A 70,097-nucleotide genomic window follows, 5' to 3' on the forward strand; every position below is an offset into this window, starting at 1 on the left:
TTTTTCGGGGACCCAGCTCAGGGGAGGCCCAGACACTGGACAGACAGGAATCTGGAGGGAGCTGGGGGGCCCCCCAGGCCCTGATCAAGGGGGGCTGAGCAAGGCTCCTCCAGAGCCAACTTCTCCCGCCCTCCACACCGTCTTCCAGGGAGGGAGGAGCACTCAGCCTCTTGTCACAGTGAGGAGTGCTCAGCTAGGGACACTCAGCTCAGGGACTTCGGGGTCAGAAAGAAAGGCCCAGGTTGAAATCTCTCAGCTTGGCCACTCAGCTACCGGGTTTATCACTTTTCTGAGCTGCCATTTTCTCAGGTCACACCTATGTCATTTTCAGAGACATCTCCCAGCTCATGCCCCTGCAGTCCCTCTGCCCGGTGCACCCTCCCTGCCCTGGCTCCCTTCCCACCTCCCTCGCAGAGCCCCTCACAGGCCCCCTTCTCTGACCAGTCTGGTCACTCCCCGGACCCCGCACAGCGCCCTGGCGTGTCACCCAGCCCGTCTCCTGCCTAGTGCCCACTAAAACGCACCCTTCCTTAGGGCAGCACCCCCAGCTCCCCCTGAGTGGGGGGGGACAGTGGTCGTGGCCTACTTTCCTCCCCATGGGACACACCCACCCCTTCAACTTTGGTTGGGGAGGGATGAGAAAAGGGGATTCACGCTATGGAATGTTCTGAGATCGGTACCATTCCTAGCCCCATTTACCAGGTGAGGAAATGAGGCTCAGAGATGTAAAGAACATGTCTAAGGTCACACAGCAGTAGCAGAGTGGGATGCACATCCCAGCTGGCTGACTCTGAAGCCCCGGTTATTTTCTCCTGGGGAGGGTGACAAGAGGTAGCAAGATGACTAGGATACACAGCAAACTGGCGACAGCGGAGACTTTAGGAGAGCACAATTTCACTTCCATGTTTTTGCCACTCTGGCATTATTTGAATTATTTAAAAGATGTAACTACTATCTTTTGTATTGACAGTTTTTTGAAGAGAGATGTAAAAGACACAGTGGCCCAGGGCTTGCTGTGTGAAGTCTCCCCATTGGTCTCTGTCCCCAGGCTGGGTGGCAGGGTGGCTTTCTTCTTCCCTCCCCTGCCCCCATCTGGTGAAGACAGGGCCAGTGTTGCTGGGAGACCCTGGCAAGTGGGGGACGGAGTGGGGGAGGGTGGCAGATGGGTGGGCACAGGCCTTTTCAAGGCAGCTGCTGGAGTAGGGGCCTGCTCTGTGGGGTCTTTTCAAGAGCCGTGACGACAAACAACGAGGGACCGGGGTGGCCCCTTTCTTTGCTTTCTTCCCCTACACCTGCTTGACCACCTGTTCCTCCGAAGGCTCCCAGCCTCTCTCCTTTTCTTCTGCTGGCTCCACTGGTCCACCCCCCGCTCTCCCAGGCCTCTTCCTGCTCCCCTGCTGAGGCCCTCCGGTGACGCTTCAGGGACCCCCCCCACCCCGCAGACCAGACTCTGCTCTCCTTCCTCCCCATGTCCCCTGCACAGCCTGGCGTCGGGGCCTGTGCACAGAAGTGCCCTTCTCGCCTATCTTCGCTTGTCAGTCTGCTCACTCAGCCCCTTAAGAAAGAGCTCTTCAAAACTCGGGTTCACGTACCCCCTAAGAGAATTTTGAACACTCCATCTGACATGCAAACATTCGCAGTTGGCATCTGAATTTTTTTTTCATAAATGTAAATAATTGCAAAGGGTGTGATTTCCAGGGTGCTGTACACCGAACGTGTGCCTTAAATATAAAATCTCATCAACAACCTCGGCGCTGTGGATTCTGCTCGTTCACTTGCCTGAAAACCCCACCACGCACACTAAGCAGCGCAGCCCGCCCTCCCCGCCCCACGCGGCCAGGTCGGGCTGCGTTTCGGGCAGAAGGCTGTGTGCCTTCGTCTCCCAGCTGTAAACATGCTAATGCGCGGTTCTGTGTCAGCCTCTCTTCTGAACTGTTCCTAAGCCTAAGAGGGAGAGGTCATTTGGTGCCGCCTGCGTTTCCCGAGATGCCACCGTCTTGCCTTCCTGCCTGGGGACGCTCCCTCAGCACCCAGACCCTTTCCAATCGCCTTCCCTCTAGTGCCCCAGAAGGTTTTATTCTTTTAAACTTTTTATTGGAAAATGTAACACGCTGAGAGAAGGCCCATTACGTGTGCCTAAAGCACCCATGAAAACTAGAATGTGTAGCTCAATACTTTCTCAAAGTGCAAACATCCAGGTGAAGAAATAGAACAATTTCTAGCTTCCCAGAAGCCCCGCTTGGACCACTCCTAATCACTACCCCTCCCTCCTTCGAATGTAATCACCCTGAATTTTATGATAGTCATTTCTTGTTTTTCTTTCAGTTTTGTCACCTTCGCATGCCTGTTTTTAAACATATGACATACACATAGAGTCGTGTAGAATGTATTCTTTTGTGCTGGCTTCTTTCACAGGACAATATGCTTGTGAATCATCCTGGCTGCTGTGTGTAGCAATACTTTGTTTTTTCTCGTTACTAAATAGTATTCCATTCCATGAGTATCTCCCAATTTATTGATCCATTCAACTACGGATGGATATTTGGGGTGTTTTCAGTCTGGGGCTATTTTGAATAAAACTGCTATGAACATTCACCAACAGGTCTCCAGGTTCACATAGGTGAGCGTGGCTGTTGGGTGTATACCTAGGAGGGGAATTGCTGGATTATCGGGATAGAAATATGTTTAGCTGTAATAGATACTGCCAAATAGTTTTCCAAAGTGCTTGTACCTGTTTTACACTTACACCAGCAGTGTGTGAGTTCCTGTTGCTCCACATCCTTGTTAGCTCTTAGTATTGTCAAAATTTTAAATTTTAGGCAATCTGGTTGGGGTGTTGTGATTATCTCGTTGTAACTTTAATTTTCATTTTCCTGATTATTGATGAACTTCAACACCTTTTAATATATTTATTGGCCATTGGAATATTCTTGTGAAGTACTTGGTTTTTGCCCATTTTTATATCAAGTTGTTAGTCTTCTTCATATAAATTTGTGGTTGTGTTTATTCTGGGAAAAAAGTAAGTTCTTTGTTAGTTATTTGTGTACAAAATATCTTTTCCCACTCTGTAACCTCCCTTTTTGTCTCCTATTGATGTCTTTTGAGAAAAAGAATTTTAAATTTTAATGTAGTTGACTTTATCAATCATTTTTTTTATGGTCAGCACTTTCTGTGTCATGTTAAAGAATATGTCCACTACTCTGAGGGGATGAAGACATTCTCTTATGTTACTTTCTAGAGGTTTTATGCCTTGCCCTTAACATTTAGGTGTACAATTCCCCTGAAATTGATCATGTGCCTGGTGTGAGGTAGGGATCAAGTTTAATTTTTTTTTTTTCTAGAGAGATGTCCAATTGACCCAGCACTCCTCATTGAAAAGCTTATCCTTTCCCCAACTGTGTGGCAGGGTCACATGTGTCACAAAACATGTGTCCATTTACATCCGGCTTGTCTCTCCTGCACCAGTACCACACTGTCCTACTCGCCATACCTGTAGCATAGGTATAGACAATCTAGCACAGCAAATCCTTCCTTTTCAAAAAAATGGCTATCCTCTATCCATTGTGTTTCTACATAATTTTTTTAAAAACTAGAATCTGTTTGCCAAGTTTGCCACACACATACACAAACCTGTTAGGATTTTGACTAGCGCTGTCTGTGTTGAATCTATAAATCAGCTTGAAGACAATTGACTTCTTTAACATATTGAGTCATCCAATCCATGAATATGATATATCCCTTCATTTATTTTAGCCTCTTTGGATTCCTCTTCACAGTGTTTTATGGTATTCTGAGTACTGTTTGCCAAACACTTTCCATGCATCCATCATCTCATTGCAAGTTTATATCGCCTACGAGGTAGGTATTATTGTCATTTCCATTTTACAAATGAGGCAAGCGATGTTCAGAGAGGGTAAGTCAGTCCACAAAGACACACGGCCAGCAAGTCATTCAGCAGAGCTGAAGGATGCAAGTGCTCAGCCTTGAGACAGTGGCCTGAGCCAAAATATACTGGACCTGGTGTGCGCAGCCAGGAAGCCTGGGCTCTGCCCTGCTCACAGATGGCCTCTCCACTCGGCAGAGGAGGCAGTGTAGCCTCAGTGGGCTGAAGTGACCTGCCCAGAGTCACCCAGCCAGAAGGTGGCAGAACCAGGACTCAAACCCAGCCTGTTTGGCCGCATCTGGACCCCCGTGCAGGGGAAGGGGATTCCGGCAGAGACGGGCTGCAGTCAGCTTGTGGGCAGGCGGGGCGAGTCCAGGGACAGGGTGACAGGGAGAAAGACAAAGCCTTCCCACGCTCAGGCACACTGACTGCTTCCTGTGCGCCGGGCCCTTCTGATTAGCCCATCTCCTCCTCCAAATGCCCTATGAAATACAGACTCTTACCAGCTCCATTTTGTAAATGTAGAAACTGAGGCACAGAGAGGACATATGTCCTTCTGAGGTCACCCAGTTAGTAAGTAACCAAGCTAGGATTTTGGTCTAGGTTCTTAAGGCCCCACAATCCATTATTCCAGTTTTTATTTAAAAGTCCATGTCCCCTTGGGTGGGTCCTCCACAGCTCCAGGAAGTTGGCAGAGAACAACAGGTTGTCCCAGGGCCAGGCCAGCACTGGACACTGGACTCTGAGACGAATCAGCACAGGCCTGCCCTCAAGCTGCTCGGTAGGACAAGCCAGACCCTCTGCAAATTCTCAGCCATCTGAGGGGCCAAGAGGAGGAAAGCACAGACTCTCGGGTCAGAGTATGCTGGGTTCTAGTTCTGGTCCTGCCACTCGTGGCTGTGTGGTCTTGGACAAGTTGCTTCACATCTCTGAGCCTCCCAGCATGCACTGTAGAATGTACAGCTGCCACCCTGCAGGAGGAGGTGAGGATTAAATGAGACAAATACAGGGTCTGAGAAGCAGCTCCTTAATCCTTAACTTCTTTTCCTGCTAATACTTCTGTTATTAGGATTAAAGAAATGAGAGCCTGCTACGTTCAGTCATACTGTTCTCTGTCTGTGTGACTGTGACCAAGCTACTTACACCGTTTCCCCATCTATAAAATGGGCATGTTGACAGTACTACCTCGTAGTGTTAACACATCTATTGCAAGGGTTAGAACGCACCTGGCACTCAATAAACCTTAGCTATTATTGTGTCATAATTGTCACTGTAATTGCACAGTGAATGCAAGTTATCGAGATCACAAACTGATTTCAATTCAGCCCTTGCCTCAGGCTCCTGTTCCATGCTCATGTCATGTGTTTCAGAGCATCTAAGCAATGTCCCTGTGTTATATGAAAGTTGAGTTCAGGGCATCCATGACGCCAGCCTCTAGCAGGGCTGCCTCTCTTGGATGTCAGGAAAATGTCAGCCCTTGGCATTTTCAGATGGCTGGCATGGGACCCATCCATCTGAACACTGTTAATATGTTTTAGGGAAAATTCAGGAAGAAGTTCTGTCCGCTAAGCTTTCCTGTGAACCATAGATAAGCTCCCTTTAGAGCCAGCTCCAGGACCAAGTGTGTGTGTGCAAGCACCATGGGATGAGCCTTCTTTCCCTTTTTGCCTTGGCTGCCAGGTATACCTGCCAGACTCTGTACCACATACAAGTGTCTTGCTCATTGAGGGCAGTGCAGCATGAGCACAGGTTTTGAAGCCCGAGAAATTCAGACATCTGGCTCTCTGCTCACTATTGTGCCACTTCAAGCAATTGGCTTCATCACTCTGAGCCTGTTTCCTCCTCTGTAAAAAGAGAAAACTGAGAACCCTCTGAGTTCTGCCTCCTCCTGGCTATGTGAACTTGGCAGCTCCTTTCTATCTCTGTGCTTCACTTTCCTCTCCTGCAAAATGGGAATTGTGTTAATGACCACACTGCCAGGCTGCGATGAGGATCACTCAAAGAGTACAGCCTGGTGCCCACTATGTGGTTGGCAGTTTGTAACCAGCAGCTGAAAAATAATGCTTTCATGGGTAAAGACCCACCGGGTTTGGAAATCTAAGGTTTTATAGGCAGGTTTTGCAGAAAAGCAGAGCCTTCCTGTAACAATTTTTAAAACCAAGCTTTGTGGTTTGATTCCAACCTGGATACTCAGCTCTTGAGCCTGTGGGGAGGAGGCTGGGCAAACTCCCTGGAAGACAGGATCATTTCAGCCAGGTGTCCACAACGGGCATACGCCCTCCTGCCCAGCCCCTCCCCCACAGGCTTGATGTGTGCCATTTTTACAAGGTGCACCTGACTGCCTGCTAGTGCATGGGCAGGGCCTGCTGGGGCATGCCCCAAGGGAGCAATGCCAGGAAGCCCAGCCGGGACGCTCCCACTGCCCACTGCCCTGGGAGGCTCTGCTGACACTGCATAATCGAGAAAGGCAGCCCCACCCAGGGGCCCCTGCAACCCACGTGCGGGCGGGTACCGGTGCCACAGGAGGGTGGCAAAGTCCATGCGATTCTGGATGAGGTTGGTGGGGGTGTGTGGGGTGGGGGGAAGTCAAGTCCAGGAGTGGCTATGACTGGAGGCTGCTGCCCAGGTCTAAGGATGCCCCCGGCCCCCCGCCCTGTCCCACAGGCCCTATGGAATCCTTTAGTGTCTGCAGGGACTGGTTCTGAGACTCCACCCATTCCCCTCCAACCCCAGCACCCTCCTCTCCTGGAAACTGGGCAGAGCTGTCTTCTCTAACTTTGAGGGGACACTGTTTACAGGATAAGGCTTGGAGACAGACAACACCTGGGTTCACATCCCGCCCCCCGCCCCCTTAGCAGCTGAAGAGGCTTAGGCAAGTGACTCCACCTCTCTGAGCCTTGGTGTCCTCGTCTGAAAAACAGGGATGACAGAGCCTATCTCCTTTGGTGAGACGTGACTGAGCTGCGTGGGGCGGGGGGAGGTTCAGATTCCACACCTGTGGTGGTAGAGCCTCCTGTGCAGCAGGTGCTCGGGGCCCTTCCCTTTGTCCTGTCCGCCGCAGTCCTGGGTCCCAGGCCCCTATCATATGCAGACACAGGTCCCACACTGTCCCAGCTGGCCCTGCTTGGGAGCTAGTGGGCGGGGGTGAGACTGGGGGAGGCAACAAAAATGGGGGCCCACATCCCAGAAGATCAGCTTGGCACACACGCAGCAAAGACAGGGGAGTATCCCTGCAGTTCTTCCCGGGCTAGAAGATGCAGGACCAATAAGACTCGTGAACTTCAAACCATAATTTACTCCTGTGGTCTCATGAGGGTTGCAGGGCTCAGTGGATTGTTGGGCTGGGAGTTGTACTTTAAGAGCAAGGTGATGCATGAAGTCCCTCCACGACAACCCTTCCAGGGAGTTACAAGGTTTCTGTTTGCACACCTCCCATGACAGGGATCTCCTCTTACCCCAACGCCACCTGCACCACCTTTGTGGAGCGGCTTTGTCTTCCTTCTTGAGTGTGGTGCCCAGAGCCAGAGCGACTTCTGGAATGGTCTACTCAACAAGCAGTGGAGCAGCAAGCCCCTCCTTTGTCCCAAAGTCTATATTTCTGTTAATGCATCCCTGTTTTTTGTTTGTTTATTTCTCCCCCTACATATCACTATTGATCATACCAGGACCTAGTGCTACCATCAACCCAAACTCATTCCTTCACAACTCTTTCTTTCCTCTTCCTTCTTCCCTCTCTCTCTTCTTCTCTTCCTGCTTTCCTTCTTTTCCTCCCTCCCTCCTTCTTTCCTGTTTTTATCCCAGCTCAGAGCAATGCATCTCTGCAATCAATCTATTCAAATGTGTATTGAGTACCTGTGCATGCCGGCCCTGTTCTGGGCACTGGGGTTTCATAGTGAACGCAGCCTGTATCCTGCCTACAGGAGCTTCCCATTGGCAGTGGGGAGGAGGGAAAGGTAGCAGCCACAACACCCACCTTGAGGGTGTAATTGAGGGACAGAACAAGGTGCAGAGGGACCTCAGAGGGTAAGCAACTACTGTAGATGCTCAAATTTAAGGCAATCCAAATTAGGATTAAGGTCAATCCCTGTTCTCCCCCTGAGAAGATGCACAATAAAGTTAAAAAATATAAACTTTAAGGGGTGAAGATAAAATAATCCTCCTGTAAGATTTGTTTTAGACATATACATTTAAAATTGTTTTTATATAAAATATTAATTTGGAAAAATTGCTTTTGTCCACTTTCAAATTTCAAGAAACTATTTGATTCAAATTCTTTTTCATGTGGCTTTGACACTAGTGTCACCATCACGGGGTGGGGTGGGTAACTTTTTACCAGAGCATGGCCTATTCACAGAGCTCTATGTGCTAAAACCCAGCTGGTTCAAATCCATGTGTCACAACCACTGCGCCCTGTGACTGCACCACAGGTGCCATCTACATACATCACGTCAGGAGCGTGGGGGCTTCACGTGCTACAGGTGTGCACAACATGGACACTCAGTGGGGCTCCGAAAGTGACCTTTCAAAGGACTCTTGACAACAACCCCTCACCCTTGCAGTCACAAAGTCCCCTCTCCTGTGCATTGCTTTCTCTGAGTGACACTCCCTTGCTCCTTTGACAGTAACGCTGACCCCCACCCTCCACACGCATCCCGGACTCTCATGGATTGAAGGTGTATCGTGCTAATGTGCTTTTCCCCAACAGAACTTTGGGGTTAAAAATTAAGTAACTGAGAGAGCACCTGCAGGATGAGAAGTTAGTAACTCAACTACAAGGCAACCTTGCATTCAGACATATGATAAATCAGGGCAGCGTGAGGAACAGAGGTTTCCCAGAGGTGGCCGCTCGGAGCTGACCTTGAAGAATGAGAACCCTAAGGGAGGGGTCGTGCTTTCTAGGCAGGAGGCACCAGAGCAGCCAGGCGGGGGGCTCTGTCCTGCACGTCCCCCTTTTATCCACATAGCTCCAGGCTAGCTTTGCCCCTTACCAGCAGGAGGTTTGGGCACCTCTCTTTGATTCCCTGAGTCCCCATCATCCCTCTTCCTTATCTGGGAAGTGGAGGCAATAACACCTATTTCAAAAGATCTCAAGGGATACAAGAGCATAGGAAATAGTAAAAAAAAAAAAGCTGGTTTGGAATTGGGTCTTCTCAGCCAAGTCATTGCACCTCCTGGGCCTCAGTGTTCCAGTCTGCGAAATGGAGCCGGGGAGGGCGTGGACTAGCAGCCTCACTGCCACTGAGTGTGGTCCAGGCATCTGCACAGGAGAGGTGAATGAATGAATGAGGAATGCCTTGTTGCTCCCTTTACCAGGAACACTCTCCACACCTGTCCCCATGGCCGATCCCTTCTTGTCCATCCCATGGAGCTTGCATGCCCCCAACCGACTCCCTCTAAGCCCCCCAAACAATGTCACCCCCTCATTGTCTATCTTGTTTCGTTTTCTTCCTGGCTTTGATCCCTATATTGTGTGATCTTAATTGCTTGTTATTTCTGTCTTCACCACTAGCATGACATCTCCAGGAGAGTGGGAACTTGTCAGTATCTACAAGGCCCAGCGCAGTGCCTGGCACATAGGATGTGCTCAGTTGGTATTTTAATGAATGAGTGAGTGAATTAATCAATATGGCTTCCCTCCTCCTGATCTTGATCTTTGGACACCACCTGGGTTTCTCTTGGCCTAGTGGGTAGAAAAGACCCCGCCCCCACCCGGGCACCCCGGCTGTACCGTCTCCCAGCCCTTGTACGCTGTCCCAGGCGCCCTTCTGCCTGTGTGTACGTCCCTGCCCCCACCCCAGCCCACCCCTCCCCTCCTCGAGAAGCTCCGCCGGGAGGACTTGGCCCGCTGGGAAGAGGGCCTGGCACACAGTAGGCCTTCTCCAAGCCTTGGTATCAATGAACGAAAGGCCGGCGGGCCGCCAGGCCTGGCCCCCCGAGGGCACCCGGCTGCGCGGCGCGCCTACCCGGCCCGGGCGCGGGAGCGGCGAGGGCGGGAAGCTCGGCTGTGCCTCTCCCGCCACCCGGTGCAAACTTTCAAAAGATGCGGCGGCCGCGGCCCGGGCCCTGCGCGGTTGGAGGCGGCGGAGGGCGGGGGCGGGGGCGGAGCCGGCGGGCCGGGACCGGTAGCTCCGCCTCCTCCTCCCGCGGACGCCGCCGCCTCCCTGCCGGCGCCCACCCCGGCTGCCGCCCGCCGGCTCGCCCGTGCAGCGGCGATGCCCCGAGCCTCGACCCCGGCCCGGGTGCCCGGCCCGCCGCGTAATTAGCCTCCGCGCGCCCGCAGCGCGCCGCCGCCAACGCCGCGCCCGACGCAGCGATGGGCAACACGGTGCACAGGACCCTGCCAGGTATGCCGGGGAGCCCCGCCCGGGAGGCGGGCGCCGGGCTTCTCCTCTCCTCCGGGGGACCTGCGGGGTGACTCCTGGAGGGCCCCCCCGCGCCCCCTGGAGCCCGCGGCGCACGGCCGGCTGGAGTCTCAGGTGCCTCCTGGACCTCTCTCCGCGCGCGCCCCGCGGCTGGGCTTTGCGCTCCGGGAGGGCGGGTACCGCGTCCTGGTTACCTTGGGGACCCCCGTCCTCGTTCTCCCGGCTTTGACCAGATGCGCGAAAGGGCCGCTGGGGCGATGCCGCGCGCCCCTCGCCTTTGTTACAGCCCGAGGGCGCTGATGAGTGAGTCGGGCTGACTCAGGGGGCGCCTGGAGCCGGGCTCGCCCGGGCTTCCGACGGCCAGAAGCCACCCGTTGTGCCGAGACTGCAGCTGCCGAGAGTGGGGGATGCTCGCAGGGGTACCCCAGTTTCCAGCCTCCCTGCACCCCCGCGGCACGTGCTGCCTTGCCTTGGCTGCGTTCCCACGCTCACCCCGGCTGCGCCCCCCTCTGGTGTCCGCTCAACCTGGGGGCTCTTTAGTCCCCGGGGAGCCGCTGCAGCAGAGTGCATCGCCCCCTAGTTAAAATCTCCCCAGAATTTCCGAGACTAGAGTGAGGATCCGGAGGGTGGGAGGAGGCCTTACTGAAAAATACCTGGTAATTTGGGAGCAGATAGCACACATGGAGGGTCAGTGCCCGGCACTTTGAATACCCCACCTTGGTATGCAAAGAAGCTTCGGGCTGAAGATGCATATCCCAATTTTACAAATGAAGAAATTGAGGCTCAGAGGAGGGGAAATGACTTGCCCAAGGTCACAGCTAGCAGTGGGAAAATCCGGATTGGGACCCTTATATGTCTGTCCCCCCTTCCCACACTACCCCAGGTCTTTAGAAGTATTTTGGCTTACGGCTGGGCCTTTGTAGAATCATTAGTGCAAAAGATGAGAAGGGTGTGTGTGTGTGTGTGTGTGTGTGTGTGTGTCTGTGTGTGTGTGTCTGTGTGTGTGTGTGTGTGTCTGTGTGTGTGTGTTTAAAGCACAAGGGTTTGGCTCAGTGGGGAAGCAAGTCAACTGTGGGGCAGATTTAGTGTGAGGCTTTAGAAGAGGGACATGTCACCCCATCGCTGCTCCAACACTATCACATAGCTCTCCCATCTAGGCATTACACGTGGTTATCAAAAAATAATTGTTTCTTTCCCTGGAGGGGGTTGAAATGGACGCTGCCGAGCGCCGGATTCCTGAGGCCGGCTGTGGAAGAGGAGCCAACTCCTGCTTTGTAAGCCTCTGGGCAACTTTAGGGCAGCTGTGCTCGAACCTTCAAATTCCCAGAGAAGTCACAAGTACAGAGTCACCAACTAGTCGTGGTAGAGGTGGGATTCGAACCCAGGTCTGCTTACTGGAGGGTGGGCTCTACCTCCCGCGGACGTGGCTACTACCCGCATGGGGGAGAACCTCCCCACCAGAGAGGAGGTATCCAAGGATGTTGGCAAATATGGCAGCAGATGTTCTCCTAGCCACAAAGACACCGGGCTGAGGCCCCTTTGTTCAATTTCTTAATTAAGAAATGTTTATGCTGTTTTAGTAAAAAAGTCATTCTGCCACGTGTGGGTCAGCCTTGGGGTGGATAAAGGGACAGACACACGCCAGGCAGGCTAAATATAGCTGGAGATTTATGTAGTCTTCATTCCTTTCAGCCCTCGCTCTGTGGACTGGGCCACCCTAGGCTGGGAGCCTGGGGTTCCAGTCGGTTCCCTACTGCAGTGTCCAAGTGTGGGAAATTCAGACTCTCTGAGGCCTGAAGCTTGCATTGAGGCTGAAGATAGGCACAGAACTGGAATTCCTGAGCCACATCAGGTGGCAGATGCCAAGAATATGAAGGACTGTTTATTGTTTTGTGACTTGCCTGTAATCAGTTTGTTGCACACACTGTGCCATTTTTATACCTCTATGCTCAGCATGTGGTGATCCCCACGCCCAGAGTATCTTTTTCTTGTCTAGTCCATCTTCCAAAATCCAGCTCAGTTGTCACTTCCTCCAGGAAGCCTTCCCTGACCACCCACAGTCTCATCCTTTGCGCTGCTACCTGGATACCTCCTTAAGTCCCTCCTTGTTCTTCCAGCGCATCACATTGCTTTTGTCTGTCTCCATGACTCTCCTCAGGGTTCCCTGAGGACAGAGCCCATGTCTCAATCATCTTGGATCCCTGATTGCCCATCCCAGAGCCTGATGCCTGGCAGGGGCTCAAAAACCGGTGGTGGAGCTCAAATGTTGCCTGAATCGGAGACTGAAAGAACACTTGGCACAGTCTTGCCCTGTAGAATCCTTGTACTTTCATTCTCAGGAAAAGGACACATGCGTGGGGTTCGTTCTGCGGGACTTGAAATAGAGAGCTGGCATTTGCCGAGCACCTGGATTCCATGCCAGGCTTCCTGCATATGTGGCTTCCTTTACACGCCAAGCACACTTCTCCTTAAGGCTCCTGCACTTGCTGATCCCTCTGCCTGGAACATTCTTCCCTGGACCTGCCTGTGGCTCCCGACAGCCTCCTTCTGGTCACTGCTCCAGTGTGGGTCCTGCCACTGTCCTGGCCCTAGCCCTCCCCACCTTGACCCTGCTTTATGTTTCTCCTTACCTGACATGCTGTATGTGTAGTCAGCTGGTGCTCAGTCTGGCTCCTCAAGTAAGTTTTGTCTGTTTCCTTCACTGCTATATGTTCAGCACCTAAAGCAGTGGCTAGTTCGTAGTAAATGTTCAGTAAATATATGTTGCATGAATGAATGAATTTAATTCTCCCAACGGCCCTTCAATGTAGGGATTATCCCCATTTTACAGATGAGAAACCAAGGATCAGAGGTATAGTGGCTCGTCCCAGCCCACATGGCTCATCCAGTTGGCAGAACCAGGATTGAAATCCAGGTTTATTTAGCTCCAAAGTCCTGCATTCTTTCTCTGACATGCAGTAGATAACGTTTATTGGGTGCCCCATCATGCACATGGCATGTCACAGGGTACAATAAGGACATGCCATTCTTTATGATGGGTTTCCAGAAAGCCCCATAGCAGCTCTTGGAAAGTGCATCAGCATATTCAGACAAATGCCCTTTAAACAGAAGCGTGCAGGGGTCAGCACAGGACCTGGCATCTGCTAAGCTCCTGCCGTATGCTCTCCCTGTTCTCTTTCCAGTTGCAAATCAGTCCTGCAGAGTAAGATGCCATTCTCCTCCATGGTACAGATGAGGAGACTGAGGCACAGAGAGGCTAAGACACTTAGCACATGGGTAGGCAGTGGCAGAACTCAGCTTGGAAGACTGAGATCTGTCTGATTCCCAATGCCACATGGTCCTTCCCTCTGGACTCCATTAGCCTTAATCTGGCTTTTGTAAAGGGAAAAAAGAGTGTGAACAGGTGGGAATAGGGGAGGGCAACATTCCGGGATGGGGGAAGGGACTCTTCCACTTCTCCCACCAGCACATTCCAACCCCTTCCCTCCGCGCCTCTGCAGCTCCCCTTAGTTCTGGCTGGAGGGAGGCTAAATTCAAACTGCAGGTTGGGTTTAATCATTAAGTTGGCCCACGTTCGACCAGGCCAACGGCTTTTTAGTGTTAGCTCGATAACCAGGCACTTTGGAGTGAGGAAAGCCTGTTGACCCTGCCCTGTTCCAAGCCCTGGCCAAGGGCTTTACCCACAGAATCTATTCTACGTAACCACCATTTAGAGGGGCTGTTTATTCCCATTTGACAGGGCAGCAAATGGAGGCTGAGGCAGGTAAAGGACAAAGGCACACATAGTGTAAGGGAAGAACCTGGATGGACAGTCTGCAAATGCCGCATCCCGGGGGAAGCACCTGTGCCTGCCCCAGACACTCAGACCCCTCCCCTGCAGAGCCCCTTGCTCTGTCTGACCCGGGGAAGGAGCCCTGTGGGTGCGGGGCCCGCATGGTCAGCCATGCCACTCCCTGGCTTCCCCTCTGAGCGGTGGGTGGTGATGCTCCCTGGATCTGGACTTTCTCAGCTCTTGGGAAGAGTAAGCTTTGTCACTCTCCTTCCAGCTGCATGCACGGCCCTGCAAGTGATACTCCCCTTTCTTCCTGCTTCGCCCAGTCCCAATTGGAAGCTGAGTTGGGCTTTCCTTGCCGATCTCGCCCTATCTGCCTCCCTCCCACCAGGTTGCTAAGAATCTTTTAGAACCTGTGCTGAGCCTGTCGGAGTGACAGTATTTCCTCCAATGGCCCTGAAACCTCCGTGGCTGTCAGCACATGGTCAGGGGCCTGACTAGCCAAGACTCCTTAGTAGTGGCCTGCAGGGATGCCGCAGCGGGGATGGTGGGAGTGGAGTGGTCTTACCCATCAGTGGAAGGGAGAAGGGGAAGGGAGTCTGTCCAGTCTGCAGTCACAGTGGAGAAGTTGCTCGAGGTGAATTTGGAGGCAGAAGGAACTAGGGCCTTCTTCTATTTTTAACCTCTTCCTATTGCCACCTTTGCCCCCTTCTCTCTGTCTCTCTCCCCTGGCTTTCAGAGTAAGGGAAGGCTTCCTGGAGGAGGTGACATCTGAAGGAAAGTCCAACTGACATTCAGGAGGTCAGCCTACCCCTACCCAAATGTCATCTCCGTCTGCCTGCCTTTAAGGCCTTCTGTGGCTTGGTCAACCTGTGCCACATACCCAGGCTGGGATGATCCTGGGGTCTGCCCTGCTCTGCATTTTCCAGAGTGTGCATCTTCATTGATTTGTTGGGCACCTTCATGGGTGGTGCAGCCATGAACGCAAGGCACAGCTGCTGGCTGCCCTCATGGCGCTGGCCCTAGTGGAAGGGACCAACATGTTCGAACAGAGTGGGATACCTAGTTGGTTACATCACTGGGGAGCACAAGGCACTACTACCCTGTGCCTCAGAGAGAGAGGGGTCAGAGCCCAGCACCCCAAACAAGGCCTGGCCACCAGACCAAGTACTGTGGGTCACAACTAGGCGGAGTCTCACACCTGTAATCCCAGCACTCTGGGTGCCCCAGGCGGGAGGATCGCTTGAGCTCAGGAATTCGAGACCAGCCTGAGCAAGAGCGAGACCCACGTCTCTACTAAAAATAGAAAAAATTAGCTGGGCATGGAGGTGCGCACCTGTAGTCCCAGCTACTCGGGAGGCTGAGGCAGAAGGATCGCTTGAGCCCAGGAGTTTGAGGTTGCTGTGAGCTAGGCTGATGCCACTGCACCTTACTCAGGGCAATGGAGTGAGACTCTGTCTCAAAAACAAACAAAAAAGACAATTCTTTAATGAAATAGGATAGAATAAAATAAAATATTGGGTGCATTCATGTAGAAAGGATATTTTGCTTCATAAGCATTTGTCTCAGTTTTGGGTGCGTGTGTGTTTGTGTGTGTGTCACAATGTCAAATGTATTTCTCTCCGTGGCTTGCAGCCAGACAGGTTGAGCGTTGGAAGGCCCTGGGCCTACAGCAGTGAGGGCTGGGGTTACGGTGTAGAACTCAGATCTTAGAGTCAGGCTGCCTGGATTCCAGCCTCAGCTCAGCCAGTTCCCACTGGCATGACCTCTTCATGCCTCAGTTTCCTTACCATGAAACAGGGAGGCTTGGGGTAGCACCTTCACATTTGGTGGTGGTGAGAATAGAGGTGAGCATTTGGGATGGTAACTGTCGTGGTTATTGTCGCTGCCGTGGGAAGGTAGGCCTCAGGCCTGCCCCTGGAGTCCCTGGGCTGGCTGGCAGTTGCCCTTCACTCCTTGCCTTGAAAGCCCTGTCCCTGGTGACCACAAGCCTTGAATCAAGGGGCTGGATCAGGGTCACCCTGCTCATGTGCACTGACAGCAGTTTCCAAGCGTTCCTTGGGCTCTGTCCTGGACACCTGATTGCTCATGACAAGAATCTGCCTGGCAGGTTGCATTTACAATTTCCATGTGTTCACCAAACCTCCAGTCCAGGCTCTGTGCTGGGCCAGGAAACATGGCGTGGGTTTAGGGACTCAAGTTCCAGTGGGAGAGACCAACAAGGACACAGTGTTTACAGTAATTGGTGGAGGGAGAGCTCAGGGTGTTGTTGGAGCCCAGAGAAGGAGGCAAGGAAGGCTTCCTGGAGGAGGTGTGCTGTATCTCACTGAGACCAGAAAAAAGAGACATATGCTAGGGGAAAGGAATGGGAAAGGCTGTTCCAGGCCTCGAGCTTCATGTGCCTGAAGGGAGGGAGGGCACACACGTATGGGGAGCTGCAGCGTTCTGCAGGGTCCCAGTGCAAGTGGGGATGGCATATGGGGTCACAGTGATGGGGACAGCCCAGCGGCAGGGGCTGGGGCTGGGGGCGGGAGGTTGTGGCAGGCTGGCAGCAGTCAGGAGGCTTGCATCTCTCAGCTGCCACACTCCCCGCTGGGCTAATGCGCTGTGTCTGCCAGCAGGGGGGCAGCATTTTGCCTGGGCTGGACCACAAGGCCGCTTGGAACAGGCTGTTTAATCTTCCCCACGGAGAAGAGTCAGCTCTGTCCCTCTTTTGGACTAAAGCGCTTTCGGTACTTATGGTGCTCTGTGAGGGCTCGAAATAGAAGCCGAGAAGCCAGGTGTGTGGTTAGAGCCTACAGCAGGGAGGGAAGAGGGGGGACGCAAGGTAGCAGCCCTACAGGTAGCCAGCGCTCACCCCGCGGCAGCGTGCTCAGAGCCTTGGCATGCTCGCCCCACGCCGGGCCCTTTGTCTGTTTCACGCCATCGAAACCGTCAGGGCCAGGCCTCCAGAGGTCATCTCCTCATGTCCCAGAGGAGGAAACTGAGGTTCAGAGGGGTGACAAGACCTGCCCAGGGTCGGGCAGCCAGGAAGAGGCAGCATGGCATGGATCCCAGGCCTGAGGGGCTCTGAGCCCCTTCCCCTCCGCTGTGGGGCATCCTGGGGCACTTCTGTCTCACGTGCTGCAGCCCCCCGTCCTCATCCTGAGCCCCCAAGCCTCCACCCTTCTCGCAGGTCACCCTCTGTGCCCTCCGAAGATGAATTACTTCTACCAACAGCCACCAAAATGAAGCTGCCCCTGGAAGAGGTCTGTCCCCTGTCCCCAGCCCACCTCACCCTAAGCCTGAGGACTCCGCAGCTGAAATGTGGGCTCTGGGAATCTCACACTAGAGGAGAAGGGGTGAACTTGAGCTCTGTACCCCTTCCTCCTGCCAGACTGGGACTCAGGTGTCTGCCTGGTAAACACTGACCCAAGCTCCGCCTCTGCCAGCCCCCACTGGCATGTCAGGGTTGATTTTTCTGAGGAGTGTTAGCCCGGTTCTTTGGCTCCTGACTTGGAAAAATCACAAGCAGGGCCAGTGTGATGGAGTGACGACAGGCACTTGGCATTTCCACACCAGCAGTTTTTATTGCAGGCTTTCGGTATAGAAAGTGGAAGTACATTTCCTGAGGGGAAATGGGTCCATCTCTGAGAGTGGAGAAGACCCTGGGTTTTACCACACTGCTGCTTTTATGTCTACACCTTATGATGTGCTAGATGGTGGGCAGAATAGTCATTATTTTCCTGGGAAAAGGGTGGAGAGTTCTTAGAGCTAAGGCCCCTCCCCAATTTTATCCTCATAGGGTAACCTCCAGGGGTTGCCATGGCATTTGTAAACTGTCATGGCGGCGGCAGGTGTGGTTTTTACTATGCTAATGTATGTTAGTGGGGGAAAAGTCACCCTTGGACATGATCTCCTAGTTTCTACCCATGTTCCTGGCCGGGAAATTGCCTAACCTCAAGTTCCTGCTGTTGTACGTTTGGTTCTAAATGTTCACTGGCCTCCTCATTTTTGCCCGCCCCCCCCCTTTTCCTGTGGTCAGTGCTGTCAACCTGCACCTGTCCCTAACAGACTCCAGACATCTTCCCCTGCACCCTGGCTGCTCACAGGCCCTTCCCACCAGAGCTCCAGGCAGCCCCCACCAGTCAGCCAGCAAGGGCACAGCCTTTGTCATCCTGGACTGCGTCTTTCCTGAACGTGAGGAGCATCCTGTGCCCACACTGTGCCATCATTGTGAGTTGGTAACCCCACAGGCTGGGGTCCTGCCTTCCTGGGGCTCCCCTTATTAGCTAGACTTGACCTCTCTAAGCCTTAGTTTCCTCTTCTACAGAAAGGGGATAATGATGTGACCTCTCAGGCGTGCACAGTGTCTGGCACATACTAAGTGCTCACACGCAGCACCTGTTGTGATTACGTATTCACTGGGCGAAGGAGCCCCTGCTCCATGCTGAGTCCAGGATCTGATGCTCCCAAGGGAGACAGGCACAAAAGAATAATAATAACCACTAACTTGTATCACGGAGCCCATCCGTGCCAGACACTGTTCTAAGCAGGTACATGCGTTTAACTCTCAGGACAAAGCCCTATGAGATAGCTACTATTATTAATGCCATGTAACTGTTGAGGGAACAGAAGCACAGAGAGGGAAAGTATCTTGCCCAAGGGCACATAGCTGAAGTTGTCCAACATGATTCCGGCTAGAGGGAAGGAATGTTGGTGTGGAAGAGAAGACTGCAGGGTCAGGTGGGGGGCATTTCCCATTTGCACTGGAAGCTTTCATAGTATTTAACAGAAATCACTGAGCATTTAGAAATACTGGAAGATTAATTTTTAGTTGCTCACCTAGTTCTTTGGTTGTGTATCTCACATCCCACCCCTAGGCGGCAGGTGGGGCATTCTCAGCCTGTAGGTTCACCACCGGGGACCCCAGCTGGTATTCCTCAAGGTCTGGTGTGTGGATCTCCAGCCCCCTGCCAAGGCAGGTCAGGGAGGGCTGATGTCCTGAGGGCTCTCTGGACAGCAAAGTGAAGGCCATGTCATCCCCAAGGGACCAAAGAATCCCCCGCAACATAGCCTGGGGACTGCTGGGGCCTGAGAGCCACCTGCAGACCCGATGGGGCAGGGCACTGTGAACCGAATGCAGACATGACCAGTGTGTAGACATCACATGAAGCAGATTTCAGTTCAGTCAAAGGAAGAACTTTCTAACTGTGGTAGCTGTCAGGGAGTGGAAAGCAGGGGGGAAGGCCTGGTGCTGGAGTCTAGCACAGCTGAGACTGGACCTGCTATCGCAGAGGCATCGGGCGGACACAGTGGATCCTGGATGCACTATCCGGAAGGCACCTTTGACCGTAAGGTCTTCCGGGGAACAAGTTCCAGCACCCCTCTGCTGAACTTCCGCGGAGTCCTTCACACCTGTCACTTGGGCCGTCCTCCTGCTAGTTCTGCATGGTGGCGGGGGGTGGAGATGACCCATTTTATAGATCAGGACTCTGAGGCACAGAACAGTGAAGCCACCTGCCTCAGCCTGAGTCTCATCCCTCCTGCTGACCTCCCAGCCTCTGCACGTTTTCAGACTTGGTGGCAGGTGTTTCTGAGCGGGGTTGGGACAGCCATCCTTAGACAGCAGGCCCAGCCCACCCTGACCCTTTCTTCCATTCCTGTGACCGAGACTCGGGGCAGCCCAGAGCTGGTCTCCTGCCTCCCCTCTGGGCAGTAAAGGAAAGTTCGTTAATGAGTAAGCCATTCAGGGAATTGGGTGGGGTGGAGGTGTCTCAGGCCGTATGGGTACTCGGCAGAATGCCCACAGCTATTTAAAAGTATAGTTTGTTTATATCTTCAACATTACACATTGTTTATATCACAGTGACATCCCTTGGGTATGCGTTTCTTTCATTTTGCCGCCAGGATGGTGGATTTACGAGATGGGTGGGCGCACGTGCGCCCGTAGCCAGGTCCGCCCGGTAACTTTCCACTCCAGACAGGCAGATCTTCACTTCCCAGAAGAGCTTCCCTGCCCTCAAGGTTAGGGGCGTTCAAGGGCAGAAGAAGGCAGAGTGGAATTTCCATGTCTCTGGGGTTACAGCCCAGAACTCCATCCCTGCAGACAGGTCACCCCCGGGCTCTGTTCCCAGGACCAGAGAGTGCTGGGAATCACTGCGTCCCGCCTCCCAGTTGGCGGACCAGAGCCTTGCACGGGATCACACAGCAATTACAGACTGGGCCTCTGGCTGGACTCGAGAGAGAGGTGGTGGAAAGAGGATTGATTTTGGAGGCATTCCAGGGTTTGAATCTCAGTCCCACCATCGCTAAGCTGTGTGACCCCGGGCAAGTCACTTTCCCTCTCTGTGCCTCCATTTCCTCCTCTTTAGGATGGGGAGAATGGCAGTCCCTCCCTCCCTCGTGGGGTTTCGATGAGGAATACATTGTAGACGCTGTGAGAAGTCTAAGCCCAGCACAAGGTGGGGACTCCATAAGCGGCCATGGCCTTTCTTCCTGGGAGCCAAGGAATCTGTTTTCAAAAAACTGACCTGTGCAAGAGGCCCACTTTAAACAGTCCTGCAGTGCCACACCTCTCAGGGCCCTGTGAGAGAAAGTAACTGCTGGTTGGCTAGGGAGGCGACTCCGCATGATGGCCAAGAGCATGCGTGGTCTTTGGATTCAGATCTGAGTCGCATCCTGACCTCGCCCTTGACCCGTATTGTGATCTCAGGCCAGCCTTTTCCCCTCTCTGGGCTCAATGTCGCCATCTGTGGAATGGGCTCAGGGGGATAGAGAAGCCCCAGCAAGCCCAGGACCGCCAGATCGTCAGAGCTTGGGGCATGAAGGATGGAGACTTTCCCTTCCCAGCGCGTATCCCTGTACCTCTTGGGGTGGCATCCTCGGTCCACACTCACCTGCCCTCCTCGGGCATTTGGCAGAAGCACAGCAGGGTGGGTGACAGGGAGGGACGGGAAGGCTGCGTCTCCAGAGAGGGCTGCGGAGTGGAAGACACGCACGGGAGCCACTTCTGGGGGCCCTCAGGGGCAGACATGGCAGGGAAGGAACAGATATTGTTGACCTACTGCGTGCCAGGCACTGTGCTCTGTTCCTTCCCTGCGGGGATGACACTTAGACTTTGTCCGAAGCGGCCACAGCATCGTCTTCCCAGCCGCGGGAACCAGGCTGGTGTGGGTTCAAATGCCACTTCCTGGCTGTGGGCGGCGCTCCCAACTTAGGGAGCCTCTGTCCTCACTGGCAGCGGGTCTGGTAGCAGTCACCTCCTCCAGCGCTGTCGGGAGGACCCCTCGAGGTCCTCTGGGTGGGGGCCATCCCCCCCCAGGAGGTCTGCCTCTCCCATCAGGCCCCACCCCCAGTTCTTTTTCAGACCTCAGGGATTCAGCACTGGGGTTCCACTGTCCCCCGCCCCGCTGCCATCAGTCACCGCTTCCTTTTTTAGATGCTTTGCTTATTGTTCATCCCAAGTTCCGCCAAACTGTGGCCTTTGAGCAGCTCAAAGCAAGCTGATTGATGACATCTACTGCCACCCCTCCCCCGCCCCCCGCGTGGCTTCTTTCCTGAGACCGAGCCGGGCACTGCTCACCCTCTGTGCCAGAAGGTGGCTTAAGCTACTTGTATTAGATATAGTCTAGCTTTTTTTGTCCTGCAGGTCAGCATGGGCCAGCAAACATTTTGCCCAGCTGCTGGGCTTGTGAAGAGCATTTCCTCCGCTCCAGGAGCCAGGACGGCACTGCTCAGGGGGCCCCTGGGCCGGTGGATCTCCTGTTCCAAAAAGTTTCCGCGCTTTGGAGCCCTGCAGGTGCTCACCTGGGGCTGAGGCTGGGAGCAGCCAGGCTTCTGGGCACCCCGGCGGGGGCGTGGCTGTCCTCAAGGCAGAGAGGAGGAGCGGCAGGCTTGGCAGACTTGGCCAGCCAAGCAGCGGGCAGCTGCCAGGGGCTGCCAAGAGGAGAAGCAGGCACAGAGGGGTGGGACTGTGTTGGCAGTTGAAAGAGACATTCAAATCCTGGGCTGCTCTCCTCACTCCTGCTATGCTGGGCCATTTTGACAGGGAAGAAAGGAAGGCCCAGGGTTTGAATCTCAGTCTTCAGAGAGGTCGATCCACGGGGGGTTCTTCCCTGCTCCAAAGCCTTCAGTATCCCCGGAGTCTTCCTGAGGACTTTGGCCTCCTCTGCATGGCCTTTAAGACCCTTTGTGATACAGCCCCTGACTCCCTCTCCACCCTCCCCTCACCCTTCTGCTCTGCATTCGCCAGTGCACTTCGCTTATTCTCACCTCCAGGCCTTTGCTGGTGCTGTTCCTTCCGCCTGAAACACACTTCCCATCCTTTACCACCCTCCCGGCCCTCCTTCCTCAGTCTGCAGAGGGGCTCCCCTGCAAAGCTGCCCCCATTACCCCAGCCCTCATGCCAGCCACCCTGTGCAGTCACGGGTCTGTCCGCTCAAGGGGGCGGGGACGGTGTGTGGCCTGTCAGGGCATGGTCCCCTGCAGCCAGCGCAGCCCCTGGCACAGAGTGATGCTCTGCAAATGTCAGATGGAGGAGGAAGTGATGCACTTGAGAAGGAATGAGGGCACATCCTCCCACCCCTCACTGCAGTGAGCCCTAACCCGGGGAGCCGGCGCCTCTGAAGTTGGAGTTTCCTGGGTCCCTTTATCAAGAAGAGACCTCGGTCAAGGGGCCCATCACAGGGTTGGAGCCAGCATGGAAATCCCAGCTCTGGCTGAACATGCTTTGGGCGGGGTGTGGGGGCCGGGGGGGAGGTGTCGGGATGACCTCACCCCCCGGGAACTCTCGCATCAGAGCCCACTCTAGCTACGAGGGCTGCCACTTAGGCCTGGGTGGAGTGGGCTTTTCTCCCTCCAAGCAGCATCCTGTGACCTCCAGCTCGGGGTGTCCTTGCAGCTGTGCATGGGTTTTGTTTGCAAAGCAAAGTAGGGGGGAGCAGGGTGGTGGTTTCCATCCTGGGTGGCCGACCAGGCTTCTGAAACAGAGAACAAAGTCCCAGTAAGCTGGCTTCTGTCTCCTGGGTGCCTGTCACTGCCCCATTTGGCAAAGGTGAGGAAGGGTTGGTTTTTTTTTTTTTCTAGCCCATTTTTAAACCGGCCAATGGAAAAGGCACACTCTTGCCAAAGGAGACCAATAGCCTTTCCCCTCTTGGTGTGGCGGGAAGCCTTGCCACACACCAGCCTTGCCTTTTCGTCTCTCTAAAGCAGTACACACGCGCGCACACACACACGCACACACCGTGTTACTTCCTACTGCCTACAGTGTTGGTTTGCATTTTGGACTTGGGCAAACGTCGCTTGAACCAGAGATTTCTCAGTGAAGGTCCACAATCCAAGGATGGGTGTTATAAGGGTCTAGGAGGCCCCTGAACTTTGACTGTCAAATTGTGTGCATGGGTTGTGGGTATGTTTCTGGGGAGAAAGACCTCTACAGCTTTTATTGCTCTTAACAAGATCCATGACCACCTACCCCAATCCAAAGGTTATGGCAGCTGCCTTGAGAAAGAGGTGGGGTGGAAGAAAGGACGTGAGCCTGGTCCTCTGAGGCCCTCGGTTTCCTCATCTGGAAAATAAAAATTGTAAAACCTACTCTGCAGGGTTGTCCTGAAGATTAAACCAAATAAAAAAAAGGCATGTGCCAGCATATAGTAGGGGCTCAGTAAAACTCCAGTGAAATCCTCTTGTTCAAAGGAGGGGGTAGAATAGACCATTCTCCCAATTGGCCATCCCCTGTGCTGGTGGAGAGGAATCTGCTGAGTGCCAACACATGGGACGTGGCATCTCAGGGCCAGAGCAGTGGAGCTGTTGCTTCCTGCCATCCCCCTGGCGGTTACTGCCATTTCCTTGGACTCCTTTTAGATCAAAGGAAGGGCCATAAGGACATGAGTGAGGATCATTCAGGGGATGGCACAGAGTACATTTGGGTTGTTGCTGGGATTACTTAAAAATAGGCCTCTGTCCTTGGACATCAAGCGAAGCAACCCCAGGGTTTATAAGAGGTTTTTCCTGGCCTAGGTCATGAGCCCTCCACGGGACAAACATTTCGGAATATATTTCCCCAGCTGCCACAGGTAGGTGTCTCTGACCCAGGAACAAACCTTTCCTAGCCAAAGGAACTAAATGAAATGATTAAAGGAAGAGACCAGAATGTTTAATGAGCACCTACTGTATGCCTACGCACTGTGTCTGATGAGTTGCCTGTGTCATCATCACAACAATCTTGCAGGGTGAGATGACTTTTACTAGTTTTCTAGGTCTGGTAGGGGGAGGGAGAAACAGAGAAGTTAAGCATGGATCCCAGGATCACACAGCCAATAAATGACAAAACCAGAATTCAAACCCAGGTCAGTCTGACACCAAGCCTGTGCTCTTTTTAACCACCTATCAAATTGTGATTTAGAAGTAAAAAACACAGTGTAATCTCCAGACCTGTCTTTTTAACCATTTTACCGTAATCTCTTTGCCTTTTGGGATGGATAGAAGACCTGAGTCATAGACCCCTGATGTAGGAGGAGGCCCCAGGTGGAGGTCAGGGACTTCCCCAGCGGTCAAACTTGATGTTCCTCATGGGGAAGAGAATGGCCATTTATTGTGCACCTACTAGGTTCCAAGATGTCTGCTGGGACCTCTCTGTGCTCTCATCGCCTACCAGCAGCCTGAGACGGGGTCTGAGGTCACACCATTTGCAGGTGGCAGTACTACACCGTTGGGAGCTGCAGTGACTTGCTCAAAGGCCTTCAGATTAAGCATAGCAAAGCACAGGCTTTCAACCAGAGCTGTGAAATAAACCAAGGAGCTGCCCAGAAAGGGAGCAGTCCAGAAAGACTTGCCCCAGGCTGGGCAGTGGCCCTCGTCCCCAACCCTCCACAGCCGCCACCCCCCAGAGTCTCTGCCCACACATTCAGAGTTGGGGCGTTGCCTCCTTGTCTTTCATGAGAGGCCAGGGGTTTGGTCCCTGGTGTGGTTTGGGGGCCTCTTCCCAGCAGAAGGTTTGTTTGCTTGTTTTTTCACCTGTGATGGGGTGTCCATTTGAATCTGGTCCTGGTGCCAGCAGCAGAGTGAGGACTTCTGTGCTGGCAGACTGAGCCGTGATCACCAGGAGAAGAACGTGGGGGACATTTGGGCCCTTGATGGAATATTCTGCAGCTCTGAAACAAGCACAGTGAAGGCATGGGAGCGATGTGGGGAAATGCTTTTCATGTAATGTTGAGTTGGGGAAGAAAAGGCAGGGTGCAAAATTGGGTGTGCACTCTTGGAAAATGGAGACGGATCCTGTAGGTGAAGATTGGTTTTCAGAATTAGCTGCAATCACACATCAAAAATATTGGAAAACACGCAGCACAGGGCGTGGCGTATGGAGGGCACAACCCGCGGCTCTCACGGGAGATCAGTACTGGAACTACGCAGAATGCAGGTCGCACTAGGATGTGACGGTGGGGAGGTACGGCAGGGCATGGATTTTCTCCTCTTTCCCAGTCTTGCTGCAATGTGGCCGTTGTTTTTGTTGCAGCAATTCAAATGATTAAGTTCAGGGTTTCCAGCAACATCTCCAAACTAGGATGATCTGCAAAGCCCTTTGAACCCACCTCCACAATCCTCTGTTCCTTGGAGGAACCACTTTCCCTGAACCGAGCTAAAAGCAGATGTTGGTGTACAATTTGGAGATTGCTTATTGTTCTTTTATTTTAAGCATCTTCAATTTGTGTAAATAACACATCCTCTCAAACTTTTTCACTCTGGTTTTCTTTATCTCTCATCAGGGCTCTGGCCTCTGGGGTGGGGGGAATGAGTGTTTATCCCTCATTCCCTGAAGGAAGTCAAATCATATAATCAAGATGAAACAAATATGTAAACGTAGCTGGTTACTTGGCTGCATTTTATCCTAACATATAGTTGGTTTTGCAGGAAACGTCCCCTCAGAGTAACGAGGCAGTATTTCTCCCCTCTCCAGTGTTCCTCGAAACCTCCAGGCCCCTCTTAGAGAACATCTGCTGAGGATTCCCGAGCCATTTTGCAAAGAAACTCTCTGATTGAGAGATACGGTTGGAAAACACAACAGGGATGGGGAGGGGAGATAAAAATAATCAAATAAGGGTGGCCGTGGATGTCGGCGCTCAGAAGGGCTTTTGATCTGTGGTCATATTTAATGTCTCCCGGGGATTCGCCAGCTGGAGGGGCCTTGGCCTGTCGGGCACTGGCAGAAGCTGCGGCCCGACGTTGAGTGCTGTGTGCAAGGCCGCCGCGTGCGTGGAGAACACAGGCTGCTGCTGTCCCCGGCTGCCTCTGCTGATGGTTCATACCGCAGCGGCGTTTCCCCCACACCCACCCCCCAATCTGGGGTTTGTCCTTCTGGACCAGCTCTCCAGCCGGCCCTCCTTTCTCCCTGTGGCTCCCGAGGTGGCCTGCAGCCTGGCTCTGCGGCCACCACCTCGCCTCCTTGGAGGCCCGTCCCTAACAGGCCTGGCCGTGGCCTTGCTCTGCTGGAAACCCTGTCGTAGCTCCCTCTTGCCTATGCCATGCCGTTTGTGCCTCTTAGGTTGGCATTCGGGGCCTCCCCATCTGGTTCTTCTGACCTTTGCAGCACCCTCCCCCCTCACCCCTGCAAGACAGTGGCTGCCCAACTTCACACACCATCTCCGTGCCGGCCATGTTATAATACTTCACCCTCCCACCGACTCCAGTGTCCCCTCGCCCCTGCCCCTAGCATTCCCCTCGCTCCTCCCTCTCCGCCCCCCAGGCCTGGCTCGTTGGCATCACCACTGCTCCAGCCCCTGTCTGAGTCTGGGCCTTCCTCCAGGCCCTGGCAGCCCCCAGTGCTGTTGCCTAGGTGGTCTTTATCACGCCTGTTGTCCTCGTGTGTTTGGCTGCGTGTCTGATGCAGAGAGGCTCAGCTCTCCATGAGGGCAGGATGTGTGTGACCTGCACGAAGGATGAGTGAGTGAATGACTGAGCGAGCAGCGGGGTGAACATTTTGTCTGCTGGCCTCCTGTCCCAGTCCGTGCCCAGCAGGCCTGCCCAGGGGCTTAGGAGTCAGGGGCAGCCTCTTGCCTCCCTCTCCTACATCAGGGGCCTGTGGCCCAGCCCTTCTATCCATCCTGTGTTTGTTCCTAAAAGACAGAGAGACTATGGTAAAATGGTTAAAAAAACAGATCTGGAGATCACACGAACTTGGTTTTAATCCCAGCACTGTCGTTAGCTAAACCCGCTGTGTGACTTTGGGCAGGTGACTTGACCTCTCTGAAACTCCATTTCTTCATCCATAATGGGATGGATAACAGTAGTCTTTACCTCATGGGGATATTGTGAGGATTAAATGAGGAAATGCGTGGCAAACAACCAGCCCAGAGGAAGTGTCTGAATGCGTGGTGATTCTACCAGTCAGGACATTTTTGGTTGCAAGTATGAAAACCCCAGCTCAACCTGGCTTAAAAGCAAAAGAGGGGCCAGGTGCAGTGGCTCACATCTATACTCCTAGCACTCTGGGAGGCCAAGGCAGGAGGATTACCTGAGGCCAGGCATTTGAGACCAGCCTGAGCAAGAGAGAGACCATGTCTTTACAAAAATAGAAAAAATTAGCCAGGCATGGTGGTGCGCGCCTGTAGTCCCAGCTTCTCGGGAGGCTGAGGCAGGAGGATCACTTGAGCCCAGGAGTTTGAGGTTGCAGTGAACTATGATGACACCACTGAGCTCTAGCCAGGATGACACCATTGCACTCTAGCCGGAATGAGACCCTGTCTCAAAACAAAACAAAACAAAACAAAACAAAACAAAACAAAAAAACGTGCTTCTAGCTGAGAAGTCTGCAATATCTGAGTGGCTAGGCTTGGGACACACTCCAATTTCTAGACTTGGAGGTCAATCCACTGGCTGGGGAAAAGCAGGCTCTCCCAAGGAAAACTGGGACGTGATAACCAGAAAAAGAGGGAAAGAGGGATGGATGCTGAGCGGGCAGAAGCAGCAGGTGTCTGCGTGACAGTGGTGGGAAGTATAGAAAAGTGGGGTCCTTCCTGGTGGCCTAAGGCCAGGGGAGGGGATGCTTGGGTGGCCCCTCCAGGGCCTTTACCCTTCTTGGGCAAAAGTGACCTCTGACATCCTGCCTCCCTGCATCAGAGGTAGCCTGGCCAGAAGAGCCCAAGAAAGGGGTTCCTGCCCTGACCCTGACTGACCTTGAGCCTGGACTCCCTCTGTCCAGCCGTTTCCCCATCTGTAAAATGGGCTTGTTGGAGGAGATGGTCTCTGAGGCCTGCTCCAGTTCTAGCTGTAACACAGGCAGCAGCTGGTATTTCTCAAGTGCCTGGTTGTGCCAGGACTGTGCTGGGCACAGGGCAACCAAAGCTGACATGGACAAGCGCCTGCCCTCCGGGCCCCACGTGTGATAGCTCCCTGCCCTTCCTTACCACTGCCCTGCGTCCCCTCCACGTGTCTGTTATAGAACCAATGGGTCTTTTAAGATTTGTTTTATCTATTGATTATAGTTTAAACACCCAAAGCAAGTATACTGAATGTTTTTTCTTTCTGTAAAGACAAATTAAAGCCTCCAAATCTCTACTACCTTTAAATCATATCCAGAATCTGACCCCTCTCACCACCTTTACTGGTACTCCCCATCTGATCCACCGTCGTCTCTGCCCTGGAATAACCCAGTGGCGTTGCTGGAGCCGCCAGCTTCCTTGCCCACCCCAGCAGCGCACCCCCTCCCCCAGTGGCCTGAGCAGTCCTACCGCTTCTCTGCTGTAAACCTTCAGTAAGGGCTCAGCGCAGTCGGAGTAAAATGGTTGAAGAAAAAACAACTACTATAGGCTCGTCTCCCCACCCCCAATCTTATTTCCTTCCACACCCCCACATGCTTACACCATCTGGCTGTGCTGGCTTCCTTGTCATTTCTCAGCCACACCAGCACAGTCCCACCTCAGGGCCTTTGCACTTGCTGTACCCACTGCCTGGAATGATCCTCCCACAAGCACCCTCATGGTTCACTCCAGTCACCTCCTTCAGGTCTCTGCTCAAAAGTCACCCGTCAGAGAGCCCCTCCCCAGAACACCTAAGAACACCTCCGTCTGCTTGCCTTCCTTGGCTGCGTTGTTCTCTGTAATGTGTTTTGTCTTCTGTGGCTCAGTGGTTTCTGCTGGGAGCGGGGCCTACGGCTTCCCTGCACGACTTCCTGCCTTGGCGAGTGGGGCTTCCTTCTCCTGGGGCTGGGAGGGGCGCCGTGGCTTATCTGCCTCCTCATTGCCTCTCCCTCTTCATTTTGTCCTGCCCTGGGTCCCGTCAGCCTCATATTAATTGAACTTCCCACCTCCACCCACTGATGTGCCCAGAGCACAGTGCACCCTGTGGCTGGGTGTGGGAGGAGTGGTCCCTCATTGCCTGGGGCCACCATTTTTCCCACTGTGGGCCTCGGGTGCCTGCCATTTATGAGAATTTGCCATGAAAATTGTATTCAGCCACTGTTGTGAACTAGCAGCAGAGGCTCCTGCAGTCGTCACCCACCTTGCTGCCTCCCAGGCTGCCAGAGCCTCCCAAGAACGGCCCGGGGATGGGAGGAGGAAAGGCAGGGGCAAGATGATGACTCCCACTCATTGGCCCACCTGGGTTTGTGACCCGTGGCCAGATCCTTTGAAAGACCACCCATGGATTCCCGAGGTCTTTCAGAGCAGAATTTCCTTAGAAATGAACCCCCAAAGTGTACATTCTAGAAAAGCCAACCTTGCTCATAAGGAATACCTTCGTTTTCTGTGGGTCACAGAATCCTGGCTTGGATTTGCCTTGGAACCTCAGTAATATCTTATGAGTGGCCTGTTATGCATATACTTTGTGCCAGGTATTAATCTAGGGACTTCATCCACATAACCATTTAGGAGCTGTGTAAGTAATGTCTCCATTTTACAGGCAAGAAAACAAGCTAGAGAAATGACAGATTCCATCCCATATCACCTAGCCAAGAATTGCCGGAGAGCTGGGATTCAGGCTACCCTGGGGATCCCAAGAGAATGCTGTTTCTATTGCCTTACTGCCTTGCTTTTGAACACAACTTGCACAGAAAACAGCAGCCAAAGACCTTCACCACCACCCCCAAGAACCCATGGGCCCTGTTGCCTTTGGAGGGACTCTGCAGCCCAGAGGTGGCCTGGGGAGGCCCTTCCAGATTTGGAGGGGTTTGATGGCGATGGAGAAGTCATTTGACCCCTGCTGGCTGTTGAGACAATTTCATTGGTGTTGGGCCATCTGACACTGAAACACCTCTGGTGCTTCATCTCACACACACACACACACACACACACACACCCCCCGCCTTGGTTTGCTCATCTGTGAAATCGGCATAGTGATTTTGCCGTGGCTTTGGTCTAGCCTGGAACCTTCTCAAGTTTATCATTTACCGTTCTAATTAAAAGAGAATGTAAAATGAAAATGACTTTATTAAAAGACCAATCGGGGCCTAACCGTCCTGCCTGTCTCTCCCGCAGACTCGAGCCCGCCGGCGCGCCTGCTGGCCACCCGGCCGTGCTGCGGCCCCGGCCCGGAGCGGCGCCAGGTCCTGGGCGAGGCGCCGCGCTTCCACACGCAGGCCAAGGGCAAGAACGTGCGGCTGGACGGCCACTCGCGCCGGGCCACACGGCGCAACAGCTTCTGCAACGGCGTCACGTTCACGCAGCGGCCCATCCGGCTGTACGAGCAGGTGCGGCTGCGCCTGGTGGCCGTGCGCCCGGGCTGGAGCGGCGCGCTGCGCTTCGGCTTCACGGCGCACGACCCGTCGCTCATGAGCGCCCAGGACATCCCCAAGTACGCCTGCCCCGACCTGGTGACGCGGCCCGGCTACTGGGCCAAGGCGCTGCCCGAGAACCTGGCGCTGCGCGACACCGTGCTGGCCTACTGGGCGGACCGCCACGGCCGCGTCTTCTACAGCGTCAACGACGGCGAGCCCGTGCTCTTCCACTGCGGCGTGGCCGTGGGCGGCCCGCTCTGGGCGCTCATCGACGTCTACGGCATCACCGACGAGGTGCAGCTCCTCGGTAGGTCGCGGGGCCCTGCTCGGGACCGGGCAGAGGCGCCCCGCCTGCAGGATGGGCTTTTCTTTAGTATTCACAGCCACTGACGGTGGCCGCGCTTGGCCAGGCGCGTGCTAAGCACTTTAAGCATCTTAACTCATTTATGTGTCACAACCACCGGCCGACCCGGTTTACAGAAGAGAACACTGAGGCATGGAGAGGCTAGATGGTTAGCGTCACAAAACCAGGACGGGAACCCACCCGGATCGAACTGGCCCAGGTTCACTCACTCACTGATTCCCCTTCTCTTCCTTGTGTATTTGCTCTGTTATTCATTCATTAATTCATCTGCACGGGCATTTATTCATTTGCTCGCTCCTTCACTCCATTTACTCACACTTCCACTTGCACACTGAGTCGTTCATTTACTCAGCAGTAGAAAGTAGCCTCTGATCACACCTGTGAGTACCTGCAGGCAGTGAGCAGTGAGATGTATCAAACCCCAGGCTGGGTGCGGTGGCTTGCGCCTGTAATCCCAGCACTTTGGGAGGCCGGGGAGGGAGGATCATCACTTGGGGCCAGGAGTTTGAGGCTGCAGTGAGCTATGATTGCACCACTGCACTCCAGCCTGGGCAACAGAGCAAGATCCTTCTCAAAAAAAAAAACAAAACAGGCCAGGCACAGTGGCTCACGCCTGTAATCCTAGCACTCTGGGAGGCCAAGGCAGGAGGATCGCTTGAGCTCAGGGGTTCGAGACTACCCTGAGCAAGAGTGAGACCCCCATGTCTACTAAGAAGAAAGAAAGAAAAAAAACCCAGCCGGGCATTTCAGTGCACACCTGTAGTCCCAGCTACCCGGGAGGCTGAAGCAGAAGGATCACTTAGAGCCCAGGAGTTGGAGGTTGCAGTGAGCTACAATGATGCCACTGCACTCTACCCAGGGTGACAGAGGGAGACTCTGTTTCAACAAAAACAACAAGGCAACTGAACACCCCTCCTTACAACCCCTCACCCCTTAAAAAAAATAAAACTAAAAAAAAAAACAACAACAAAAAATGGCCCACTGGTAATGGCCTCAGGGTCCTGGGAGGCAGGCGAGTGGAACCAGTCCTCACAGGGGCGGCAGCCACTGCTGCTGAAATCCTGATGCCCAGCACTTGTGAGCGTAGAAGTCTGCTGCCCTCGTGGTGAGACTTTTTTTTTTTACTTTTTTAAAAATTGAGGTAAAATTCACATAACAGAAAAGTAACCATTTTAAAGTATACACCTGGGTGGTATACAGCTGACAGCCATCACCTTTAGTTCTAAAACATTTCATCATCCCAAAGGGAAACCCCTACCCATTAAGCAGCCGCTACCTGTCGTCCCCTCCTCCCTGCCCGTGGCGACCACAGATCTGCTGTCTGCTGGAGCCCTCCGCCCTTGAACCTACAGATAGCACCTGAGCCAGCCCAGCCTCAATTTATGGGGGAGTAAAGGGACAGCACGTTTCTCAGGGTGTCTGGACACAGCTCTCAATGTAATTCCCTGTGATGAAATGCGTAGGTCTAAAGGTTGGTGGGTTTGGGCAGATTCAGGCACCTGTCCGTAACCCCAGAAAATCTCTGCCTTCCTCTTCTGAGGCAACTCCCCACGGCCTCAGAGGTAGCCGCTGTTCTGATTTTCCACCATAGATTAGGTTAGTTTTGCCTGGTTTTGAACCTTATATAAATGGGATCAGACAGTATCTATGCATTCGTGTCTGGCTTCTTTCAGCATGATATTTTTTTGAGATTCATCCACATCGTTGCTGTGTGTATCAGTGGTTTATTCTGTTTACCGCTGAGTAGTAGTCCGTGATACGGATTACTGCAATTTGCATATTTGAATGTTTGGGCTGTTTCTGGTTTTTCAGTCCTGCATCTTGTGGGAAAGCCCTGGCCTGGGCTCCTTGCTCTCCTGCATGCCCCCAATCACCACCCTGCCATTGGGCAAGGACGAAGAGTCATGCATTCGAGCTATGCCCCCAGCCCCAGGCGTAGGAAGGCAGAGAGGTGGATCTCACGGACCTCTGCTATAGACCTGGCTTGCCACTTGCCAGCTGTGTGGCTGTGGCCAGGGAACTGAACCTTTCTGTGTTGCAGTTTTTTCATCTGTAAAATGGGTTCATGATAGCACCCACCTTATAAGATCGTTGGCAGGCTTACATGAGATGATATGTGAAAAGAATCCAGCACAAGACCTGGCACAGAGCAGACACTCAAGAAATAACAGCTGAGAAATAAGAATCTCTCCCTGTTTGCAAGTGGGCTGGAGCACATGTCCAAATACCAGGCTTAGACAGACCAGATTGTGAATAGCTGCCCACCCTTCAAGCTGGGGCTTTACTTGGGCATTTTAACCGTGTCCCCTCATGCTCTTTTTCATGAAATGTTTTGATATTTTACTTCCATGAAATGCAGATTTCTAAAACCTCCTAGGTCTCCCGTCACTCTTTGGGAGGCTTAATTCCTATGGAGCAGGGAAGCAATCCCGCCTCATTCACCTGTTCAGTCACAGCCCCGTGTCTTTGGGTAACAGCCAAGAAATCACAGCCACTCCGTAATCAGCACAAGTAGATCAGGATTTTTTAAAAATACAAATTGGAAGCAGCCTTTGATGACTTAATGAGACTGAAAAAAATCTGTGAGGAGGCACGGACACTTCTCCCACATTCTCTTAATCAGCAAACCCTTACTGAACACCTAGAATGTTCCAGGGAGGGAGAGGCAAAGTCTGCTGGAACATCAGTACAGCAGGCAGACAGCCTCAGTTTCCTTATGTGCAGGTTATTCCTGAGATTTGATAATTAATGGGAAGTACCTGGCACAGGTACTACAGCAAAAATGTTCACAAAAATATATAAAAGGGGTAATTAAAATTAGAAGGAATTCCATGTTTGAGTAATGAGATGGGTGAATTTCACTACCTTCTTTATATCTGTGAGCTACCATTTTTAAAAATATATATGTAAAGAGCTTGTATTGCTTTTACAGCCAGCAAGAGCAATAAAGTTACTTTCCTTTCCGAAGGTCATGTGAGATAATGGAGGAGAAATTGCTGGCTTGTGATTGAGGCTCAATAAACATTTGTTTCCTTCCCAGGGGAAAAGCAAGTGACACTGGTTACATCTGAGTAAAGGGATTAATGGGTGATTTTTCTTTCTTTTTTTTTTCTCCTTCCCAAGTTAACAATGATTTATAAGTCAGGAAAGAAAAATTATAATAAAAATAAGAAACTAAGCAGCCATAACTTTATATGGTTTTAAATACAGGCAGATCTAAATACAGGGCTCGGAGGTCTGAGTTCACCACTCCAGGCTGCGGGTGAGGAAACTGAGGCCCAGAGAGGGGCAGGGACTTGCCCAAGGTCTCCCAGCTGATCAGTGGCCATGGCGGAGGGAGGATTCACATCCAGAACTCAGGGGGTGCGACAGTGTGTGACCTGTGAGCACCCGCATCAGGCAGGGAGGAGCAGCTGCAGCCAGCTTCATGCAGAGCCCCAGTGGGGAGCAGCGCAGGGTAACTGGCTTTTGTAGTTGATGCTTTCTTTCCAAACAGGCCAGGCCAGCTCCCAGCTCCCCGCCCCAACAGCAAAGCGTTTGCTTGGCAGGGTGGCCTGTAGAGTTGTCCTTTCCCAGTCTGGAGCAGGACCCCTGCCGGTGACTGCCGGCCTGACCCACTAAGGGGTCCTGAAGGCCTGTGCTGTGCTGGGCGCGGTGCCAGGCACGTTGTGATTGCATCATTCTGCCCAACTTAACCCCACAGACCAGTAAGGGAGGGTGAGGGTCCCTAGTTTGCAGGTGGGGAAACTGAGGTCACAGCCAGGGCTGGCCAGGGTCTGTCTCCCCCAGTCCAGCCTTCTTTGGTTGGCAGAAGGGCAGCATCTGGAAAAGCACTGGCTTGGTGGTCCACAGACCCGTGTCCTACCTGTCATGCCCAGGCAGACAGTCCCTGTCCTCTCTCCTCCATCCCCAACCCCCTCCCTTGGTGCCACCTCCTCAGCCTGCCTCCTGTGCCCACAGATGAGAGCTCTGCCCCGTCACCTCCCTCCTCTTCATGGACACGGCTCCTGTCATTTGTCCACTTCTCAGTCTCCGTCGAATCATTCCCACAATCACATAAAAGCGCTCCCGTGGCATCTGTCTTTTAGGAACGCCCTTGACCAGCCCCGGCCACGGTCCTACCTCTCTGCCCTCCCTCAGTGCAGGTCTGTCTCAAGCGCTGTCTGCAACACACACCCTCTCCTTTCCCCCCGAAGCTCATCCCCTGAGGCTGGGTCCCACCCAGCACTGACCTTCAGCCTGTCAGACCCCGAGCCCCCACCTACTCAGCCTCTCACTTTCAGCCCAGGTGACCCCTGCCCGCTGCTGGGATGCTGCTCCTCACGGCTCCCGAACCTGCCCAGCTCCCACCTTCTTCCCGCCTCCCTGGCCGCTCCTCCCTGGCATGGCTGCCAAATGTGAGAGCCCCAGGGTTCCACCCGCAGCTCATTCTGCTTCTCACTGTCTTAAACTGAGTAATACAACATGCATATAGGAAAATGTCCAAAACAGCTGTAGAGTTCAACGAACTGTCATAGAGCAAGGCTGTTCCTCTTTACTCTTTCCCCAGATGCTCCGAGCCTGTCACTGGGCTCTGAGTCCCACCTCTAAGCTGCTGGCTCCCAAATCGATCTCCCCAGCCCTGACGCCTCTGCCCATCAAGCCCCTCCTGGCTCTGAGAGCCACCCCGCACTGACACACTCAGACGGAACTCCTGAGCCCCTCACCTCCTGGTCCCCAGCCGGCCCCACTGGCAGTAAGTGGCACCACCCACTTGGTTGATCAGGCCAGAAACCAGGAGTCATTCTTGAATCTCTTTTCCTTGCCCTGTATCCATTCCATCAGTGTGTCTTGTCATTTCTGCCACTAATACGTGGCCCAAATCCGCCCTTCAGAGACAGGGAAGTGACTGGTGGATAGGTCCTTCTGTCTCTGGCTCTCCCTGCCTTCATTTTCATCTTCATACAAAGATCATTTCTCTTGGGACATAAATTCTGCTTTACTTCCAGCCCTATGGGGGCCGGGGGGGAGGGGGCGGGAAATCTGTCCCAGCCTCCCCGGGCCTGGCCTGGGGACTGCGGCTGTGTGACAGTGCTCAGTCGGTGTGGGGGTGAGGGGACCCATGTTAGGCCCATGGAGACTGAAACGCCCGGGAGGCTGCTGGGCTGAGGCTGAGCCCATGTCCTGGGCAGCTCTGGGAGCTGAACAAGAACAGCCGAATTTGGAGGCAGTATTGCTAGCGTCAAAGGGCCTGGCTCTGGAGTCCCAGTCTGGGTTGGAATCCCATTTCTGTCACTCCTACGCTATATGACCTTTGAGTAACTCACTCCACCTCTCAGAGCTTCAGTGTTCTCTGTGAACTGTGCCCATTTCACAGCGGCACCGAGGATGGTGGTGAGGATGGAAGGGGATAACCGGTGTACGCGGTTGCAGCTGGCAGGTGGTCAACATGGTTGCGTTCACTTTCATCAGGCCCAGAGTGGGCTTGGAGACCAGCCACAGGTAGAAGCTGGGTAGTCTCGGTACTCTCCCTTGGTGGCCTGTTGACGCTGCTGGATTTCTGCCTATAGCTGGCTGCTTTTCCACGGGAGAAATGCCCCTTGAGCAGTGGACTCTGGAGTGTCCAGCCTAGGCCAGCCCTGTGCCGTCGTGGGCCTGTCAGGCCCTATGTCCAATGGGGACAAAGCTCCTTGCATAGAGATAGTGAGGACATGTAGCCTTTTCTGAGGGGCTGCCACGTGCCAGGTACCAGGCACAGTGTCACACTCATCGTAACCCAGCCTTGCAAACACACCGAGCTTCCGGCGCCTCGGAGCCTTTACACGTGCTGTCCTCTGTGCCTACAATGCTCACTCCACTCTCGCACGGCCACCCAGGCCTCAGCCCTTCACCACCATCAGACAGGCCTTTTCTGGCTCACTCTTAGGCCCCACTCGGACCAGGTCCCCTTTTATACACTCTCAGAGAATCTCACCTCTGTCACTCCTCAGCTGGGTCACTCACCTTACCTCTCAGCACCCCCCACTTACCTGTGCACAGTGGCTCTTGGGGGCACTCGCCAGCTCTCTGTAAGATGGCCTCATTAGCGTCTGTCTGTCCCACTGGAACGGAGCTCCGTGAACACAGCACCCAGACCTGTGTGTTGCCCCGTTCACCCAGTGCCCAGCAGCACCTGGCACGTGGTAAGTGCGATATACATTTTAGTGAGTAAATGCTAAAGGAATGATGATCATAATTAATGTTTTGAGCACTTAAGGCCATGCTCTGTTATACTCTTCATAAAAGTAATTTAACCTCCGTAACACCGTGGTGGGGAAGGGGAGCTTACCGCTAACATTCTCCGAGAAGCTGAGGCCTCAGGAGGTGAAATGACTTACCTAAGGTCACATGGCCAGGAAGGGCCAAAACCAGGACTGGAACCCAAGTCTGCCCACTCCACAGGCCATGCTCTTAATGAGGATGCTGCCCTGAAGGACAGGTTCCTGTGTGAGCCGCTGGGGCGAGGAGAAGCACTAGGGGTTGGGGGAAAGGCAGAGTGTGTTGGCAAGAGCAGGGCCCAGAGCTAGCAGAGGCCCAGGGCAAACCAGGGCCAGCGCCTTTAAACTTAACCTGGCGGGGCGACTGTGGGCCGGCAGGGAGCTCTGGGAAGAGTGCATTATACCACGAGACCCTCAGAAACATCCACTTGTCTAAAATGCCTTTTCAAAAAAGTGCTTGGTTTATTCTACCTTTGTACATACTTTTTTTCTGATTACAAAATTAGTATATGTTAGAGAAAAATGAGAAAACCAGAAAACTATAAAAAAGCAAATTTCCACCCAGAAAGAACCACTCCCAAATTTTTTATGTATTTCCTTCTTATATTTTTCCTATGCATCCTATGCGCACATTTCTAACAAAGGTAGAATCAAACCATTTGTTCAGTTTTGTATCCTCTTTTGTTCATTTAATGTTTTATCAAGGACATTTTCCCATATTATTAAATATTAATTAAAAACTTGATTTTTAAAAATACTGATGTTTTTCTGATAAAAATTTGTAGTGTACATGTTTACTGTAGGAAAATTGGGTAATACAGAAAAATCTGAAGAAAAGCCCTTCATAGTCTCACCCCTGAGAGATAATTACCATTAACATTTTCTTATATTTCTCTCCAGCATTTGATTTCCTATGCACATAAATAAAACAATACGGACAGATATAGACACATAAGCACACACATACACATTTTAAAAGAACCAAACTGAAAATGCAGTTCTTTCCTGAAGCTGTGGGGAAGCATCCTCAAAAGCAAAGTACACACACTCAGATGCCCACAGAGCCCCAGCAAGTAGCTGAGCCGGTGCAGAGGCCACCTCGGGGCCACAGGGAAGGAGAGATCAAACCACCTCAGTAAGAGGGCAAGCTGTAGCGCACGGTGGCCATGCTAGAATTCAGGCCCTGTTAGCAGACCTGACTTCCCAAGAGAAGCTATACATCCAGTTGAAGTGAAAAGTGTCTGGGGTGGAGGCGGGTATATCAGACTCTCACAGGGCCTGGGGCATACAGTTTGAAAAAGCACGTTCATTATTATGATTTCATTTTATAGTTGGAAAACTAAAGAAGAAATTTGTGTGTGTGATACAAACTACAGAATAACATTTCACAAAATCTTGGCTAGAGAGGGGTCTGTTTAAAAAGTTTGAGAAACACTATCTTGTTAACTTATTATGGGTTAACAAAAACATTTTTATCAGTAAAAAAATCTTCAAAATATTTTAATGACTGTTTCTTTCCCTGATTTGTTATTCGGTGTAGCAGTCTCTTCTAAGACCTCATTCATTCATTCATCCAATAAACTATTAATAATGAAGGCTGTTTGTCAAGCACTCTGCTAAGCTCTGAGAACACAGTGGTGGACAAACTGGCATAGACCCTGCCTTCCAGGGATTCTCATTCTAGCTAGGGAGACAGAAAATAAACGAGTAATCTACCAAAGTATGAAGATCTCTACTACCTGGATAAACAGTATCTTTATTTTGCTTTGTTATGCAACTAATATAGAATCAAGAACATCTTTTCACAGTGTAAGATTGTTGGATGGTCGGCACCAGAGAAAGAAAGATGAGTAGGTTGAAAGGGTTAAGCAAAGAGGCTTTATTGGAGCACTCCAGGGTGAGGGTCCCAAGGGAGGGACCTGGGCAAGGTTCCCCGGCCCAGGAGAAAGCAAAGAGGCTTGGGAAGTCGCAGCCGTCTGGGACTGAGGCAAGGGTATTTATATGCAGTGAGGGGCATAAGTGGAGGGGGCTTTTTCTGGGAACAGTGGCAGGTGCTGTTTTCGGCCCAGTGCCTAGATCACAGAAAGCAGAATGTGGTTGAGCCCGGGCTGGGGTGTTCAGCTAACCATGACAGGATGTAACTCTGAGGCAGGCTTTTGCCTGACACCGCAGAGAGTAATCTGCCTTTAGCAGTGTTTCTCTTTTTTTTATTGGGGAGGGGATTCCCACCGCCAGCCTTACACACAGCACTAAAAATTACTCAAAAATATTTTCATAACTTTTTAAGAAGTTTCCCTTCCTCTTCCGTTGTTATAGAATGAGTGGATCTCTTGTAAAGACCTTGTTTCTTCAATGCTTAGAGACCTGCCCAGGGCCAGGCTGTGCTCTGTGCTGTGGACACAGCAGTGAGGACAGGCCCAGGTCCTCCCTCCTTTCAGAGGCAGCACGTGTTGAAGAGCCCAGACTCTGGAGCCAGACAGCCTGGGTTCAAGCTGTGGCTTTGCCACTTAGTAGCAGTGTGGCCTTGGTCACGTTCCGCAGCCTCTCTGTGCCTCAGCTCTTTCTTAGCTCAATGGCTAGTAACCGTACATACCCCTCAGGGTGGTTGTGATGATTAAATGAGATAACATGTGAAAGGAGCTTATAAGTACCTGTCACATGACAAGGCCACAAATACAGGTTTGCTCTATTTATTGGAACTTACGTTCCAGTTGGGGAGACAATAAAGGATTTTCAGATGCCCTTTGAATGTTCAAAAGTATGAAAACCTGTAAGGGAGGGGAGGAGGAAGGACAGGAGGGGGAGAAAAAAGGAAGCAGGAAAAAGGGAATGGAGGAGGGAGAAAAAAGGCAGGAAAGAGGGAGGGAGAGAAAAGGCGGAAAGAAGAAGAGAGAGAAGGTGGAGAGAAAAGGAAGGAGGGGTGGAAGAAGAGGACGGAGACAAGGAAAAGGAAGGGCAGGAGGGAGAGAGCAAAGAGGAAGGAGGAAGGGCCCCTCTGCCCACCCCAAAGGTAAGAGCGTGGCAGGTGAGCCATCGATTGTGCTTAACCTAGTTGAGGGCGGCGCGGGGGCGGGGCTCCCGCGGGCCACGCCCCCGCGCCCACGCGGTCCCCTCCGTCCCGCGCAGAGAGCACGTTCGCCGACACGCTGACGCCCACGCGCTTCAGCCACGCCCGCTTCAGCGCCTGCCTGCCGCCCGGCTGCCACGACGCGGCCAACTTCGACAACAACGAGCTCGAGAACAGCCAGGTGGTGGCCAAGCTGGGCCACCTGGCGCTGGGCCGCGCCCCGGGCCCGCCGCCCGCCGACGCCGCGGCCGCCGCCATCCCGTGCGGGCCCCGCGACCGCCCGCGGCCCGCGTCGTCGCCCGCGCTGCTCGAGGCCGACCTGCGCTTCCACGCGACGCGCGGGCCCGACGTGAGCCTGTCGGCCGACCGCAAGGTGGCCTGCGCGCCGCGGCCCGACGGCGGCCGCGCGCTGGTCTTCTCCGAGCGGCCCCTGCGGCCCGGCGAGAGCCTGTTCGTGGAGGTGGGCCGCCCGGGGCTGGCGGCGCCCGGCGCGCTGGCCTTCGGCATCACGTCGTGCGACCCGGGCGCGCTGCGGCCCTCCGAGCTGCCCGCCGACCCCGACGCGCTGCTCGACCGCAAGGAGTACTGGGTGGTGGCGCGGCCCGGGCCCGTGAGGAGCGGCGGCGACGTGCTCAGCTTCACGCTGCGGCCCGGCGGCGACGTGCTCCTGGGCGTCAACGGGCGCCCGCGCGGCCGCCTGCTGTGCGTGGACACCACGCAGGCGCTCTGGGCCTTCTTCGCCGTGCGCGGCGGTGCCGCCGGCCAGCTGCGCCTGCTCGGTGAGTGCCCCGCCACCCTGCCACCCCGAACCCGACGCCCCCAGCCCCTCGCCAGTCCCGCCTCCCCCCCGCCCCTGGCGGCTGCCACCCCCTAGGCCAGCCGTCCCCTCCGTGAGCGCCCATCGCCGCCACCCTGCCCTCGCAGAGCGCCCTGAGAACGCGCATTTCTGACAACTGCCCCGGGCACTTGGTGCTCCCTGGACCGCATTTGTAAACCACCGGCCAGATGGGTAACTGGCTGGTCCCAGGGCTTGGCAGGCTGCACGCAGTCCGTAAATGGCCGGTGCGATTATGATTTGTCATATTAGGGTGTTTTAATTTATGTGATGCATATCAAGCGTGGGAGGGGGAAATACATTTAACTACGCGTGAAAGATGAAGTGAGAACAGCGCCCTCGGCATCGAGTGAAATGGAGACTTGACCGGTCCTGTTTTGAGATGATTCTTGCCGTCGTTTTCACGCCCCAATGGGTAGGAAGCGCCCACAAGCTGTGGGCAAGGCCCTGGGCTCCAGGACAGGGCCAGCAAAGGGCAGGACCAGACCGTGCTGGACAGGAGGTCACCGACACCCAAATGGAGGGCACCACGGGTGACATCTGCCACAGAAGGGGCGCGTCGCCCCTGCTTGGTGGATCGAGGGTGGTGGTCAGGGAAGGCTTCCCAGATGGCACAGCTCCAATTTCGTGGTTCAAGAAGTAAAGTCCAAATAATAACATCCAGTCAGTATTTCATTGCTATCTCGTTAAATTTTATCCTCCTGATAACCCTATGAAATCGGTGTCCCTATCCCCATCTGGTAACAGGGCTGCAGCACAGAGAGATTAAGTAAATGGCTGTTCCAGAGCCACACAGCTGATCAGCAGGTGGAGATGTTCGATCAGAGACTCTCCTGAGCCCCCATCTCCGTCTGTGTAGATGGCGAGGAACACTTGCATCGTGGGGTTGTCATGAGGATGAAATGATGTGGTGCATATGACACCTTCAGCAGGGCCTGACACCACCCTGCGTGTAACCAGAGACAACAGAAACGCTTGCTGTCTGAGTGACGGCAGAGGAGCCGGTGGCGGCTGTGGTGGTTTGGACGTTTCGGTTTTTTGTTTTGTTTTTGGTTTTTGGTTTCGTTTTTGGGTTTTTGAGGCACCATCAGTGACAGTTATCATCTCAGCCTGAGATGAGTTACCCATTGTCCATTCATCCTCAAGTCGGGTAAGGGAAGGGGCATCTCCATCCTGCAAAATAACCTATTATTGTCTATTTCCTGGACCAACAGTGAGCTTGAGGAAAAAGACTGACCCATGTTGAACACTAGTAGTCAGGGATCTTGTAGTTGCAAGAGACAAAAGCCCAAAGTGCCCTAGGCAAAAAAAGGAAATTTATGGGTACACATAACTCAAAAGTCTGGGAGTATATTGGGTGGCTTCAGGAATAGCTGGATCTAAGTGTTGAAAGAATGTCATCAGGGTCCCATCTCTCTCTTCCTCTCAAAGTTCTTGCCTCTGTGATGGCTTCACTCAGGCAGGCCCTTGCCACAGGGTGGCCGCTCCAACTCCAGGCTTACCTCCCAGTGGAATGAGCCCCTTCTTTCCCAGCAGTTCTGGCGGAAGTCTCAGAATTGGGCCTCAGTGACCTTATTTGGGTTATAGTCCCTTCCCTGAACCACTACTGAGACCAAGGAGTGGAAGTTCTTATTGGCCAGGCCTGCATCGTGTGGGGGAGGGTGCAGCAGTACCCCAAAAGAATATCCCGGTGCTATTCCTGAAAGAAACGGGAGTGGAGGCTGGGAGGGCAGAGGACAAATGTCCGCCATGCTTGTGTGACCTCATCAGTCCTTAGCAGAACCCTGGGAGGTGGCTCTGGTCCTCTCATTAGACAGATGGAGAAGCTCAGGTGCGAAGTGGTGAAGAGCCAGGGACTGGCAGGGCAGGTCCCACCTCCCGCTGCCTCTGATGGAGTCTCTTTGGATCTCAGGTACCCTGCAGTCCAGTCCTGGGACCACGACTCCATCAGGGTCCCTCAGTGGCTCTCAAGACGACAGTGATTCAGATATGACCTTCAGTGTCAACCAGTCCTCCTCGGCATCTGAGTCATCCCTGGGTAAGGAAATCCAAACCCTGGTAGGAACAGGGGCTGGCGACTGGCCTGGCCCCTTCGGCTGGGCCCTCCCAGGGCTGAGCAGGGCGGCTGCCTCTCCCCTGCATCCCCTCTTTCCCTCAGTGGTATGTTCAGCTGGAGGCAGGAGAAACGTCTAGATAGGGCATCCCAAAGGGTGGTGATGGGGCATTTTATCTTGGCACTTGGGGGGGCAATAGAAGGGTAGAGAAAGGTGCAAAACCTGGAAGGTAAACTAAAATCCCTATCTCCCCCAATTGTTGCCCCACCGGTTCCCCCAAGAAGCTCTGCGTCCTCGGGGTTGGCCCAGCAGAGCCCACTTGGGAGATGCAATATTAACACATGTCCTGTTCTCTGTTTCGGCAGTGACAGCCCCCAGCTCCCCACTGAGCCCCCCAGTGTCCCCTGTGTTCTCCCCACCGGAGCCAGCAGGCAGCAAGAACAGCGAGTGCACGGTGTGCTTCGATGGCGAGGTGGACACGGTCATCTACACATGTGGACACATGTGCCTGTGCTACAGCTGTGGCCTGCGGCTCAAGCGGCAGGCCCGGGCCTGCTGCCCCATCTGTCGGCGGCCCATCAAGGACGTCATTAAGATCTACAGGCCATAGCTTGGCCTGGCCACGGGCCTCGGCCGGAGCAAGGTCACCTTTCTGAAGCCCCCCTGGGCCGGGCAACCACCATGGCTTCCAGGGAGTCCAAGGGCAGCAGCCGTCTCTCCGACGCTGGGCAAGGCGTGACAATCGTGGAGAACAGGCCCCGGGGGTCTGAGCCCGGCAAGGTTTGCTTCTGGCTCAAAAGTGCTTTGCCCCCAAAGGCCATCCCGAGAGCAAGCTCAGGAACTGCCTGGCAGATCACCCTTTCCCTTGGTGACCTTTCAGCTGGGAAACAGCATCTTCTGTCTGTGCAATGCTTCTTTCTGGGTTGGGCTGAGTGCGTGAGAGAGAAGGGGCGGGGCGGGAGGGGCCAGAGACTAGGGAGAGAATGTGTGAGAGAATGAGAGAGGGAGGACGCGTGGGGTTGTGTCCAGGTATCCTGGCTCTGGAGCTTACCGAACGCTGCGGAATGTGCGGTCCGGAGCCCAGATGTTAGCGTGACTAGAAATCGTTCACTTTCCGGGGTTGTGACGGAAGCTGGTTTTGAATGTATGAAGCCTGAACCCAAACAGAGCTCCCTTGGATGGTATAGGAAAGAGACGCTCAGATTTCCTAAGGGGAGGCAAAAATAACTCATTGTTTACAGCTCCAAAGCAGCCACTCCTTGAGGGGAAGGCGGGTGGAGAACATCAGAGAACAGTTCACTTGTTTGGTTTCTTACGCAGTCCCCGACGCGTGCTGCAGCTGAGCGCTCTGGCCTTGTCATCTTCCCCCCTTCCCCGCAGACAGGCTAATAATAAGCACATCGCACCTTCACCCCGTCTCTGGAGGCTTTCAGTCTTTGTAACCCCCTCCAAGAAGAAGAGGAGCAGCAGGTTCTCTTTTCCTGGGGGAGGGAAAGAATCCTAGAGGCAGGTGACTCGCCTGGACTTGGAAATGCCACTTCATAGCGCAGACAGCTGTCCACGTTTCCTGTTGGAACCCTGGGCCTGGCACTGACCAGGTGTTGTGGGCACTTCCAGGGTGACCTCCTGGCAGGAGTCGGAGGAACCAGGACTTCATAACTGATCCTTGTTCTGATTCTCAGTTCATCCTCCTCTGCTGGTTACTGACACGTTAACTGATAAGTCTGTGAACTATAATGCACAGTAACTGAAAGTGCTGGCCTTGTGGTTCTCCCTTCCCAGGCCTACTTGCTGGTGTTTCCTGAGGCCCTGGTCCTACTACCCCGTCACCCCTGCCCATCTCTGCAGACTCCCAGACCACACCTGGCCCAGGCCTGCTCCTGCCTTTTTGTCCCCAGTTCTGGGCTCCACCTCTGCCCTGTTCTGTGTTATACCTTTAGGAAAGTCCCTTGGCCTGTCTATGTTTCAGTTTCCTATGGGAAGTTTAGAATCTGACCACTCGAGCTCTTACGAGGACCAGCACGACATTCTAAAAAGCCTGAGACACCTTGCAAAGAAAAAGTATCATTTTTATTGCAGTTCCTAGTCTGTTCATCTGCTGAGGGAGGGAAGGAGAGGAAACGTTCAGAGAACTTACACATTCATGTACCAAGCACTCCCTGGGTGTCTGAGGGTCCAGAGCCAAGCGGGGCCAGGCCCTCATCAAATCAGGCCGCGTAGACCAGTCCGGGCCCCTGTGATGCTGGAGGTCTTGGTGCCCACCCCCCCTCCAGCTGAGAATGGTCATGGTTTTTGGCCTGACCCCAACTTCAGACCCCTGCAGTCTTGCAATGGCAAGCACCCCGGAATGGTCACTTTTCCCTAATGAATTTAGGGAATGTGCCCACATTTTATTTCTGCAGCAGAATCTTTTGAGGAGCTGTTGGAACCCCAGTGTTTGCCAGGATCGGAGTTTGAGAATCTGGGCAGCCGCAGGTGCCCAGCTGTCTGGTCACCCCCATGTGCTGGGTGTGGGTGGAGCCATGCCCAGCCTGTGGTTCTCCAGGCAAATGTCCCCATGACTGGACTGAGTTGCAGCTCTGGTGGCCTCAGTGGCCTGGGGGAGCCAGCTTCTCTCTCCTGCCACTTGGCCTTCCTGGCTGCCCCGTTGGGCTCCAGCCAGGGCCATGTACAGCCACCACCAGGAAACCAGTGACTGAGGGCCTGGACCCAGGGGTAGACCAGGCCTGCTCCTAGTGACCTGCTACCCAGGAAGAAAGGAGCCAGTGGCCTGTTCCACCTGCTCTGCAGCTGCTATAAATAGCCTCCCCGTTTCCAAGAGGAGTTAAGGGGGTGTTTATCTTCTAAAAACCAGACATTTCCTGATACTCTAAAGTGATTTATTCAGCGCTACAGAGGAGATGCTCAAATCCCCATCTATGTTCTGTTTTGAGAAGGGGGCGAGAGAAAAAGGAAAAGGAACCACTTTTTTATTTTGCACCTGCTGTGTGCCTTGGCACTGGGCTGGAGAGGTGCCTTAATCCTATGGGGCAGGTCTTTTTGCCATAGTGAGTCACATCTAAGACCCTGCTGATCATAAAATGCACCATTTGACGTACCACTAGGGGCAAAATGCTGCCAAGCTTAACTGTAAGGTGCCGCAACTGTGCAGTTCATTCTGACGTGATGATCACATGACAGGAGGTGGCAGAGCCGCGATTCACACCCAGGGGTGTCTGGTGCCAGCTCCCCTGCTCTCCACTGCCTGGCCCTGAGCCCCAGAAAGCTCAAGACAGAGTTTACTTCCTTGACGCTCATCTGGAGAGAGCCCGGGCGCCTCCCCTGAGTGGAGGGTCCAGCCCCAGGCCAAGCCCCTCCACTGCCCACACGCTGGAAGGACAAGTATCCTTCCTTTCAGGCTCATCTGCTCACTGCCCACCTGGCAGAGCCAAGCTATGTGCAATCTTGGCTCCAACCCCAGGGCCTTTGTTACGGGGGTGCTTGTGTGGGACAACTTTGGGGAGGGGCCCAGGGCCTTGTCCCGCCACCTTCCTGGGCTCTGTGGCCACCACCCCTGCACGCAGAGCCCCCGGCCCACTGAGCATCCCCTGGTGTACCCAGCCCTCCTGTGTCCCAGGCTCACTGCCATGGCGAGCCCTTCCGGGCTGCAGCAGCCACAGCTCCCGGGCTGGGACAGGAGAGACCAGAAGACACCTTGTCGCCATGGTCTTATGCCTGTTCATTAGGAGCCTCCCGAAAAACTGGCTGTTTCCTAGGCAAAACAAGCTCCTTTTTCTAGTGTGTCCTCGGAACAGGGGTCTCCTGGGGTTTGGCTGCTCCAGCGCCTCTTCAGTCAGGCAGCGCCTGCCGCTCGGCACGGGCTGTGTTGGGGACTCGGGGTCGAGGACTGGGACTAAAGCCAAAGGCTGCCAGGGCTCAGGTCCAGAGGAGGACAGATTGGCAAACTTTATTAGATCCCTCTGGCATTGGGTCCTGTGCTAACACGTAGTAGGTACTTAGTATAGGTTTGCTGAATAAACCAGAAATGAGATTATGAACATTCAGGGGTTTGGTGGTACAGCACCACATACACATGCACACAAAGTCATTCAACAAACGTTTGCTGAGTGCCTGCTAGGTGTGGGGTGCTGGGAGGATGGAGCAGAGAGGGCTGTGCCCAGGTCCGATGCAGGAGGTGGTGACATTAAGAAGGTAATGAGGCTTTGGGGACAGAATCCACTGGGCTTTATTGGCCATTCGGTTGCCTTGGGTCCATCTAGGTGAGCACCCAGCAACTGCTTTCCTGGCCAGAACCTCCCGTGTGATTTGAAAAACCTTCTGCATTAGACATGTGGGGCATCTTGCAGTCGGTGAGCTGCTGCCAAAACGGCCTTAGGCAGAACCCCCGAAGGCCCCACAGGTTGGCCAGCCTCAGGTCTGCCAGGGAGACGGGGGAGATGGCTGCCTACTATTTTCTGGCCCTGGAAATCAGTCCCCAAGGCCCAGGAGAACCCCGAGTGAGTCAGCCCCAGGTGAGAATGGGATTGTGCAAAGTCTTGGCAAATGAGAGGCCATAACCTCCCATCACTCTATCCCATCCTGGTCCCAGTTCCGGCAGGGGGACGCTGGCTCAGGAACATGTGGCCTCTTGGCATTTCTCGGTATTTAATTGTCTCGCTGTCTTCCCCAAGTCCCTAATGAAATGACTTGTGCAGCAGTCTGTCTGTGCCTTATGAAAGTGTCTGTGCACTTTTTATCCTCTTTAAAAGCAACTTTTAAAAGTGGACAGGGGACTAGCATACATGGGAGGGTTCTAGAAATCTGTGATTATCACTGAAATCCTTTTGGCATTATGTTTTTGATGTTGGAGTGACAAAGTGTACATCCCTCACCCCCGACCTGTGTACAGACCTTTTTAAACATGCCTCTTCTTACTATTATTTTTCTGATTCAATACTGTGAGTTCTCCAATACAGTCTAATCTTTGGGGATCTGTAATAAAGGTTTTAAAACTGGGGAGTGGGTTGGGAAGGGTTTGCACTAGTCTTGTGTGTTGTGCTTTTGTGTGTTGTGTGTTGTGATTTTGTCTGTTTTTATCTGTTTTATATTAACATAAATTTTCCTGTTTAAAAAAACAAATACAACTTTGGCTTGTTAAAAAAAAAAAAAGTCTCTTCAGAACTGAGTTTTTTAAAATCACACTTGCATATACTGTTGGGGGATGGAGATCCAAACTGTTGCCAGCCTTAAGCAAGCAAACTGCAAAATGTCTATAGAGCCCTGACAACGTTTGACCCTTTTGCCAAGTAACTCACTTCTGCAAAAATACCTCAATGAAATAATTCTAATCAAGGAGAAGCTGTATGTGTGAAGATGTTCATTGTAGCATTATCTATAATGGTAAAAAACTATAAGCAACCCTAATGTCCACCAACCAGGGTGTACTTGCCAAAACTCTTGGTCACAAGTGACAGAAACCCAACTCAAACAGGATAAGCTCAGGTAACTGAAAAGTGCAGTAGCAGAACTCACGGCAGGTGCGAGCGTCCAGGGTCGGAAACGCTGCGTCAGGACTGGTCTCTCCTCTCTGCTCTGCCCTCTTTGTTCTGGCCCCATTCCCAGGAAAGTTCTGGAGACCTGCAGCTCCAGCCTGCATCCTGCCTTTGAGCAATCCCTGCCTGGACCAACTTGGATCACATGTCCCCTCCTCAGCCAATCACTGAGGACAGGGAGCTGCGGGGTCTGATGGGTCAGATCCAGGAGGCGTGCCCACCTCCACCCAACAGCTGCCCCCTTCTGAACTCTGCCGGCTCAAAGTGAGAAACTGCACTCCTCAGGGAAAGTTGAGGCAATGAAGAAGGCACACCGGCAGGTGAAAACAACAGACCTCACTGCACGGAAAGGTTACCATGACAGGTACACACGTGGTTACCCACGTGGGGCTTGAAGCCAACCTGCCACCCAAAGTCTGGGTGAGGCCACTTTAACCTCTCTGGGCTTCAGTTTCCTCATCTGCAAAGCAAGACTAATAATAGTTCCTGATTTTAGGGTGGGTGTGAGCGCTCTTGAGATCATGCTGGTGATGTGCTAGTCCCAGCGTCTGGCACTCAACAACAAGCAGCAATTGTTAGAAGAGTTTATAAGACGGGAAGAGGTTTATGTTAAAATCTGGTAGGGAAATCAAGATACAAAATTGCACATACATTCTAATTTCAAGGATGTAAAAAACCAACCAACAGCCCAGAAACCTGACCATACATTGGAAAGACAAGCAGAAAAGAAGCAAAATGTCCATGGAGGTCCGTTCTGAGTGATGGCATTATGGATGACTTTCCTCTGTGTTTTCCATATTTTCGATAATGAGCAAATATGACTTTTAATTTAAACTCGTTACTTGGAAAAAATAATCTCTCTAGTCTGCAAAAACCGAAGAGAACAGCTGTCCCTTGCTGGAATTTGTCAGGAATTCCCAGGCTGATTGTGAGTTTAAGGTCCAAATTTAGTCATGGCAGAGATAAGGACCTGAGAGTTTCCAGTGGAAGCCCGGCCAGGCTGACCAGTTTGGCTGGGCCAGGCCAGGCTTCAAGGCCCAGCTTTCTGGGGCGGAGCCTTGCCGTGATATCAGGAGGGGGCTGGAGGTGGGCCACAGGGTGAAGGAGCTGCTCAGGCCTGTTCTTCCTGGCTTGTTAGAACAGCCCAGTTTGGTGACACTGAGTTTCAGGAACAATGGGATAAGAGAAATGAACCAGCATTTATCAAGCAGCAGAAACCATGATTTTCACACATTCCTGCAATGAATCTTCGCAACAATGTTCTTCTCATTTTACAGGCAAATGAACCAAGGTCCCTCTAAGGTGGAAGTAGGACTGGACCCCAGGTGGGAATACTGCAGAGTCAAGGCAAAATATTTTAGAGGTACATTTTGCACCCCTTCCCCAAGGTCTTGGTTAGGGGTATACCCAGCACCCAGGCTCCTTTCTCTTCTTCTAGGTGTCTTTCCCATGATGCCACCTGATTCTACTGGGCCAGGCAACATTTTCATCAATGCTATCTGATAATCACATTTTTTTAAATAAAGAAAAAAGACCATCTTAATCTAAGCTGTTTGGGTTGTGAGAGACTGAAACCTAACTCAAGAAAAACCCAATTTAAGAAAAAAAGGGAGGAGACAGAATTTACTGACCCACACAACTAAGCAAGTCAGCTAGCTTCAGGAATGGCTGGATCCAGGTGTTCACATGATGTCATCGGTCATCTGCCTCTACTTCTCAGTTCTGCTTCCCTCGGGGTGGTGTCATTCTCAGGCAGGCTCTCCCTCTGTGGTAACCAAGATGACCTCCAGTGACTCAACTTATATCATGCCAGCTTAGTAACCCTTTAAAGAAGTTTCAGGAAAAGTCCCAGGGCTGTCTTTCCTTTGACCCCTTGGATCAAAACTCAATCCCCAAACCAATCTCTGTCAGTGCCCCCCTCCCCCGATACAAAATATGACATGGTACTTTGCCCTCAAGAACCTGCAGGGGAAGGCAGCCCCGTAAACAGACATGTTCAGACCAGCGCAGTTCTGAGGCTGCCGGGACAGATCCAGCGCAGGGCATAATGGCCCTGGATGATTTAGTGATGTGATGTAGGCATCCTTGCCCTGGCATTTGCAAGCTTACTAATGCCCAGGCCGTGCTCCCTGGCACACCACGCTTTTCCTCCTGTGGTTCGGTACAAACCTGTGCCCTGACCCTCATCATCCTCTGCTGCCTGAAGTGCAGCAAGCCTCAGAGGAGTTTTCCATAACATACGTATGGAGACTTCTCTTCTCCCCATTCCCTGGGTCCCTGCAGGACAAACAATCTTCCAGAAAGATGATAATAATAATAATAACAACCGATCATTTCATGAGCACTTTCTGTGTGTGAAGGACATCCATGACATCACTCAATCCTCACACCAGCTCCTTGAAGTAGCCCCGCGGTCACTCTTAGTTTACTGGCGAGAAAGTCAAGACTCAGAGACTCAGTAACCCTATTCCAGTCTGTGTGGCCGCTGCCCTTTCTGTCTGTCATCATTTCCCGGATCTAGACCCCATGGTTCTCAAGTGCAAATGGGCCTGGGACATGTGCCCCTGTGATCTCGTGGACCCCCACAAACAAGTCATCAGCAGGTGTTACAGCCCCTCTTACACGTAAGGGAAGGGGGCTCGGAGGGGGCAGTGGCCTGTCCCAAATCACCTTGCTCATGAGCTGGGGGGCCAGGATTTGGACCAGGGCCAGGTCTTCCCACTGAGTCACAGCTTGTCTGCCGGCAGGAGGGCGGGTGGGGGCAGAGGGAAGAAAAAAAAGAGAGAAGAGAAGAGGAAAAAAAACCAAGCCAGCCAGACTCAGCACCTAGAAGGGCAGAGGAAAGCCCTCAGCCACCCCGACACACAGCGTCGCTTCACTCAATCCCAGGGACGGGGAATCTCTGCTTATTCCCTCCAGGCTCAGCCCTCCTGGCTTTGGAGAGCAGGTCTGGCTCCCACACAGGGATGTGGAAACATGAATATTCCAGGCATCCAGCTATGGGAACAGAACCCTGACCTTGGCTGTTAAATGCACCCAGGGAGAAGCTTCCAGAAGCCTGGGGGGTAGGCTGCATCAAAACCGAGTGCCTCAGGCACCCTGGTCCGCTTTCCTCAGCCTCCTCCTCACCCAGCTCTGGCCTGCCCAGGTCAAAACCTTTTCCCCAAACTGAGAGCCTCAGACGCTTCTCTCCTGCCTCTCCCCAGCGGCCTGGGGGCGCCTCTGCCATCTCCCGGGACCGCATGGGCCTGCTTAGGGTGGCTGCACAGGCCTGAGTGCACATCCGTGCTCTGCCCCAGCAAGGGGCCACCCGAGTTTATGTGAATGTGCCCCCTGGAGCCATACCATGGGGAGGCCCCCTCTGAGCCTCACTTTCCTGCCTCTACTGGGGCCCTCGACAGCCCCCCTCAGGCCCTTAGGAGGCTGTGTCCTGGCGTCTCAGCCCGAGCCGGTGTTTGCAGGGTGGTGGAGTCTATCGGGGTGGATGAGGGTTTGCTCCAGCTAAGGAGACAGACAAACCTGGGGTCGAGGCCTGCCTCTGCTGTGGGATCTTGGGCAAGTTGCTTGCCCTCTCTGAGCCTCAGTTTCTGGATCTTTAAAGTAAGAGAGATATCAGTCAAACTGTGTTAGAAAGTGACTGGCATTTAATAGGTGCTGAGTTATGGCAGTTACTTGTTTAAGAGTAAAATAGACCTTTCTACACCGCCTCCCCGCCCTCCCCCCTCCCTCCGCTGTCCTCCCACACCCCAGGCCTCCCTTCATGGCAGCCCTGATGGCTCCATACTGCCTTGGTGAGCCTGTCCCGCGACACTGTTGCAGTGTCTGCAGGTGACCCTGTGTCCATATCCCCAGCTCCCCACACAGGGTCTCCCCAGTAGCAGAGCCTTGGTGTTTACCTCGCCCCCCGACCCCCGCACCCAGTGTGGAATTCCTGGCATGAGCACACCTCCTGCCCGCGAAGAATGAAGCCGGGTAAAGATGTGATGCCCTGGGCTTGCCCGGCCCCTGGCCCCTTGCTTCTTTTGGCTTCCCGTCAAGAACGCCGGCCCCAGGCCTGGGAGGCTGACTGACCTCAGACTCCAGAGGGAAAGTCACACTTCTGCTCAGCTCCCAGGAGCAGCCCCGCATTCCAGGAGGGGCGTGGGAAGGGCCAGGCCTTCTCCGGCTGAGCTGTCTGCAGCCAAACCACCCCCACAGCCTCAGCACTGGCCCGTGCCCGCCTGGGGGGGCCCCCCAGGGAGACCCACCCCACCGAGGAGGGATGGAGACAGAGTTCTGGGAGAAGATTCCCATTGCAGCCCCGGGACAGGAACATCAGAAAGCTGTCTTCCCCATCCGCCCCAAGTCCCCCTGTAGCTGACCCCTCTCCCTTTGCTGGCGCCCCCCATCCACGAGAAAAGAATCTTCTCCATGATTCCGAGCCATCGCAGCCCCCTTCAGCCTCTGTCCCCTCTGACCGGTGGTCCCAGGGCTGTCCAGATCCGACTCCAGAGCCATCCCTCCCCCTGACCTTGCTGCCCGTCCACACCGGGGTTGTTTCAGACAGGCTTGTCATTTACAGAGGCCCGGGGCTGGGGCGCCTTCCCGGGTGGCCCCAGAACTGGACCTTGGGGGCTGGAGAGCAGTTGGCCTGAGCACTCTCTGCCGGAAAGGCTGCCCAGGCCCAGAAGCTGGTGGGCAGCCTGGTGGAGGAGTCCCCCCAGGGCGGGGACAAAGGTCCCAGGAGACATTTTCCTTCTGGAGACATTTTCCTCGTGGTACAACCCCCCTGTCTTCCTCCGAGAGGCTCCCGCGACTCTGCTGGCCCCGGAGCAGCTTCCTCCCACGCACGGGCCCCCGGGCTCGGGAAAGGGGGACGGACCCGCGAAGGGCAGTGGGACAGCCTGGGCAGGGGTGAGGGCCACAGCCCTCTGGGACCACCCAACCCGCATCCTCCCCGCAAGGCAGTGAGCCTGGAAGCCCGGAGGTTCAGGGCAGGGGCTTGCGCAGCTCCGAGGTCTGCGGAGGGATGAGGCGGTTTCCCTCTAGCAGATGGAGCATCGTCGCCCTCTCGTGGCCGTGGGGAGGAGTGGCACATGCTCGAGCAGGAAGACACCGCCGGGCAGACCGCCCAGGTGCAGGTGCTGGGCGGATTCACCGCCTCACCTCTTCCACATGGCTCCGGATGGCTTCCGGGAATGGCCTTGTGGATCTCAGTAACCTTGAAGAGGGCATGTCAGGGTGACATTGGGGCTCCGGTTACGTAAGAGTTTGGGGGTGGGCTGGGGCCAGGGCAGGATCCTTTCCCAGACCCTGCAATGCTGGGAAGATGGTGACTCTGGTCCCCACCTCGGACCACTAATCTGACCAGCTCAGTTTAATCCACATACCTGACCCTGTCCCAGGCACATTAGAATAAAACAAGCATGTAAACACTGCTGGTGGGACTGCAAACTAGTACAACCTCTATGGAAAGTAGTATGGAGATACCTCAAAGAACTAAAAGTAGAACTACCATTTGATCCAGCAATCCCACTACTGGGCATCTACCCAAAGGAAAAAAAAGACATTTTATAAAAAAAAAAAAAAAAAAAGACACCTGTACCCAAATGTTTATAGCAGCACAATTCACAATTGCAAAGATGTGGAAACAACCCAAGTGCCCAGTACATGAGTAGATTAACAAAAGGTGGTATATGTATACCATGGGGTTCTACTCAGCCATTAAAAAAGTGAACTAATACCTCTTGTACTAACCTGGATGGAGCTGGAGCCCATTCTTCTAAGTGACGTATCACAAGAATGGAAAAACAAACACCACATGTACTCACCATTAAATTGGAACTCATCAATCAACATTTATGTGCCCACATGGAAATAACACTCATTGGAAATCAAGCAGGTGGGGGGATGGGTAAATTCATACCTAATGTGTACAATAACTTTGACTCAAACTGTACAAAAGTAGTTTATGTAACCAAAATGTTTGTATCCCCACAATATTCTGAGATTTAAAGAAAGAAAAAAACAAGTAGGGGAAAATGCAATATTTTTTTAAACCCTCAAATATAGGCAGCAATAGTAATGTTGCTAAAACTGCGTCTCTGGTCACCCAAAAAAGGAAACATGTACCTCCCTGGTACTTGAAATATTTGTGACCTGGCTGTTTCAGGAAGTCTGCTCTGGGTTTGTGACAAATTCTATAGGTTGTAAACCTCTGCAGGTTCCATATTCCAAGTGGAAACAGCAGGAACCCAGCACGACCAGTTTGCGTACTGGTAGCATAGAGGGTGTTTACCAGATGGGGCAGACCTGGAAGGCCCAGGGATGGGCTTTGCTCTGGGTGGTTCAAACCTGATGGTGCTGTCCTGCTCTCATTGCCTTGGCACACAGCGATCTGACATGCCCAGGATCCCATCCTCCCAGCTTCGGGTCCATCCTTACAGCAAAAGATCTGGATTGAATCTCATTGTACTAAATTTAGTATGAGCAGAATATTAATGATACGTTGTTAGGTAAGAAAAAAAATTAAAACGTTACAGGCTGGGCGTGGTGGCTCACGCCTGTAATCCTAACACTCTGGGAGGCTGAGGCAGGAGAATCGCTCGAGGTCAGGAGTTCGAGACCAGCCTGAGCAAGAGTGAGACCCCGTCTCTACTAAAACAATAGAAAGAAATTAGCTGGACAACTAAAAATATATAGAAAAGATTAGCTGGGCATGGTGGCACATGCCTGTAGTCCCAGCTACTTGGAAGGCTAAGGCAGAATGATCCCTTGAGCCAGGAGTCTGAGGTTGCTGTGAGCTAGGCTGATGCCACGGCAATCTAGCCCGGGCAACAGAGTGAGACTGTCTCAAAAAAAAAAAAGTTACAAAACCATATATACTATATGATACTATTAAATATACATGAATAATTAGTTGCAGGGGAAAAAAACTAAAGGAACATACCAAAATGTTAGCAAAGGCCATCTTGAGGGAGGGATGGTGGTGGTGAATTAAGAATGGTTTAATTTTCTTCTTTTCCTTCTCTGTACATAGGAAAAGAAATTAAATTCTATAAGGAACATATATTGTTGCTATAAGAAATATTTTAAAATATTATTATTATTTAATGCAACAAGGGTCTGGAGAGGAGCACGAAAAGAGAAATGATAAGAGGAGACAATCTTCTAAAGAGAGTGGTCAAAGTAGAGCCCAGTGAAATAACAAATTAATGGAATACGACACAATCTCTGCTCTCACCAACCTCCTTGCCGGGTGGCAGGGACAGAAATGGAAGCAGATGTTACACAGAGTGGCCAGGAGATTAGGGGAGCTCTAGCCTAACCTGAGGGGGTCAGGGGAGCCTCCCAAGAAGAGGGAACTTTGAAGATCATCTGGAATCGGGAAGAGATGGTCTCCAGGTGGACGAGGAAGGGCTCCCCAGGAAGGTGGAACAGCATATGCAAATGTCCAGAGGCAGCTTCATCCCACTTGGGTGACCCATCAGGCCAAGAAGAAAAAAAGGGATAAGAAGGAACCGGTTTGGAAAGGATGCTGAACTCTACAAGGACAGCTTTAGAATATCTCTTCTTAAATCGTCCCTTTTATTTCCCTTCCTCCATCACGTATCTAATAAAATAGAAAACACTTAACCCCTGATTCACCTGCTAAGCCTCTACTCAGAGCTGTGGTTTGCCTAATGAACTGCAAAATTGATCTGCCAATGCTAAGAAGTTAAGTCAGACTAATCAGAAGAGAGAGTTCGGAAGGGCTGCTTGTCACTCCCTGCTTGTCTGCAAAAGAAGACGTTGTGCCCTGGGTGTGGCTAGGACGCGGGCTCTGTAAGCTCCGTGACCCCAGCAAAGTCCTTGGTGCTTGCTACCCTCAGATTCTCTAGCAACAGAGCAGGTGTGTGTAGCCCTAGAGTGCCATCCAGAATGCCTCTCCCTGCCTGCTCCGGCTCCAGGGATGCTGTGAGACTGCCAGGTGGCTTCAAAGAGCCCACCTCTGCTGGAGAGAGCAGTGACCACTGTCAGGCTCAGCCCACCCTGCTTCATGGATGAAAGAGGGGGTGTGAGGGGCCCAGCCCTCCTCCGAAGAACGGGATGCCCTGGCTGTTTGCCAGTAAAAATAAAAATCCTTTGTTGGCCATACATGTTGAAAATATTCCTCCCGGTTTATTATTTGACTTTCAGTTTCAATGGGGAAATTGACACATGTCCCCATTCCCTACATCCTATTGTTATTTTCATTTAAATTGCATAAACATCCTAAAATAATTACTGAGAATTTACGTCTTTCAAATATTAAATTCTCCTATCCAGACATATGATAGCTATCTTCGTTTTCAAGTTTTCTTTGTATGTTTCCTTGTGAAATGTTACTGTTTTCTGTGTTAGATACTTGCCATGTCTCAGTAAGTTTATTACATGAAGATTTCCGCTTCTGGTGAGTGGTAGACTAGCTTGTTTCAGACTAACACTCCCACCCTGGACAAAATATTTTTTAATCTATGTAAAGACATCAGAGAAGTACCAAGGCAGACAGGCCTTGACAGGTGAAGGTAGCAGTAAAGGAGAAATCAGAAAAAGTCAGACTTTAAAACAATAGAAGCCCAGCTTGGCATCTTTAGCTCAGGTGATTTGCCACTGAGTGCCTGCCAGGAGCAAAAGCAAACCCTCTCCGGAGAAAAATAATATCTCATAGATATTATGGAATTTGGTTTCAGCCTTCCTGCTTTCCTAGTATGTGCATGTAAGACAATAAATCTTTCTCAAAGCAGGCCTTTACATCAATCTCCTACCTTTGTATATGTTGCATTTCCGTTATTATTTAGTTCCAGACATTTCCTGTTTTCCATCGTGAGTTCTTCTTTAACCCATGGATTGTTTAGAAATGCATTGCTTAATTTCTACGTAGTTGGGGATTTTCTAGTTATATTTTTGCTATTGATTTCTAACACCATTCTACTGTGTTTGAATAACATACTCTGTATTAGTTCAATCCTCTGAAATTTGTTTTGCCCCAGCTTATAGTAAATCTTCACAAATATTCTGTGTGTACTTGAGAACAATGGACATTCTACCTGGGGAGGTGTGGTGTTTGACATACGTGAATTAGGACAAGTTTGTTAATCATGTTGTTGAAATCTATTTTCTTTATTTTTTTTGTCCACTTTAGGTGTGTTAAAATCCCCCTCTGTGACTGTGGATTGGATATTTCTTCCTTTAGTTCTGTTAACTTTTACTTTATATATTTTGGGGCTCTGTCATTAAGAACATAAACACTTAGAATTGTTACGGCTTCCTAGTAGACTGAAACTTTTATCATTATGAAATGTCTATATCTTCAGTAATGTTTGTCTTAAAGTCTACATTTTGGGTCCTTCCAGGCCCATCCTTGCCTAACCCCCCACTGCAGGTGGGCTCAGAACTGGCCTTGCCCTCCTGCGCCTCTGTTGGGCAGATAGTTAGGATCTCCAGCTCTTCTTGAGACAAGGGTTCCCTGCTTTGGTGCTGTCTCAAGCAACTGCTCCACCTGGGAAGAAGGGTAAGGGTGGGCACTCCATTCTGGTGTTGCCCCACCCTTAATCCCACCCCAGCAACTGCTGCACCTGGGGAAGGAGGGAATGCTTTATCCAGCTGGGAATTCCCCAGCCCGGGCAAGACAGGATTTAGAAAGTGGTCTGGGGTAACCTAAGGGTGATTATTATGCCATTAGCTGGAATCTGCATTGTGGTTCACACCCCCCTCCAAGGTGAGCTTTTGGAGAGGGAGCTCTTATACGCAGATAGAGTTTTGAGGACACCTGTTGATCATTTGATAATATCCCGCAAAGAGTCCTCCCACAGACTGGCTAATAAATGGAAACAATCTGAGAAGTCAGACAGAGAGTGGGTTAGTCAGTGAGTGAGTGAGTCAGTCAATCTGTCTCTCCCCACTCTCGGAGACAGATCCGTTTTGTTTTACAAAAAGGAGCTGCTCATGTGAAACTGCTTCCTGCCTGGGGTTGCTCCATCACATTGGCCCTGCTGGTGATTTTTCCAAGCAAGGAGTCAGAGGACCAAGATAATAGTCTGGACTTGACACTTTGGTGTGTCAATTCTTCAGCCAAGAGCACACCAGGAACCGAGGGCAGACTTGGCCACGCTGACACCTCCACTTCCTCTCTTTCACGGTGGCATCCTCACCTGCAGCTTTAATAACCACCTCTACCCAGGTGACTCCAGAATCCCTCTCTCACCTGGGCCACTCTCCCAAGCACTGTACCCTGCAGCCACTGTCTGCTGGACGGCTCCTCCAAGCCATCGCCTAGGAATTGCAGACTAACTCTCCACTGCACGCACAACCCAGCACCTTGCCCATCAATCAAGTACTCAATCTGCCAATCAATCAAATAACAACCCACCTGGTCCTTGTTTCATGGTCTCTCCTGCTGTGAAGTCCTGCTCTTGTGAGTCATGTTGGATCCTGTCTCTCCCTTGCCCTCCACATCCAAATCCATCAACCAAGCTCCAGTGGTTTTACCTCCTCATTGTATCTGGAATGTGTCCTCTCCTGTCCACCTGCATCCTAGTCCACAAGGCCCCAGGAGGGCTGCACACCCCCGAGCTGGTCTCCCTGCTTCCACGCCCCTTCAAGCTATCCCCTGCAGAGGATGGAGTCCTCCTACCGCGGGATTCTCACCATGTCGCCCCCAAACCAGAGCCCTCCGATAACAATAAGAGTAACAGTGGTCTGCCAGCCCTCACTGAGCACTGCCAAGGCCCTGCGCCATTCCAGGCATGTCACTTGCGCAGACTCACTCAATCACAGGAGCCCTGGGTGGGGAGCTCTACTACCATCCCAGTTACTGAGTGAGGAAACAGGCACAGAAAGCATAAGCAACTTGCCCAAGGCCACCCAGCTGGCCAAAGGCAAAAACAGGATTCCAACCCAGGCAGCCTGGGGCTAGAGCTCCATGCTTAACCATGCACCACGCCGATGCACAAGGAGACAAGTAAACCTCCTCGCTGAGGCTGAAAAGGCCCTATGAAATCAGGCCTGCCCACCTCCCCGGGCCTCTCCGCCAGCTGTCTGCTTCCCACCTGGACTCCTCCAGCCTCACACTCAACAGACTGCCTCCTTCTCAGGGCCTTTGCACGTGCTACGTCCCCTACCAAAAACTCCCTGACCGATCACCCCCACACGCCTTTCTCTCAGTTAACTCCTAAGCAAGCCCCCAGGGGCCTTGGCCGACTGGGCACCGGCCAGTCCCCAAGGCATACACTCCCATGTGCCCTGGCTTTCCCTCCCTGCATCTCTAGCACAGGCTGTGTGTGTAACTTTATCCTCCCTGATTGAGTGCGGCCAGGGCAGCCATTGTGTCTGTCTGGTGCCAGTGTGCCCCAGTGCCTATCGCAGTGGCGAGCACCCAGCAGGCACTCCAAGAATGTTTGTGGAATGGATGGATGAACAAATGAGTGAAGAAGCCCCCTGCAGAGGAGGCTTCCAAGTCCAGGGGTCGGGCTCCCGGCCTCCCGCGCCTCTGTTCTCTGACCGCCAGGGGGCACCAAAACCCGAGAAATCGCCCCCCTGAAGCTCAGGCCACTGGCCTGGACTCGAGGGGGCTCCCCGGCAAGGGGAAGGGGCGGGCACCCTCCTCCGTCAGGACGTGGGCGCCACGACCTCCCTGAAAAGCACCTTGGGCAGATAAAGACTAAGACCTGGTTACTCCTTCCCCAGCCACTGCCCAGCCGGGACCCCAGGGTGACGGTGGGAATCCTTCCTGCCCCGTGGGGACTGCAGCCCAAGAGCCTCAGGCAGGACATTCGTGTAAGGAGCCAGCCTCAAAAGGATTTCTGGGTGGGCAAGAAAAACAAATACTGGCCCCTACTCTCGTGTGCCATTCAATCCCCGCAACTCTAAGAGGTAGATAGGCATTGCTGTTCTCCATGTTTGCAGATGAGGAAACTGAGGCACAGCTGTGCCCAGTGGAGCTTGAGGAGCTCCTTCCCACGCCTCGTCTACCTACCCGCCACCCTGCACCTGGCCTCCTCCACATCAGCGGGTCCCCTGAGCAGCCGCTGGGCATCTGCCTGCTTCGGCCCACCGGGACCTCCCGATTCTGAGACTCTGGGGACAAGCACAGCAGTGTGTGGCTCCAAGCACTCCAGGGCCTTCTGGTGCACAGTCAGGTGTGAGAACCTCTTGTCTGCACCTGCCTGTGGGGAAGGTGAGGACGGAGAGGAGGGAAGCATGGAATGGCAGCTATGGGACCCCGAGGCAGGGGAGTGAGAAGTCCACGAGAGAGGTGAGGCCAGTGTCCCCTGCTGACAAGAGCCCTAGGTGGGCAGGGCCCACCAGGTGGAAAAGCCCCATGGGATGTCTCCCAGCTTCTGAGCCCGTCAGACAGCCCCGAGGGCTGCAGAGGGCTGGAGGGCAGGGGTGCTCGGCCTCACCCAGGGAGAGCACAACAGTGCCGGCTCCCAGGCTGCTCCCCTGCCTTCTCCCGGGGTGGGCCCAGGAAGCTACCGTCTGAACAGGCCCCCAGCCATTCCTCTGCACCCTAACATTTGAGAATTTTGGGCTTGGCAGGCTTTGGACCAGCCAGACCCGGGTGTGAATTCTGACTGTGCCCCTCACTGACTCACTCTCTCACCTGGTGTGAACTCACGGATTCCTCCCGTGTAGAAGGGAGTCATCGTGAAAAACTGAGAGTGCTTTGGGAATCAGAAGTGGCTTGGTATATTGAAGGCACGGAATCAGGCTGGAGCAATGGGAGCAGGAGATCACGGGCATTGGATTTTGTCCTCAAGGCGTGGATTTTGTCCCAGGGCACAGGGGAACCATGGAAGGCATTAGCCCAGGCAAGAGGATCAGATTTGCATTTTCCAACATTGCGGCCAGAGGGGCTGAGTGGATGAGCAGGCTGTACCTGGTGGGCTCCAGGTGCCAGCTCTGGGCCAGACCACCTGGGTCCAAATCCTGCCCCGCCCACCCCCACAGCTGCGGGACTTTGAGTAAGTGACTTAACCTGCCAATGCCTCAGTGTCCTCATCTGTCAGGGGAAGATCAGAGGATTGTTCATAAGCATTAAATGAGAGAAAACACGCCAAGTCTGTGCTCAATCCATGCCAGCCATTCTCATTAATCAGAGATCAGCACCAGCCGTGAGAGCCGCTGCCTCGCAGCAACGGCTCGTAGGGACCAAAGCGATGAAGTCAGTGAAGGCCCTTTGTAAGGAGCTTTAGGAACAGAGTGACCCTGGGGCACATTAAAACAGGCCCCCATCCCGCCCCCCGGGAGCCCCAGGCCAGGTGGGGAACTGACCCCGACCTCCTCCTCCCGGTGCCCTGCGCCTGGGCCTGCCCACATGACCCAGCTTCCTGTTTGTGATGCCAGCACTGGAGGGAGGAAATCGGTGCCCCCGCCCTGGAGCTGCAGGGCAGGAATGTGGGACGTGTTGACGTCAAAGCGTGTCCCAGTTCTGGGGAAGTGGGATGGGAAGGGCTTCCTGCTGAGCCGCCTTTGATCCCGGGCCTGAGCTGGGAGAGTGACCCTGGCCCGCACCTGCGGGCGTTCAGCCACCCAGAGCTTTCTCTGATGCGCCCGCAGGGGGTGCCCTCAGGGTCCTACCCCAGTGCAGCTGTGTGACCCTGGGCCAGGCACCTCACCCTTCCAGCCCTAAAGTGTGCACCTAGGAGCATCCGCCACTCACCAGATCCATGGCAAGCTCCTACTGCGTGCTGCTCCTCGCCGAAAAGGCTAAAGGAGGGTGATTCTTCCCCCAGGGAAATGCGAGCCCCCATCGGATGAAGGCTGGCTGGGCCCTGGTGGGCTCCTGCCCATGTCCCCCAGCTGGTGGGGGGGGGAACGAGGCCAGCAGACAGGCACGAAGCGTGCCTGGAGGTTTCGCAGCATTAAGGCTGTGACTCAGGCTGAAGCCTGGGCCCAGGCACTTCCCTGTCCCATGACTCAGTTTCCCCAACTCTGCACATGTATCACACAATACCTGCTTCTCAGCATTGAGGCATAGCTGGTATGTGTCTGTGGGGTTTTTTATATCATGTATCAAGCAATTAGTGTGTGCTCAGGGCTTTATGTATGTGTTTTCACTTGATTCTCAAGTGAGCCTGCAAAGTGCAGGACTGTGATTAATCCCATTTTACAGAGGGATAAACTAAGGCTCAGAGAGGTGAAGGCGGTTCAAGATCCTTGAGAGAGGCCAAGATCGTGGAGCTAGAAAGTATTAATAGCAGAGCCAAGAAAAGAGAACTCTTCTTTCTGTCTTTCTTTCTTGGGTCCCACTACGTTGCTCAGGCTGGTCTCAAACTCCTGGCCTCAAGCGATCCTCCCATCCCGGCTTCCCAAAACACTGGGATTACAGGTGTGAGCCACGGCGCCCAGCCTGAGCGCTGATCTTTCTGACACTGGCAACATGTCCTCCGTTGGAGGGACTTTCTAACAGTGGTAAGTGGGACCCTTGACCCTGGCAAGGCCATGGTTTTAGAGCACACCCCTGAGAATCCACCCCATAGCGGATCTCCTAGCCCACTCTTGCTGGCCTGAACACAGGCCACTGAAGCCTGCGCACAGGGCTGCCTTCCCTCCCCACGCGGATCACCTGTGGCCCCCAGTGCACCAGGCCAGGGCCTGGAGTCTTGTTCCCCCTGCCCGATACTCTCTGGCAGGCCACAGTCCAGGTTCTCCACCCTGTGCACCTCAGTTTCCCCAACTGTGATATTGGATGAGGACACATATGCCCAGGGGGCCGGGAGGGTGTCCCAAGAGGGCTCAGAGCAAGGCCTTGGCATGCATGGGCACCCTGCGAGGGAGTGACCTGAACAGAGCCCTCCTGGGGGGCTGCCGTGCCCTCTGCTCCACCCTCCCAGCCCCCCTGCCCACCCTCTCGTCCCCTCTGCCTTTGTCTAGGACGCTGCGCACGCAGCCCTTCGGGGCTTTGCACTTTGGGGCCAGAGAGACCTGGATTAGGATTCAGACCTGGCCATTGGCTAGCCATGTGGCCTGGGCCAACCCATTCTTTTTCTCCCTGTCTCACTTTCCTTGTCTGTCTGTAATAACAAATCTGTGAGGACAACGCCGGTCACGTGTCAAAGGGATTGGAGATTACGACATCATATCGTTAAAGTACCTGGCACTCTGACATAGAGTAACCATTTAATCAATCCCAGCTGTGGCTGTCGCTGTCTTTGTTGGCAGTTACTTACGAACGTCCGGTGGGTGACTGTAGGAGCCTTCTCTGGGACACCAGCAGGTGGTGGCAGAGGCCCCTTGTTCCCACTCAAGAGTGGCCTGGGAATGAATGAAGCTGCCACACCATGGTTAGTGAGAAACCAGACTTAGAGGCCGAGGCGCAGGGAGGGTTTCCAGGCCTGTGACTCCATCAGCAGAGGCTTCCTGAGCCCCCAGCGAAGGTCCAGCCCTGTGGGGAGAGGGAGGAGGAGGAGGCCCGGGGCTCTGCCTTCCCCCTTCCTGCCCAGCAAATGCACACCGTGCCCCTGCTATGCACGTAAGGTCACAGTCAGGGAGTGGCGGCCCTGAGACTTGAACCCAGGTCTTCCCCGCTTGGGCACCCTGTGGCCCAGGAGCCTCAGAGCCCTCTGGGGGGCCGTCCTTCCCCAGGCCCCGCAAGATCTCTGGCTGCAGTTCCTCAGGAGCCCTGGAGCCGGCCCTTCAGCAAAGCCAGTCCACATCCCGCCAGGGCCCCATTCTACTCCCAGCACGTCCCTAACCCCACTGCTGGATCCTGTCTGCTTCTGTCACAATACTACAGCCATCTAAATTTATCACTTTAGATGATGTGCACATTCATCTCCACCACCAGACTATAACCTGACCCCTGTAGTCTTTCCAGCATCATGCCTCAACCCCCCAACCTTGCACCCTGCCCTCCACCACACTGACATATTTACATTTTCCTGAACAAACGCACCATGAATGAGAGCAGGCACAGGTCCATCTTCTTCACCCCTCTCTCCCCAGAGCTTTGTACCATGCAGGGCACAGAGAAGGGGCTCAGTGAAAATGGATGGATGGATGGATGGATGGATGGATGGATGGATGGATGGATAGACAGATGAATGGACAAGTGGATGGATAGAGGTTGAATGGATGGATGGATGGACAGATGGTGGACAAGTGAATGGTGGATGGATGGATGGATGAATAGGTGGATGCACAGATGGATGGATAGAAGGATGTTGGATAGATAAACAGACAGATAATTGACAAATGAATAGTGGATGGATAGACAGGTGATGGACAAGTGAATGGTGGATGGATAAATGAATATATGGACAGATAGATGGATGATGGTGGACAAATGGATGGATGGGTGGGATAGATGGATGAACAGATAATGGACAAATGAATGGTTAATGGATGGATAAATAGATGGATGGATGGATGGTTGGATGCCTCAGTGGCTGAATGGATGGATGGATGGATCAGTAGATGGATGAAAGACTATTTGACCTGAGACTGTGTTTACTCCTCGACCCACAGGAAGGTCAGAAAAAAGATGGCAGCAGTGACTCAAGCAAGCAAGTCCTCCAGTGTGGGGCCATCATAAGGGGGCAGGGGTCAGTGCTTGATTAGGCCATTAGCAGGTTCTGGAAACATCTGTGTGCACAGAGCAATGATGAGTGAACCCCAAGACATGACCTAGAGCATCTCCTAGAAAGAGCAGGGAGAGGGTGGAGTCCCTGGAGCTGGGAGCAGGGCAGCGAAGCACGTCAAGGCTTTGACTCAGCCAGGGGCCATGGGAGTTTGAGAAACCGGGAGCAGACACCCATCCCATGCATGGACACGGCCCTGCACAGGCATGAAGGACTCTCACTTGTGGTGCCATGACTGAGCTTCACCATGGTCCTTGAAGCCGGTGGGACTCTGCCCCTGGTGCAGATGAAGAAACTGACACCTTCAGGGTGGAGGTGACTTATCCAAGGCTTCCCAGCAAGAAAATGGCTCACAGGAGGCTCAGGAGGGAGTTCGTGGGGCCAAATGCCCCTGAAGGGGGTAGAGGTGGGACACAAGGACTGCGGGGCCAGACTGAAAGAGCTGCCAGGTGCAGACTCAGGCCTGCCCCTCCACGCTGGCTCCCCAGGGCCTTGAGTGACCTTTCCCACATGCAATCTGACCAACTCATGCTGTTCTTCAGAATCCTTCAGTGGCTCCCCAGGGGTACAGGATCCGTCCCAGAGCTTGGCTTGGCCTTCTCGCCTTCTGGTTTCCTCATCCCCTGCCCTGAAGAACTCTCCAGTCTTGTGTCTCAACCTCCCAAACCCTACAACCTGCCCTCCACCACCCTGACATGCTCACATCTTCCTGAACAAACACCACGCACTCTCTAAGGCCCGCACAACTTCACACAGGCTGAGCTGCTGTCGGGAACACCTTCCCGATCATCCTCACCCCAGCAGCTCCTATGCCACCTTCAGGATGGAGCTCTGGCTTCAACAACTGGCCCTGACCCACCCACCTACCTAGGCGGGGTGAGGCAATCCCACCCCCTCTGCTCCAATTACATGCTATGCTCAACTCCACCATCCGGACAATTACCACAGGTAGTAATTAGCTGGTTACTAGTCTGCCTCCACAGCTGGACTCTGCATTCCAGAAGGACGAGCGTCGTCACTTATTCACCTCTGTGTCTGCAGGGCCTGGCACAGCACCTAGCTGGAGTCCTTGTTATTATCTGTGGAAAGGACAGAGGGAAGGGGCACTTAGCAATCTGCGAAGTGTTCTTTCACGTATATTATGTCATTGGAAACCTGGGGCAGCTGGGAAGCATGCGGAGAAGGGTCCACGCCTCAGGAAAAGTTGTCATGCCACAGTCCTTTGTTAAACCTGGTATTTGGAACTCAAAACATAGAGGAAAAGTGTTAGGCTTTTGGAATGTGGACACACGGAGAAGCAACGTATTCTAGGGACAAGACTCAAGCTTTGGAATCCAGAAGTCCTGCAGTATCGGATGCTTCCATCTGCAGGAAAGGAAATCCAACTCCGAGCTTCCACCTGGTTTAGACAACAGGGGGGTTGTCAGCTGGTGGGAGTAGAGCCGAGCACTCAGAGCGGGTAGAGCCTTCAGGACCTCCATCCTCTTCATACGTCCCCGCGTGAGTGTTATCCTGAGCTACGCACGGGGCACATGGCTCCTCGGTCCTATCCGGCAGGGGACACACAACAACATCGTGCAAGAACGCACTGGACAGTTATTCCGACTGAATAGTCTTGGGTCACATGACCACCGCTGAACCAACGCCTGTGGCCAAGGGCATGGAAGGTGCTAACTGGCTCCTGCCCATCAGAGCCCTCCTTGGAGTTGAGGGGGGCTCCTCACCTTCCCCTCGAGGATGCCGGCTGTGAGGGAGAGGGCTAGATACTTAGAAGGGAATCTGGGGTCTATGAGGACGGATGGGTGCTGGGTAGGCAACCCACAAGTGTCCCCAGCACCTGTGCTCATACTTTGACCCTGCCTCTTCCCAGCTTATCACCTTGCGTTGGTCACTCCACCCATGTGGGCCTCAGTTTCCCCACTTATAAAATGGGGAGTGTTGTGCTTACATCACAGAGTGGTTGTGAGGACTCAGCGAGACAGGGTATGAGTCTTGCTCAGTGGGAGGGACCCAGGGTTCTCATCTAGTCCCACCCTTGGTTCCTGAGCTTCCCGGGCTAGCCCACGCTTCTCCTTCAAGGGAGCAGTGGCCAGCCCTAAAAGAAATGTCTCATGAGGGGTGTTTTTGCTGTCTGTGAGACAGGAGGGCGCACTTTCCCAACAGAGCCAGCTGAGCCATTCTGAGGACCTTGGCCTACACCTCATCTGGCCTTGGAGTCCATCTTGGCGGCACCGGCCACATCCTCGCGGTCAGCCCCAATCCTCCCAGACCCACCAGGTCCTTGCCAGGCTACTTCCTTCTCTGGGCCTCAGGGTTCTCCTCTGTGAAAGGGGCCTGCCCAGCCACGTGGCCAAGAGCACAGACGCTGGAGCCAGACAGCCCACGTTCACATCCCAGCTGTGCAATTTTCATCCATTTAATTGACCTCTCTGGGCCCTCTCCCCTCACCTGTATAACAAGGACAATAATAATTTCTACGTCACAGCATTGTTACAAAAATTCAAACAAGCCAAATATTTACAAAGCACTTTATTAGTGGCCGGCACAAAGTAAAAGCTGTTTGGGTTGGTTAAATAAAAGCCAGAGCATTATTTTCCAAACTTAGTCTTGTAGTGCTTTGATGATTTTTGCTAAAGCTGCAGAGTACTTGTTTTAAAACTTAGTCTTTGTTTTTAATTGGCTCGCTGGATTAAATGTGTCTTAAAAGGAAATGTTACATCACCACCCTGAATGGAAAACTGGAATCACTTCCCATCAGCAGAAGGTTGTCACAGAAATGAATGTAAGTGCTCACCCTGTGCCAGACACCCTGCCGAGCACATCACTAACATTAACTCGTTCGTCCCCAGGACAACCTGGTGAGATGGGTGCCACTATAGCGCAATTATATATATGGGGAAACTGAGGCACTGAGCTCCTAAGTAACTCCCACAAGGTCACAGCTGGAACGCAGCAACGTTATGACTTGAAACCAGGCAGGCTGACTCCAAGAAATCTGTTAATAGATAAATAAAACAAAGTCAGATCTTCTGTCTCAACACTGTCGCCTCCTGCAGGCTGTGTCTGAGGCCGGTATCTGCTAGGGTAGGTCAGCGAGGGTTAAAGAGGGTTAAAGCCGCAGGTGGACCAACCTGAGGCTTTCTCCTTGAAGCAAGGGGGAGAATGGAAGGAGAACAAGGAAAAAAAAAAAAAAAGAATTTCTCACCGTGTGACTTGCTGTAACTTCATGCCAAGTCTGTGTAAAGTCGTCTCTCCTGGAGCCAGCAGGTGTGGCCTGCACTTTGGGAAAAGCTAAAGCAGGAGGAGCTCCCAGCAGCCCCCGCGGCGTGTGTGCGTCCCGCCCCCCCGCGCTCCTAGGATTTTCAGATCAGGACACTGTCCAACATCCAGGGGACAGAGCCAGAGAGAAGGATGAGGAAAGATGTTAAATCCAATTAACAAGAATAGGCAAAAACCGAAAATTAATTACCAATGAAAGCAAATTAAGTGCCTGCATAGCAAGTTGGCATCATGTCACTGTGATATCAGTGACACCACAGCGAAGGGAGCCAGGAACAAATCCGTGTAACCCCTTAACCACCCAGAGACTATGCCACCCGCAGTCTAAAGGCAAGAGGGCTGGAAAGGAGGCTTGAACTTTATTTAATAGGGTTATTGTTCACCAAGTCTGAAACTATTTTGTGGTTACTTTAGCTTCGAGCAAATGAGCAAACATATTAATGTTGGGACTCAGGATCTCACCGAGGGAGATGCAAATGTGAAAGGGGAAGATGAGGAAGAAGGCTGTGGTGTTGGACTGGAATTTAAGGTAAAAGTATGGGCTTGTGACTTAAATATATGTAAACCCACACGAATGTTGGTTTCTGGTTCTGTCTGCTGCAGGGGCCTGGGATCAATGACGCTCCACTACCAGTGAGCCCACCTCCCACCCGTATCTTGGCTTCTAAATATCCTTCCCCAGTAAGGGGGACAGGGCAACGGGATGATTCTAAGGCTGAAGCAGGAAAGATACAAGATGAGCCTGGAACGTGAAGTTTTGGCAGGAAGTATGGAAATGACCTAAGAATGATGGGTATACATCACAAGGACACCGGAGCCCGTTTAAAGAGGCCACTGTTCCAACTACGGAACAATATGAACATTGACTCATAGGGGACAGCTGAGCATCGAATAACGATGGCAATGGATTATAATATATTGAATAAAAAAGAATCCATGAATTCACCCTGATAAACATAAAATAAAGAAAAAAAAAGGAAGGAGGGAGGAAGGAGGGAAAGGAAAGCTTTTTCTATCAGAAAAATGCAAACTAATAAATGAAGAGGAACTAATGGGTTTATGAAATCATTATTTGACAACTAACATGGTAAAGATTAATTCCTTTAGTATCAGTGGCTGCTGGGAGGGTCATCAGGTCAGAATCATCAGAGAATGACAGAGTTGGAAAGTCACTGGGCGAAAACTGATCTGGGTGAGAATCGCCAGCAGAGACAGGCACATGGGAGGCGGCAGGACCCACACGCCGTCTGACAGTGTCATCCTCCACGGGACGTATGGAACCTGGAAGGGAAAAGCAGCCCTTCGCAGTGGAGAAATCTGGCAGACACCAAGAGAGCAGTAGGGACCATCAGACTTGGTGTCCCTCTGGGTACGACGTGCTGAGGGCACGGCAGTGCGGCAGGGCGATCCCCGCCAGAAACGCAGAGCCTGACTCTACCCGCGAGGA

General features: G+C 53.0%; 1 protein-coding gene and 2 long non-coding RNA genes across 4 annotated transcripts; 2 read left to right on the top strand and 1 right to left on the bottom strand.

The window, feature by feature from the left end:
- The first annotated feature begins 10,057 nt into the window (after nt 1–10,057).
- Nucleotides 10,058–44,202, top strand: NEURL1B (neuralized E3 ubiquitin protein ligase 1B). Of its 2 annotated transcripts, XM_045551157.1 has the most exons (5): nt 10,058–10,227; nt 30,466–31,011; nt 40,431–41,150; nt 43,119–43,244; nt 43,626–44,202. In XM_045551157.1, the coding sequence occupies exons 1-5, from the start codon at nt 10,197–10,199 to the stop codon at nt 43,868–43,870; spliced, it is 1,668 nt and encodes a 555-aa protein (XP_045407113.1). In that variant the 5' UTR covers nt 10,058–10,196; the 3' UTR covers nt 43,871–44,202. The 2 variants fall into 2 exon arrangements, with proteins under 2 accessions (XP_045407113.1, XP_045407114.1); XM_045551158.1 differs by lacking the exon at nt 30,466–31,011.
- Nucleotides 44,203–49,136: 4,934 nt separating this feature from the next.
- LOC123637947 lies at nt 49,137–50,290 on the top strand. Its single transcript, XR_006735120.1, has 3 exons — nt 49,137–49,155; nt 50,069–50,154; nt 50,230–50,290. It is a non-coding gene; the product is annotated as an uncharacterized LOC123637947 (long non-coding RNA).
- A 1,192-nt stretch (nt 50,291–51,482) lies between these two features.
- LOC123637946 lies at nt 51,483–68,653 on the bottom strand. Its single transcript, XR_006735119.1, has 5 exons — nt 68,577–68,653; nt 66,315–66,450; nt 63,962–64,176; nt 52,311–52,384; nt 51,483–51,528 (listed from the first exon to the last, which is right to left on the bottom strand). It is a non-coding gene; the product is annotated as an uncharacterized LOC123637946 (long non-coding RNA).
- Nucleotides 68,654–70,097: the final 1,444 nt, after the last annotated feature.

Source organism: Lemur catta, chromosome 5, assembly GCF_020740605.2.
Source record: "Lemur catta isolate mLemCat1 chromosome 5, mLemCat1.pri, whole genome shotgun sequence".
Taxonomy (NCBI): domain Eukaryota; kingdom Metazoa; phylum Chordata; class Mammalia; order Primates; family Lemuridae; genus Lemur; species Lemur catta.

Coding starts and splice junctions, on each gene's coding strand:
- NEURL1B (XM_045551157.1), top strand. CDS start 10,197: ATGGGCAACACGGTGCACAGGACCCTGCCAG. Junction 10,228..30,465: donor GGTGCACAGGACCCTGCCAG/GTATGCCGGGGA, acceptor TCTCTCCCGCAG/ACTCGAGCCCGCCGGCGCGC. Junction 41,151..43,118: donor CGGCCAGCTGCGCCTGCTCG/GTGAGTGCCCCG, acceptor TTTGGATCTCAG/GTACCCTGCAGTCCAGTCCT.